Below are 72,089 nucleotides of genomic sequence, written 5' to 3' on the forward strand. Positions count from 1 at the left end.
CTTATATCAAGTTGACATAAAAGTATCCAGAACAAAATTGTAGCTGCACAACACAAAAATTATGTTGTGTCTAGGTACCATATTGGCCAGATATATTATTGACTAGTGACCGTTAAAACTGTCTTCTCAGATAGCCCAGAGTTCTTTGATTGCCCTGTACATATATCCAAAGAAATCTACTAAACCCTACCAATGAGACACTTTTCCAACCATGTTTATTGCTTCACAATTCTCATCAGTTGAGAAACAGCTATTCCTTTTTTATTGGTGATTTTATTTATTTACATTTCAGATCTTGTCCTTTTCCCAATTTCCTTTTCGCAAAACCCCCATCCTATCCCTCCTCCCCTTTGCCTCCTTGATGGTGTTCCTCCAACCATCTTCCTACACCTGCCTCACCATTCTAACATTCCCCAACATTGGGGCATCAAGCCTCCACAGGACCAGGAGCCTCCCCTCCCATTGATGCCAGATAAGGCTATCCTCTGCTACATATGTAGCTGGAGCCATGGGTCCCTCCATATGTACTCTTTGGTTGGTGAGCCAGCTATTCTTAACAGAACAAGCTAAGATGTTCATCAACAGATAAGTGAACAGAGAGAACATAGTACCTATACACAATACAGTGTTATTCAGCTATAATGAAAAATGAAGTCAAGTTTCAGAAAATGAGTAGAGCTGTATAAATTATTATATCAAGTGAAGTAACTAGACACAAAAAGAAAAATACCACCTATAGACTCAAAAAGAAAAATACCACCTATATTTTCGTGTGTGTGTGTGTGTGTGTGTGTGTGTGTGTGTAGGTTATGCAGCTAGAAAAAGGACCATGGAAGATGAAGCCTGAAAGATGGATGGTTCACATGAGATTTAGAGAGAAGAGAGCTATTTGATGGGTTGTTGGTTATCAGGAGAGTGAAGGAGCATGGGAGAGCTGAGTCGAAAAGGCTTACCAATAAATACAAAGTATGTATAAAAATGTCACAACGGAACCATTTACTTTTTATGCTAATTAAAATATAACATAGAAAAATGTCATAATAAAAAGACACTGAAGAGGGAACCCATTTTTGTCACCATGGTATTTCTTCAGTTCACTTCTCTGGCAATGGAACCCTGTTCTTGACTTACATTGAGCTGGGCCTAGGCTGGAAAGTGTTGGCTGCGAGCTGGAACCTCAATTTCATTTGCGTGTTTGCTGTCATTCCTGAAGGTCTCAGCTGACCTCCTTGAAAGGGACTGTAGTGTTTAATACAGTTTTCTAGGCTTGACCTAAAGCATACATGGAAAGGTAAACGCCATCAGATCTTTCCTATCTCATGTCTCAGGCCCCTCCTGTGTCACAAGAGGAACAAGGGCAGGGGATGGGAACCTTGCAGTGCTGAGAGCCCATGAGTGTGGTGACACATGCGGACAGGCCAGCACATGGGAGGCTGAGGCAGGAGAGTAGGAGTTCCAGGTCAGCCTGGGCTAAGTAATGAAATCTTGAATCAGAAGCAAGGTCAGGCAAGGTAGAACAAATCATGGTGGGACAGGCCTTAGGGCACAGCTCTTTGATGGAGTGTGCGTGTGTGAGGCCTAGCTTTCTGTCCCAGATACAGTGTCAGGACAACATAAAACACAACACTGTGATGTGAACGGACTGTCATTGTGGGTCTCTCTACTTGCATGGTGCCGGAGGACATTGCTTTGTCACTATCTTATTCTTGGCACCAGCAGTGTTCTTTGTTCCCTAGTAAGTTTCTAATTGACATAATAAATAGTATTTATTATGTAGAAAGAGAACCTTATTTGTTGTTCGCTCCTGTTCAAAATGCCGATTTTCTTACATATTTCCCTAAAAAGTCAACTTAGCTTTGTTCTCCACAGTTGGGATTTTCTCAGCGGAAGCAGTTTATCCGCTGAATGAAAGTAAGACAAAGTTCTTACTTGTTCGCTCACACACAGGCAACGCATTTTTCTGGTCAGCCGTTAAAATGCTTAGTCTCGTAAGTAGTGGGAACTCTAATTCGGATCAACCTTAGGAAGCTTTTTCTGGAGAGAGAAAAGGGATGTGGTCAGGAGGGGGGAGAGAGGAAAGATCTGAACTCAGCCTGGTTTCCTCTGGTTTGGGTTAAGTGAAAACTGATTCTTTTTTCTCACGGTTCGCTTCTTGGGTCCACAGAGGCTCTCCTCACGACATCTCTTGGGAATCTCACCAGTGGTTCCCATGACCCAGGGTCGTGGCTGTCTTCTGCAGCATGTGGCTTTATGGTGACTACGTGGGTGTTCCTGGCTCCCATGTCTTCACTAGGGGCATGCTTGGTACACAATGTAGCTACTGCAGCCAGAGATTCCCGTCGGTATCTTAAATGGCACCCATTCCCCTTCCCGGGAGAGAACATTTCATCGTCTGCCTCATGCTGGACTTGGTTTCCTAGTTCATGTCTCTGCCGCTGTGATGGTTAGTTTTTGTTTCACCTAACCATCATCAAGAGAATCCAAGGTAGAGATGAGATAAGAACCTGGAGGCTGGAACTGAAGCAGAGACCATCTGTGTACTGGCTTGATCAGCTGCCTTTCTAATACAATTCAGACCCACCTACCTAAGGACCACAGTGGCCTGGGCCCTCCTATATCAATTAGAATTCAAGAAAATGCCCACAGACATTCCATAGGCCAATTAGGTAGAGGCGACCCCTCCACGGTAGTGCTCTCTTCCTTGGTATGTCTAGGTTAGTATCACGTTGATAAAAAATAAACAAGACACATTATTTTCTTTTTCTTTTTTTAAACACCATGTAATTTTATTTTCTCTTAAAAACAGCATAAGCAATTAAATGTCTTCTCATAAAATCTTGAGTCATCCAAAGTGGCTGAGTCTCTGTATAAAACTGTTACCACTCAACAAGACACATTATTTTCATTTCCTATAAAAGTATCTTGAATATCTTTAAAATAATACTTAAGTCTTTTTCATGTTAGATGGCTCAAAAAAATCTAGCTTATCAAAAACTATAACTTACTGTATGAGTCACGGTTCTCTAGAGAAAGAGTCCTCATGGTAGAATAAATGTATATATTAATTTGTTAGGCATTTATTAGGGTCACTTACAAGCTATAGTCCAGTTGATCTAACCATGGCTATCTACCAATTAAAAGTCCAAGAATTCAGTATTTGCTTAGACTGCAAGGCTAGGTCTCTCAGCTAGTCTTCCGTATACACCAGAATCTTGAAGAACTAGGCTCTAAATCCAGTGATGGAATGGACTTGACAGCTAGAACAAGCAGGCCAAGATCAAAAGCTTTCTTCTTCCACGTCCTTTATATACACTGCCAGCAGCAGGTATATCCCAAATTAGGGATGGCTCTCCCTTCTCACCTCAAAGTTTTGGATTAAAGGGGAGTCTTCCTACCTCAAATGATTTACTTAAGAAAAATCCCTCACAGGTGTGCCCAGCCATTCACTTGGTTTTCAGTTCATTGCCTTTATAGTCAACTTGACAACCAAGAACAGCCATCATACTCCCCTAACCAGGCGCCTGCTCATTAATGGAGCGATTATAACTATTTTTTGCTGTTACAAACTATGCTTCTGGGCTTGTGCCTTAGCCTATTCTTGTGAGTGGATGTATCTCCAGATAAGTTATAAATAGACTTGATAGCTGACATGGATGCGATTTTAAATCTATCTATCTATCTATCTATCTATCTATCTATCTATCTATCTATCTATCTATCTATATGAAACAAATCAGCTGTCATAGAAGTTAACTGGCTGAACTGCCTCTTGTAACATGTGAGGAAGCCTGTTTTCCATAATCTTGCACACACAGCATATTTTCAAATTTTGTAGTCAGACAAGGTGCACATGGTTTCTCCTTTAGTCTCTGGGTTGCATTGCTGAACAGTGCCAAGCTTTCTGTTGTGGCTGTGATGAATGGCCGACCACACACAAAGCATGCTGTCGGTAGTTGTTTTTTCTAGAGACTCAGCTTTGCTATGTAGCCCAGGGTGGGCTTGACTCAATCCCACCTCAGCACGCCTGATTAATGCCACAGTTTTAATAACATACATATTGATGCTGATATTGATACTTCTGTTTCTAGGGGTCACAAACTGTAGTGTTCTCAGCTTGGGATGGACAGGTGCTGGGGATGGGGTCAGGAGGGAGGAGGCATCTCCCTTTGGGTTCTCTTTGTGAGGTTCAGCTGTGAAGTGTCTGCTTCCTGGCCCATTTCAAGAGCTGGCAGAATCTACTTCTTTGCAGTTAGTTGTGTGATCAAAGAAGTCACCATCTTCTTTCTGCATGTCTTAGCGCATAGAAGGTGCAGCTGCTGGCTTGCAGGCGATTCTGCACGACTTTTCCCAGGGACTTAGTAATAGGGACCTAGCAATAGCATGTCACCATCTGTGCCGCTGACAGGTGCAGGTGGCCTGGCAGCATACAAGAGACCTGAGCGCTACCCCAGCTCTCTCCCTCCCTGTCTGTCTCTGGATCTCTCTTTCCCTTCCCCCCTCTTTCTCTTCCCATGTGTTCCCAGCCGGGCTCTCTTTGTCTATTTCTGCCCTTCTCTGACCACTCCCCACCCCACACCCACCCCACGTCGTGGCTCTCTCTGCTTCTACCCCCTTTCCAGGTCCTCATTTTCCTCCGTTCCCCAAATAAGCCTCCTTATACCTTATACTGTCTCATGCTGTGATTTTTCAGGGGAACAACTTGGCATGGACCTGCCAGGTACCCCCTTACTCCTGTCTGTCACCCGTGTTATATTCAGAACAGCAACTGTTTACCTACATGTATCACGTACTGCATAGCATGCAGTGTATGCCCTCTAAGACAACGGGAGACTCTTACCTCAGTCTGATAAAATACAACCCTGAATGACATAGAGTGATCAACAGAGCAATTATCCTTTCTTCTGTGGTACTGGTTTAGAATGGGGTGGGAGTGGGACTTGGGCATACTAGTAACTCTTTACCACCGGCATACCTTCCCAGACTTTTTTTTTTTTTAAGAGAAAGTCCAGCTCTTTGTCTTTTATGATTTATTTTATTTTGCTTTTGTTTTTTGTTTTTTCGAGACAGGGTTTCTCTGTGTAGCCCTGGCTGTCCTGGAACTCACTTTGTAGACCAGGCTGGCCTCGAACTCAGAAATCTGCCTGCTTCTGCCTCCCAAGTGCTGAGATTAAAGGCGTGCACCACCACGGCCCAGCGCGACCTTTATTTTTTTTAAAAAAAAAACAGGATGTGACTATGTAGCCCATGCTGTTCTTGAGTTCTCAAACTTTCCAGTCTTTATCTCAGCCTCTCTAGTGCTGAGGTTACAGCCCTGCGTGTAGGCTAGACTTTCCTACTACTGTGTTAAAACGTAACTGATTTAAAGGACTGGCTAGTCTTGGTTCTCATTCTCTAGGGAGGCGACATTCAGGTGCTCTACACCAAGAAATGTAGGTAGGAAATATGGAGTCCTCTTGGAAAGCTGCATCACACAAGGAATTTTTTTTCTAAGTGTAAAAGTCATTTGCATTTCCTCTCTGCAGAGTCCTCTTTAATATTCTTTGGCTTCTTTCCACGTATTCTGAAAAATAGCAAGACGCGATACTGCATACGTGAGCGCATGAGGAACGAAGGGAAGGAATAAATCATGGGCTCGTTTCGGCCTTCAGAGAATGACTCTGCCTTTTCCCAAAAGAAGTAGCTGTGAGAGTCTGCGGTGCTGTGGCTCACCCCATTGGCTCTCTGGACAGATTCCAGGCTCCTTCCCTTGTGGCTCAAGATCTTAAGGTGTCTAAGAACTGCGATTTCTCGCTAGGAATCAAACTGAGGCTCTCCTGAGAGCGGGGCATTCCTTGCCAGTTAGCTCCTCCCCTGTGCCGGCTAAGGTCTGAATGAGATCTCTTCTAACACACAGGGGAGAAATACCACAGCCCTTATCTAGATCAAACCTTCCGTTCTATGTTCTATTCCTTGTAGGTTTGAGTTATGTTACACTGTCATGGCCCTAAGCCTGTCTCAGCACTGCAGGGGCATCTACCACCTTCTTCCTTTAAGGTGGAGAACTGCTATGGTCGCTGTGCTTCTCAGTTCCCCTCTGCCGTAGCAGAACATGTTCATAGAACAATATTCAGATGAGCATTGTTTTCTTTGGTGCGAGGAGAGGGACATCTCCTGCCTACTACCAAGAATCATGAATATTGGGTTGGTTTATACACCAGCCATTGTGGTGAGAGTTATGCTTGTAATGTGATCTTTTAGTTTTTGAGATGATAACATATCTCCCTTCCTTTCCTTCCCTCCAAACACTTCTACACACCCCTCCTTGCTATCTTTCACATTCATGGCCTCTATTTTCCATTAATTGATTAATTTCTCTCTCTCTCTCTCTCTCTCTCTCTCTCTCTCTCTCTCTCTCTCTCTCCTCTTTTAAATGAATAAGCACAACCTACTCAGTATTATGTGTGTATATTTTCAATGTGATTTGCTTTTGGATAACCAATCATCATGCTCTACCTGGGGAAGACTATTTCTCCTATTCCCAATGATCCTTAGTTGTCTGTAGATCTTTATGTCGAGTTGAGATCTTCTGGGCTTTCCCCATCTACTTTGGCATTATCTATTGTTTTTCTGTCCCTGTTCAGCTACTGTTTAGGCAGCCATGTTGACGGATTTTATGGGCATAGCTTCTGCCATTCATTCCTAGGAGACACCGCTCACGGAAAACTCTCTGATATCACGATCTCTCTGCTTGCTCTTCCAATATCCCCCGAGCCTCCACTGTGGGCTGTTTGTTCTGCTGTTGTGATGGCACACTGATAGGATACTCTGAAGTGGCAGAGGCAGGAGGATTCCAAGTGGATGGGTTCCTAAAAGAGATGTTGCTGCAGACATTTCTCTGGACAGGTAAACTATTCTGTCTTCTTCCCCCATTTGCTTTCAAGCACTCACTCATAAATCATTCTTTGGTCATTGTATATCACTATCCCTGGGAAACATGAACTGATGCCTACTCCCCTTGGGTAGGGAACAGATGATATACCGAAGTATGGATACTACTAAAGTCCAGCTTGGTGAGCCAGTGGGTTTTATTTAGGTTAGCCACCAGAATATGGGTGAAGGGTTACTTATAGGAGCAGAAATGACTTAAACACAACTGCATCTAGCTCACCTCAGCATGGGTGACAACTCCCAAAAGCCAGAAACCTGGGGAACTCTGAACATTTTATAGGCAGCTCAGCAGGCTGGAGCGTGTCTCTTTCAGGCAGCTTGGGATCTCTGAGAGTATCTCTCAACAGTCCGTGCTGCGTGCGAAAGACTGGTCAGTGAATCCGTTCAGTTTCAGGAACTTCCTGAAGTCGTTACCTTATTTACTTCCCAGGTCAAGGAGCTTTCCTGCAGGACGGAATGTTTCACTTCCCTTGAAAGCATCTCATATCTTAAGAAGCATCCCTCCAAGATGTAGGATTTAATCTCAGAGCACTGTTATACAACATTGGCTAAGAAAATATAATTTGGTTTTTAGTGGGCCAAGTGTAAACTAGAGATTCATTTGCTACCATCTCTTTAATAAGACTGCATTGTCAAATTCAGTGTGTATTTTTTTATTTTTATTTATTATTATTATTTTATTTATTATTATCATCATCATTATATTTTTTTATTTTTTTATATTTTTTTGAGACAGTGTTTCTCTGTGTAGCCCTGGCTGTCCTGGAACTCACTCTGTAGACCAAGATGGCCTCGAACTTAGAAATCCACCTGCCTCTGCCTCCCAAGTGCTGGGATTAAAGGCGTGTGCCACCACTGCCTGGCTCAAATTCAGTGTGTATTTATTGGTCTGTTAATGTTGGCATTAGTCATGCTTGCTGGTTGTACTCTTCAGATGGCTAGAGTAAAGATAAGTGATCATTTTGCTTTTCTATAATAATGGTTCTTCCTGCAGTCTTACTTGCGGCTCACCTTTATGATCTGTTATGATGCAGAATATATGAGCTCTCGGATTTTCAGCCCCTTGTTGTAAACAACAGCATCCCAGAGTGCAGAAGATGTGAGTTGAGTAGAATGTGAGTGCAGTAGAATGTGTTTACTTTTGTGTCTTTGGCTGTGTGCATGTTTGTACATCTCTGTGCTTGCTTATATTAATGGGTATTTTGTGCACACAAGTACAAATATATATATGTTATAGAATTGTGTAAGTGATGTAGCTTTGACACGTGAGTGCATGGCATGTTTGTTTCTTTGTGATTTCAGGTTTGAAAACCCATGGTTACTAGCTAAGCACTTTGTTCAGAAAGGCACAGAGCACCCCCTTGTGTTCAACAGGAGACATTGCCCTGCTTCAGCAATGTCTGAATTGCCTTAAACAAAGTTGACTCCAGGGATGCCGGTTTGTTTTCCCATCTACAAGACCATGTTTCCAAGCCAGTGTTTGAGAAGGACAAGAGCACCTTGGCTTCTGGAGTTTAGTATTTGTGAAACACTGGAGGCTCAATGGACAGGAAGCTGTTTGATGGTGTGGGGTAAAAACAATGATAACAAAATAAACAAACAGCAACAATAAAAAACCAAACAATCCCGTTTCTCACCCCCCCAAACCCAAACAAACAAACCTCTCATACATTCTGGGACTACTGCAGGGTCACTTAGGAGCTGAAGGGACAGGGAGAGGGTGAGTCAGGGGAGAGGTTGTAGAACCATAATTTTTCAGTAGTATATAAACTAATTCCTGGTCTTTACAGTTGCATTTCCCTGAACCCAAGAAGGAGGCTCTGTAATGTAGGATTGTTTTATGGCCCTGTGTGGGCAGGGCTGGGGTTCATTGCTTCTTGAACAATGGGGGGCTGAGAACGCCCAAACCCAACTAACTCTATGTGCTCTCTCATGTGATTCTCTAAATACAAGATGGGCGTCACTTACCCATTTCCAAGATGAGAAATCTGAATAACCCACCTTAGTTCACAAATCTAAGGCATTTGAAGTTCAAAAGAGTTTCCTTACTCAGTACTGGAAACTTCAGAGTCCAAACCTGCAGGCAAAGTCAGGGAGCTTGCTTACAGTTTAACACAGTGGAACAAAACTACCAGTGCCTCAAGAAAGCATGCCCAAGTCTTAGTGAGTGTGTACAAAACAATCGTCTCAATAAGTGATTGTCTTAGGGTTCTAGTCTATGAACAGATACCACACCCAAGGCAACTCTTATAAGGACAACATTTAATTGGGGCTGGCTTACAGGTTCAGAGGTTCAGTCCATTATCACCAAGGCTGGAGCATGGCAGCATCCAGGCAGGCCTGGCACAGGAGGAGCTGAGAGTTATATGTCTTGTTACAAAGCAAACAAGAGAAGACCGGCTTCAGGCAGCTGGGATGAGGGTCTTAAAGCCCACACCCACAGGGACACAACTACTCCAACGAGGCCACACCTCCAAATAGAGCCACTCCCTGGGTCAAGCAAATACAAGTTACGACAGTAATGTTGAGAAAATAGTCACGGATCCAAGAATGAAGTTGAACCCTTATTTTATATCACATATAAAAATTAACTCATAGTAAGTCAGAGACAAAAATTTAAAACTATAAAACAATTAGAAAAAACCATATGGATAAAGCCTTTGCCATTGGCTGGTAGTTCTGCTCACCACTATATTACCAATACACTCACTCTTGATGTTGGTTTTAGCAGGGACTTCTAGGAAATGCAGGGGAATTATGAATGATTATGGAAGAAAATATAAGGTAAATTGGGTTTAAAAATTGAAAATGTATGCACAACAGAAAATATTATAAACAGAGTAGCAAGGCAATCATGGGTGAGAGACAGTATTTGCAAACAGAACTCTGATTGGTGTTGAGAGCCAAGAATGTATAAAGACTCCCTCCAGCTCAGAAACAAACCCTAAACAGCCTAATATGAAGTAAGAAAAGAGACAAAGTGAAGATGCCCGCTCCCCTGCTTCTCAAAACAGCGCTAGAAGTCCTAGGTAGTCCAACTAGGTAAGAGAAGAAAGGTGGAACAGTGCACTGGGAAAGGGCGAAGTTGTTCACAATGGCACAATCTTATGTGCAGAAATCTCCGTGAAAAACTGGAAAATGTGAACTACCTAACCCAGGAAACCTGTAGGGTACAAAAATCAGTAGAATTTTTATTCATTGATAATAAGCTGAGAAGGAAAGAAAAATAGCCCCATTTATAATAGCAAAATAAATAAGTAAATAAATTAGTGAAATATTTAGGGATAAAGTTAGTCAGAAAGATGACAGATCTTTGTGCCAGAGGTTGTAAGGCGCCAATGAAAAAAATAAGAGAATATAAAAGTACTTAGAAAGTTATTCTATGTCCGCAGCTTTAAAGAATGAATATCGCCTACCCATAGAGATCTACAAATCCAACACAGTCTTTATCAAAATTCCAGCATCATCCCCTAGACATAAGAAATGCAATCCCAAACATGTACGGCATCACAAAAGGGCCGAAACATTCTTGAACAAAAAGAACAAAGCTAGTGGTTTCTTGTTTGTTGGCTCTAAATTATGAAGTCCATGTAAAGGAGCCTGAGTGCTACAGACAGACGTGTACACACACTGATCAGGGCGGCCCTCTGAGGATCTTCAACTAAGCTCCCCAGAACACCCAATGGAGGGAACAGAGTCTCTTCAGTAAGGGTGGGATTGGGAAACTGGGGATCTGTACGTACAAGGATGAAGTGGGATCTCTATGCTGTTAACAAAAATTATCTCTGAGTGATTAAAATATCAATACAGATTTGAAACCGCAAAACTAGAAGACAGATTGTAGGCAAGTCTGTAGGACATTTTTAAGTCAGGGACTGATGTGGAAGAACCCTGTCCATTGTGGGTGGTGCTACCTCTAGACTGGTCGTCCTTGGTGTTATAAAAACCCAGGCTGAGGAAACCACAAGGAGCAATCCAGTGAGCCGAGTTCCCCCAGGCCTCTGCATCAGCTCCAGATCCCTGACCAGACTTTCCTGGATGATGAACCACAGGCTGTAAGGTAAAATAAACCCTTTCCTCCCAAGTCACTTTTGGCCATGGTGTTTTACCACTACAATAGAAACCCTAACTAAGACAGAGCAAAACTACGATCTTGATCTAGGCAGTGTAAAGCAGACCACTGTACTGTGTCAAACTGGAAAGTTCATGAAGCAAATAAATGATAAGGTGAAGAGACAAGTGAGAAAATAGTTGTAGGCTATATATTTCATAAGGGGTTAGTACTCAAAATGTTTAAAGAATCCAAACTGCAAGAAAATAATTTAATTAAAAGTTGGAAAGGGATAGGGATACAGAGTTCTCAAACACACACAAAAGATACACAAATATCAAACAGATTCATAAAAAAAGCACTTAATGTCACTTGCATATTAGGAATATATACATAAAAACCACAATGATATCTGTTAGAACAGTGAACAGCGGTGTTTTTTTGTTTGTTTGTTTGTGTTTTTTTATTGTTGGTTAGAATGTGGAGAAGGAAAAAAAAGCCAGCGATAACTATTGGTGAGAATGTAAATTAGTACAGTAAACTGGAGCACAGCACGGAGCTTCCTCAGAGAGCTAGGCATAACACCGGGAGCCCCCACTTGTAGGGGTGAAGCCAGAGGCATTGACATCAATAGCAGAAATGAGTCCTCACAATAATATGGAGGGAGATAGTGAGTTAGTGCAAGTGTCTGTCAAGGGATGAAGGTGAGAGCTTTCCAAGGCTCTAGCACTGCCTGAGGTGAGCACCTCACAAAGAGAAGAGGTTTCTTTTGGATCTCGGCTCTGGAGGTTCCAGTCCAGGTTTCTGGAGGAGGAGACAGTGGTGGAGGATATGTAGCCAAACTGCTTACTTCATGGCTAAGGAGCAAAAGAGAACAAATCCCATCATTTCAGGGACGTAAATGAATCTGGAGAAAGTTATGACAAATGAGCCATACACCAAAAGACAAATCTAGCATGACTGGACTTGTGGGTGGCATCTAAGGAAAGTTAATTCAATAGAGAAAGAAGGGGGTGTCTTGGTCACCATTGTATTGCTGTGGGGAGACAGCATGACCCTGGCAACTTTTATGGAAGAAAGCATTGAATGGGGCTGGCTTATGATTTTAGAGGTCTAGTTCATTATCATCAAGGGGGAACATGGCGGCATGCAAGCCAACATCATGCTGGAGAAGTAGCCGAGAGTTTTACATCTAGGTCCAAAGGTAATAGAGAGAGAGAAGGAGAGAGGGAGGGAGAGAGAGAGAGAGAGAGAGAGAGAGAGAGAGAGAGAGAGAGAGAGAGAAGAGACAGACAGAGACAGAGAGAGAGACAGACAGAGACAGACAGAGACAGACAGAGAGACAGACAGAGACAGACAGAGAGACAGAGAGAGAAACAGAGACAGAGACAGACTGGGCCTGGCTTGGGCTTTTGAAACTTAACACCCACTCCTAGTGAATTACTTTATCCAACACCACTGCACCTCCTCCAACAAGGCTGCACCTTCTAATCTTTCTCAAATAGTGCCACTTCTTCATGTAAAAGCTCATGGAGGAACCATTCTTATTCACACTACCACAAGGGGATACCAGATGTAAAGAGGACGGGACAGGACACATTGAGGAGACGTTGACCAAAGAGTACAAACTTAGCCGGGCGGTGGTGGCGCACGTCTGTAATCCCAGCACTCTGGGAGGCAGAGGCAGGTGAATTTCTGAGTTCGAGGCCAGCCTGGTCTACAAGAGTGAGTTCCAGGACAGCTGGGGCTACACAGAGAAACCCTGTTTCAAAAAAAACCAAATCCAACACCCCCCCCCAAAAAAAAAACCAAAAAAAAAAAAGTACACACTTTAGGTAGTCAGGAGGAATACTTCTTATAATCTACTGCGTAACAAGGTAGCTATAGCAAAGAATGTATTAGAGGCTCCCCTTTTTGTTTCTTTGAGTTAGGACCTTACTATGTAGACCACCTTAGCCTTGCACTCTTGTTCTTTCATGTTAATCTCTGAAGTACTGGGATTTATAGGTGTGTGCCACCATGCCTGGCATATTGTGGCTAAGAGCATAACTTACAAAGATCTCTCTCTCTACACACACACACACACACACACACACACACACACACACACACACACACACACACGTATGTGTGTGCATATACATACAAAGTGAGGTGATATATGTGATTTTGCTTTATTTGATTATTCCATATTGCATATATTAGAATATTACATTAAGCATATCATTATGATTTATCAATGAAAATAATGATGATGATAAAAATGAACAAAAAGCCTTTGTCCAAAGAAGAATCAATAGGTGATAAGCATGTGAAATGAAGCTCACATCACTAATGGTCCATTTCAAAAAAGCACCGGGTACAGCTCACTGCACATCTGCTGGGAGTGAGCAAAGACGCAGGGAACAGCGTGTGCTGGAGAGGACGTGAAGAGACTGGAAGACCGTGTGTTGCTGGTGGGAAAGACCAGTTGTTCAGCTGACTTGGAAATTGGTATGCATATTCTCCTACTGTCATTGTCATTGTTCTATTGTCGTGACCACAACAACTCATATAAAAAAAAAGCATTTGATTGGGACTTGGTTATAATTTCAGAGGTTTAATCCATTACCATCATGATGGGAAACATGGCATCATGTAGACAGACATGGTGCTACAGAAGTAGCTGAGAGTTCTACATCTGGAGCCACAGGCAACAGGAAGAGAACACTGAGCCTGGGTTGGGAAACCTCAACGCCCACCTCCCTCCCCAAGTGACACATTTTCTCTGAGACTCTTCAAGTAGGGCTCTAAGACCTACTTCAACAAGGCCACACCTCCTAATCCTTTTCAAGTAGTGCCCCTCTTTTATGAGCATTCAAATATATTAGCCCATAAGGGCCATTGTTATTCAAACTACTACATTCTGTTCCACAGCCCCCATAGGTTTATAGCTGTGTCATAATTCAAAACTGCATTTAATCCAACTTCAAAAGTCCCCTAGTCAATTACAGTCTCAACACTGTTTAAAAGTTCAAAGTTGAATTTCTTCAGAGACTCAAGGCAATCTCATAACTGTAACCCCCTGTAAATGAAAAAGCAAATCACATAATTTCAATACTCAGTGTCACAGGATATACATTACCATTCCAAAAAAGGAGTGAAGGCAGTATGGTGAGGAAATACTGGACTTGAAATACTCCGGACAAACTCCAAACTCTGCATCTCTGTGTTTGATGCCAACCCGCTCTTCAGGTCTTCCAACTCCTTTCATCTTTGTTGACTGCAGCACACTTCTCTCTCTTGAGCTGGTTCCACACAGGGTCTACAGCTTTCCTTGGAAACTCTGGCATCTTCCACATTTTGGGGTCTCAAGCACAATCCAGGCTTCCTCTTCATAGCTTCATGAAGTGCCTGTTCTCAGTGGCTGTCCTTAGCCACAAGGGGAAATTCTATAACACCTTTTTATATCCTTAGCTCTAAAGCCAGGACCATGTGGCTGAAGCCGCCAAGTTCTGCTGCTTGCTGGGGCACCAGCCTGTTCTTGCTGATGATTTCCTTTAACCCTTAAGCTCTTCTTTAATTCATTTTCACAAGTTGGAAGCTTAGCTGGGTGGGATCTCACCCCAAGGTTTCTTCTCCCTTTATTCCATTTAGTATCAGGCTTTTAAAAATACTTTTTATCTCCTTGAGCACTTGACTTGGCTCCAACTTTCCATTTTCTGGTGCTGCTTTTCTCCCCAGCTGTACACTTAGTATTTTTTCCTTCCTCAGCATACTGTTCTTCATTACAGATCTACATAAGAGCGGCTACGATTTACCACACGACACAGTCAATACTAGCTTGTCTGGAAATTTCCTCCGCCAATGCCGTTAACCCAAAACCCTTCAGCCTCAGGGAGATTTTTTTTTTTTTTTTTTTTTTTTTTTTTTTTTTTTTTTTTTTTTTTTTTTGCATTTGGTTTTGTTGTTTTGTTGAGACAGGGTTTCTCTGTATAGCCCTGGCTGTCCTGGAACTCACTCTGTAGAGCAGGCTGGCCTCGAACTCAGAAATCCGCCTGCCTCTGCCTCCCAGAGTGCTGGGATTACAGGCGTGTGCCACCACCACTCGGCTTCCTACTCACTGTTTAATTGCTGTGAAGTGTCACCATGACCATGCCAACTTTTAAGAAAGAAAGCATTTTATTGGAAGCTTGCTAAGAGTTTCAGAGTATTCGTCCATTGTCAGTATGGTGGAAACATGGTGGCATGCAGGCAGACATGGTGTGGAGAAGTGGCTGAGAGTTCTCTACCGAGATCTGAAGGCAGCAGGCAGAATGAGACACTAGGTCTAACTTGGACTTTTGAAACTCCAAAGCATTCCTCCCTGATATACTTTCCCCAGCAAGACTTCACTTACTCTAATAAGTCCACACCTCCTAATCCTTCTCAAGTAGTGCCACTCCCTGATGACTTAGCATTAGAATACATGAGCCTACGGGGGCACACATTCAATCCACCACACTTATTAACATTTTAAATGTGTCAGTTTGCTACATTAATACAGTAAAAGATAAAATCCTCAGGATCTTGTGCATAGGTGCAGAAAGAGCATCAGTGAAAATGTACCATCCACTGACGATGACAAGTCTCAGCAATGTAAAAACTACAGAGATTCTTCTGCTTGAGAACATCAATATAGCAGAGAAGGTCAGTTCCACAGAAATGGGTCTTTGGAAAAACTCAAACAAGATTAACAACCATTTAAGATAGACAAGATAAAAACATAGGAAAAGGCCTGCATATACAGCTTTGTGGCAGAGTACATTTTTGGGCATTGTACAGAGCTTTGGGTTCTGTCACTAGCGTGGGAAAATATGAGAGAAAACACAAACACCAGTCATCTACGTCAGAAAAGAAGCAGACAGCAACATAAATAGAGCCTGTTAGGAGGACTGCTAGTGAAGGCACAGCGTAGTTGTAGACTCTTTGCTGCTATTATAAAACACTTTAAAACATTCCTATTCTTCTCTTTACAGGAAAAATTATTCACTCCATATTTCTGGAAGTGATAGAGGGCTGTGAAAGCCTCATGACGATCAACTCATGGTGGGAAAGTAAAGGGAAAATGACTTCATTTGGAAGAGAACAAGAATCAGAAAGCAAATGTTTATAAAAGCCTGCTCCGTGGATGACTAATGCAATCAGGACAGACAGGCATTAATCCCTTCCAAGATGGTTCCACGTAGATGATCACTTCCCAATAGGACCCATCTCTTTGAGATTCTGCCACCTCTCAGTCAATATTGTGATACAAATATGTAAGCTGAATAACCCTTTTCTCCCACAACTTGCTTTTTGATCATAGTGTTTCATTGCAGCAATAATATTGCTTACTGAGGCAGGGACTGACCCAAGGCCCACAGTTGTTGTGGGTAGCCTCAGCTAAAAGGAGCACCAGCCAATAGCAGTCTCCAGGGCTATGGACAGACAGTTGTGTCCAGGCCGCGTGTGGCTCCTGACACCTACCTCAGTTTTTCTCCAGCACCAAGACCTGCATTCCTGGCAGGAAGGTGTATGGCTCTTCAGCGCATCCAGAAAGGTGCCTGAGAGCCTTGTCTGTTTGCTTACTTGGCTTCTGCTTTCTTGCTCTAGGGTTAAGCTAGAGGAAGAGGAGGTGGCAGCCATGCTGGGCTCTGCTGGTGGCCTGGCACAGTCCCGTTCTAGGTGTAGTCCTGCCTGACATGCCCTTTCCTGTATACCACGGGATGTCGGTTGTGGCTCTGTCACCATGCTCCAAAGCAAGTGTCTATGTCCTTGCTATTCAAGTACCCAATCGATGGAACTTCTGAAGCTGAGGCAAAAGGCTGCCTTAGTCATTATTCTATTGCCACGGAAAGACACCATCGCTGAGCCAGCTCTTATGTAAAAGAAAGCCTTTAACAGGGGGCTTGCTTACAGCGTCAGAGCATTAGTCCATTATCACCATACCCTGATCCTTCTGATGCGTTCACATGGTGCCATTTCCTGGAAACTAAGCTTTCAAATATATGAGCATATGGGAGCCTGTGTGAGCCATTCTTTTTTTTTTTAATATTTTTATTTTCTGTATTCTTTGTTTACATTCCAAATGATTTCCCCTTTCCCGGATCCCCCCTCCCCATATGTCCCATAAACCTTCTTCTCTCTGTCCATTCTCCATTCTCCAATCACCTCCCCCCTTTTTCTCTGTCCTTATATTCTCTTCCCATGCTAGATCAATCCTTTCCAGGATCAGGACCCTCTCCATACTTCTTCATGGGAGTCGTTTGTTATGCAGCTTGGTCTGGTCCTGCAGCTGGAAGCACTGTGAGGTCTGTTCCGTTGCTCCAGCATGGCGGGTTTTGATAAGAAGAGACAGGCCATGATTTTAAAGCTTTATTATAGAAAAGTAGGGGAAAAGAAAAAAGATAAAGAAGGAAAGAGAAAAGAAGGGATAGAGAGGTTAGAGCCGGCCATGACCAGCTTGGAAAGAGGGTAAAAGATGGGGAGGGAGGGAATGGGGGCAAGAGGTAAGAAGAGAGGACAAGAGAGAAGGGAGGGAGGGAGGGAGAGAGAGAGAGAGAGAGAGAGAGAGAGAGAGAGAGAGAGAGAGAGGAGGGGGTCATGCGGCCCCTTTTATAGTGGGTTGGGCTACCTGGCTCTTGCCAGGTGACTGTGGGGGTGGAGTCCAGCCAGAACACTAGGGGCCTGGGGCGTGGCCCTAAGTGACTGATGGCCACAGGGTTATGTCTAACACCTGGAGATTGAACCAACACTCATAGGGAAGTGCTTTACCAATGAACTGCATCCCTAATCTTTCCTAATCTTTCTTTCCTTCCTTCCTTCCTTCCTTCCTTCCTTCCTTCCTTCCTTCCTTCCTTCCTTCCACCTTTCTTTCTTTCTTTCTTTCTTTCTTTCTTTCTTTCTTTCTTTCTTTCTTTCTTTCTTTCTTTCTTTCTTTCTTTCTTTTTTTCTTTCTTTCTTTCTTTCTTTCTTTCTTTCTTTCTTTCTTTCTTTCTTTCTTTCTTTCTTTCTTCTTTCTTTCTTTTCTTCCTTCCTTCTTTCTTTTTTCTTTCATTAATAAGTTTCACGCGTGTGTGTTTGTGTGCATGTGTGTGAGTGTGTGTGTGCATGCATGTGTGTGTGCATGCATGTGTGTGTATGCATGCATGCGTGTGTGTGTGTGTGTGTGTGTGTGCGCGCTTGGAAGGTCAGAAGTCTGCCTTGAGTGCTGGTCCTTGCCTTCCCTTAGTTTGAGACAGGCTACTCTTGTATTTTGCTGCTGTGCTGGAGATGCTAGGCCTGCCCACTTCTGAGGAATTCTCTTGTCTGGGCATATAAGGACAGGGCCACTGAGCTCCCCTATCACCATAGGAACACTGGAACTACAGATTCCTGATTTGTGAGACTGGCACTGGGTTTTTTCCATGGGTTCTAGGCACTTGTACTCACCCCTGCATAGCATGGGCTTTACCCACTGGGACATTTCCCTAACTATGTGAGTTATTCTTCTATTGCTGTGATAGGACACCACAGCTGAGGTAATTTTTAGAATGGAGTGCTTGTTTGGCTTTGGCTTATGGTTCCTGAGGGATAAGAGTCCTTCATGGAGGAACTGAAGGGGTTTGCAACCCCATAAGAAGAACAACATATCAAGCAACCAGACCCCCCTGAGCTCCCAGAGACTAAGCCACCAACCAAGGAGTACCCATGGCTCTGGCTGCATATGTAGCAGAGGATGGCCTTGTCAGGTATCAATGGGAGGAGAGGTCCTTGTTCCTAGGAAGGATCAATAGATGCCCCAGTGTAGGGGAATCAAAGGCAGGGAGGCAGGAGTGGGTGGGTGGACGAACACCCTCATAGAAGCATGGGGAGGGGGAATGGGATAGGGAGTTTCTGGGAGGAGGGAAACCAGGGGTAAGGGGGATAGCATTTGAAATGTAAATAAATTAAAAACATAAATTAAAAAGGAGAGATCTTCATGGAATAATTGTGGCAGCAAGCAGCAGCTATGGTGGCTGGAGCGGAAGCAAGGGCTTCCGTCCTGAGTCACAGGCATGAAGCAGAGAGAGTGCACTGGGAACTGTCTGAGTATGTTAACTTTAAAAGTCCTCCCCCAGCGATGGGCGACACGTTTCCTCCATCAAGGGCACACCTCCTCTTAAGCCTCCCCAAACAATGCCATCAACTATAGCGCCTGAGACTATGAGGGGAGCTTTTTAAAGTTAAAACCAAACTGATGATTTTTTCCCGTGCCAGACAAAGTTCTAGTTTGTATCTCAGACTGTTTTGAAACTTGCAATTCTCCCGTGTCAGCCTCCTATGTCCTGTGATGACAGGCCTCTGCCACCATACCTGGTTCTTCTGTCCTATTTTTTAAGCCAGGGGTGGGAAATAAGTATTTCCTCTTCCTCTTTGTGTATTATTTGTATATATTAATTATTAAATTACAAATAAAATATGTTTCAAAAATATGTTAATGAGCGCTTTTCTTTTCAATTCTTTTTAGAAACTTTTAGTTTTTTCCTAGCTGTCCTTGTTCATGGCCCATAGGCCCCCTCTTGTGGTAACTCTTCGCAACTGCAGGCATTTCCTTTGTTAACAGAAGTGCTCTGTTTTTAGTTGTCCATGTGCTCTTTGTGAAGTCCACTGAAAGACCTTCTATGTCCAAAGTGAAGCAACAGCTATTTACAAGAACCATCCTTCTCATCGCTGAACACGTTAAAGATGGCATTAGTTGGTTACTATAACAACCAGTGATGCCGGAGGATTGAAGAGGCCACAGGACAATATCGCCGTTTTTGGACAATAGGAATTTAAAAGGAGGATACTTTGGAGAAATATTCAAAGGGACATGTAAGACACTGTGTGATCAGGCGATTATCTGTAGTAAAACTAATTTGACAATAACCAATTTATTTGCTTGAGATGCTTGAGTACTTATCATTGATGATGATGATGATGATGATGATGTTTTGGGGGCAAGCTATGTCGATTATGCTGAACTGAGACTTATGATATTCCTGCCTCAGGGTCTTAAGTGTTGGGAATATAGGTAGGCCTGTCTGCGCCTGGCTTAACCTAATAATTTCTGAAGATGTTAGACCAGTTCTTGAGTCAGTTTTTTCTCAGTAATAGCTGATAGCAAATCTTCATCCTTTGTCATTTTACAGGCTGAAACATTTTCCTAAATGCTTCCTTTTTCTCACTTTTTTAAAGCTAAATCACCCTTTAGGACGGTCTACTTCCAAAGCTTGTGATACTGCAAGTTTCTCTTGGCATTTTGTGCCGTTTCCCCCAGGTGCTGTGCTTTACCAAGCAACGGTGTCGGCGTGTGGAGGTCAGAGGACAACTTGCTGGCATCGCTTCTCTGTACCCGTGGACCCTGGGGATTAAACTCGGGTCCTCTGGTGCCTTTGTTCACTGAGCCTTTCTCCGGCCCAAGGTATTTAAAATTGTTCCTTTCTTGTCAATAGGTCATAAGGTGTCAGTTGTTGTGTCCTGAAACATGAACTTGAATATCTTGACTACAACAAGTGGTGTAAATATTTTATCTGTGCAACCAATGGTTTGTTGCCGAGGAAACGGGTCTGTTGCAAAGATCAATGGCCACCTTCCCTGGTTGCTTGCAGTCATATTTGCTGTCTATCTGAGTAAGTCTCCTGCTGTCAGTTCCAAACTTGTCAAGTGGTTTTTCATTTGAAACTTCCCCACACCCCTGAGAAGAGATGATCTCCTGATAACAGAACCAGTTTTTTGATTGAATTGTGCTACGGTAGCTTTTATTTCTTCTTGGAAATAAGTGATATTATTTATTCATCTTGGGAATATACTCGCAGGAAATTTTTGATGCTTGGAAAGTGATGTGAAAAGTCATTTATTTAAAAAAAATAAAGTTTGAGCAAACAGGGAGAAGTTGAGAGGAAAAAAAAAATGCCCAGCAAGCGAAGAAGAGCAAGAAGTTTGTGGAACCAGGAGTGTCCTGGCTGGTTTCTGTCAACTTGGACACGAGCTATCTGCGGGGAGGAAACTTCAGTTGAGAAAACGCTTACCTAAGATCCAGCTGTGGGCCATTTTCTTAATTAGTGGTCAATGCAGGAGGTTCAGTGTGGGCTCAGTGTGGGTGGTCTACCCTTGGGCTGGTGGTTCTGGGTTCTATAAGAAAGCAGGCAGAAGCTGGGCAGTGGTGGTGCACACCTTTGATCCTGGTGCTGGAGGAGGCTGGGTTTGAGGCCAGCCTGGTCTACAGAGTTCCAGGACAACCAGGGCTACACAGAGAAAATCCTGTCTTGAAGAACCAGTAAAATACAATAAAACAAAATAATAAAAATATTAAAAGTAAAAAATAAAATAAAATAAAATAAACTGAAGCATTCTGAGCAAGCCTTGGGAAGCAGCCCCTCTCCGTGCTCTCTGCGTCAGCTCCTGTCTCCAGGTCCCTGCCCTGTGTGAGTTCCTGTCATGGCTTCCTTCTGTGATGAGCAGAGATACTGAAGTGTGAGCTACATAAACCTTTCCTCTCCAACTTGCTCTTTGATGACGGCATTTTGCCCCAGCAATACAAACCCTAGCTAAGTTAAAAGGTGAGCACCAGGAGGGGACTCGTAGAGGAGGGGCTTCTGATGTCTAAATTACATAATATTTAAGCAACTGATGTAAAGAGATGAAGTTGTTTTCTTCTCAGCCACTGATAATTATTTTCAGAGTGTTTTATTTATTTTTTTATTTTAAAAGATTTATTCATATTTATTTAGTTTTACATGGAGGGGCTTTTTTTCCATGTATGTCTGTGCGCCACCTTCATGTGTGTGCCTGTTCCCTCAATGACAGAAGGGGGCGTCTCATCCATTGCAACTGAACTTACAGAGAGTTGTGGGCATCCACGCAGGTGATAGGAACCAGACCTGGGTCCTCTGCCTGGGTAGATCCTCTTAACTGACGAGCGCTCTCTCTCCAACCCCTTATGTATGTATGTAGGTATGCATGTATGTATGTGTGTGAGTGTGTGTATGTATGTCTGTGCATGCATGTGTGTGTATGTATTATATGTGTATATGTACATGTGTATGTATATATGTATATGCATGTATTATGTGTGTGTATTATGTATGCATGTATATGTATGTATTATTTATGTATGTGTAATGTATTATGTATGCATGCATGTATATGTATGTATTATGTATATCTATTGTGTGTGTATGTATTATGTGTGTGTATGTGTATATGTATGTATGTATTTTTACAGATGATAGTGGTGATGATGCTGATGATGCTGTTCACATGTGACTGTGCATTGCAGGACAAGCACGTGGAGGTCAGAGGACAGCTTTGTGATGTCTGTTTCTCTTCTTCCCTCTCGATACGGTCTCCAGGGATTGAACTCAGCTCTGCAGGCTTACGCACCATGTGCTTTTCCCCACTGAGTCATCTTCCTTGACTCTGAAAATGATGTTTTAGAAATAAGTGAGTAACAGCAATATTCCAAAGACCATGTGGCTTCACTGCTGGTGTTGGTGGGCTGGGTGCGGAGGGCAGGATGCTCGATCAGGAGCTCTGGACCCGTGCAGCACAATCCACTCCCTGCCTGAGCCACTCTTCACCTTGCAGACTCCCTCCTTGACTTCAGCGAGCTCTTACAGAGAAATACGGGGGGGGGGGGGGGGGGGGGAGGGGGAGGGGGGGATAAAAGGATACCCTCCGCCTGCCTCTTCCCTGCTATTTCTCCCACGCTGGGCTTAGCTAACCCCTCACCCCTCAGGTCTTTATTTAACCAGTTCTGACAGCACAGTTTTCAGTTCTTCCTGCTGTGCTGTCTGAATCAGGTGCTCATGCAGAAAGTGTTTAGCACTGAACTTTTCTTCAGGGTGTGGCTGGCAATTTGAATATGCATTCTTATTGTTTCTTCCACTAGACTGAAAATAGTTCTGAGAAGTGACCATATCAGCTTGGCCCGCGGGCGGTTTTCTTATCTCACACTGCCTGGGATGCTGCGATGCTCAATGAATGGCAAGCAGCCGAGCCTGTAAGCCTGGTCGGGTGTCTGAGTGTGGTCACAATGCTCACCACACCAAGCGCCTCCCCTCAGAAATCATGTTGCAATTAAAGCATCATGTGTTCTGAAAGGGAGGCACGAGGCCCGTCTTTAGTCAATAGTGCATGTTGTATGGCCGGCGTCTTTCTAAAGAATCTGAAATATATCAGAACAGAAGCTCTGTGCAGAGTTAACAACACTGTAATAGAAATTGGCTCTCTGGCTCATCTTGTAATCTTTCGTCTTGTTGTTTCCTTATTGAAGAACACACCACGGCTCCTACTAGGGCAGTCATGTTAAATTACACGATTGCACAGTGGCAGCCTGGGGAAACATCCCAACCATTTCTCTTCTTTTAATAGGCCAGGAGTTCAGGATCCAGACGGCCCTGTGGATTTCCTAGCCGTAGAGATAAGTAAGTAGTGGGGAGCCTTGGAAGCTCTTCTCTGCTTGGCTGCTCCAGTTGTACAGAGTCACACTTCTCCCTTCCTCTGGCTTACCTCCTCCTTTCCAATATGGCCCTCATGTACGGAACAGGCTGGGGTCTTGAATGGCACCTGGGGTCCTTAGGGAGCTAGCTCCAGAATGTTCAGCAGATGCACACACACACACACACACACACACACACACACACAAAATAAAAAAAATAAAGAAAAAAGAGGAAAGAAAGAAAGTATATTGGCTGGTTTTGTGTGTCAACTTGACACAGGCTGGAGTAATCACAGAGAAAAGAGCTTCAGTTGGAAAAATGTCTCCATGAGATCCAGCTGTGGGGCATTTTCTCAATTAGTGATCAAGGAGGAAGGGCCCCTTGTGAGTGGTGCCATCCCTGGGCTGGTATTCTTGGGTTCTATAAGAGAGCAGGCTGAGCAAGCCAGGGGAAGCAAGCCAGTAAGGAACATCCCTCCATGGCCTCTGCATCAGCTCCTGCTTCCTGACCTGCTTGAGTTCCAGTCCTGACTTCCTTTAGTGACGAACAGCAGTATAGAAGTGTAAGCTCAATAAACCCTTTCCTCCCCAACTTGCTTCTTGGTCATGATGTTTGTGCAGGAATAGAAACCCCGACTAAGACAGAAAGAAAGAAAAAAGAAAGAAAGAAAAGAAGAAAAAATTCACTGGACACTGACACCTTTTATATGAAATGTGGTTTGGAAATGGTTTTCCTCTAAAAGGTTCATGAGTTCAAGGCTTGGGCCCCAGTTTGTGGTGCTACTTTGGAGGTTCTGGAAACAGCAAGTTCGTGAGGACTTTCAGGGTATATAATTAGAGTCTCTATCTTTTCCTGAGTCACTCTATGCCTATCTCTATTTCCTGACCATTATGATATGAACACGTGTGAACACTATGAACACTATGCTCTGCTCAGGAAGTGGCACTATTAGAAGGTGTGTGCGGCTCTGTTGGAGTAGGTGTGGCCTTGTTGAATAGGCTGTGGACATGTGGGCTTTAAGACCCTCATCCTAGCGGCCTGGAAGCCAGTATTCTGCTAGCAGCCTTCAGATGTATAACTCTCAGCTCTGTCTGCACCATGCCTGCCTGGATGCTGCCATGTTCCTGCTTTGATGATAATGGATTGAACCTCTGAACCTGAAAGCCAGCCCCAATTAAATGTTGTCCTTTATAAGACTTGCATTGGTCATGGTGTCTCTCCACAGCAGTAAAACCCTAACTAAGACATCACACTGCTGCTACATGCTTTAACAGGATGCTCTGTCTTACCTCAGCCCCTCAGCAGTGGAGCTCTGGCATCAAACCCAAACATCTGAAATTATGGGCCCACAAGAAAACCTGTCCCTGTTTTAAGGTTTTCTTCGGTCTGGTATTTTGTTATGGTGACCAAACACACTAACCAAATGACAAACTGTGCAAGCCCACTCAAGTCCTCTCATGTGCTTCAACTAAACTCCAGATGGGCACATCATATGCAGTACAATTTTATTCTAGGTACAAACTTGCCAGACTTAGAAACCACTTAGAAAATAATGGTGATAAACTGGCAGGACGGTTTCAATAGAGATGCAGTCATCAGCCCTCATTTTTCTATCTAAGACTGTCTGAGTCTGCAAGTGTGGAATCCATGGGTCTGGGTGGGCAGTGATAGGTGCTCCCAAGGGCAGGCTGTTGATCCTATGGGAGGCCTTTGTTACCTCTGAGCAACCTGCAAGGGCTCCCTTGTCACTGTCAACTGGAAGCAGAGTTCTGTCCACGCCGCCATTTCCTTTTGAGGAGAGGTAGACAGGGCCTAGAGGTCCTGTTTTCCTGTTTTGTTTTCTATGCCTTAGCCCAGAAAACAAAAATCAATACTCTTTCATGTGTTGTGGCTTGTCATTTTAAAATAGGATTCCCTTTGTTGCTGATTTATCAGGTCAGGGGTTCCAGACAGCACCACTCTATCTCCATTTCTTTGATTTCTCCTCTTCTCCCCCATCTTCCCTTCTCTTCCTCTCACCACTTCTTTCTTTTTGAATTAAATCCTTAATAGATTGGGCTTGTGTGTGTGTGTGTGTGTGTGTGTGTGTGTTTTGGTTTTTTGGATTTGAATTTTTCGAGACAGGGTTTCTCTGTGTAGCTCTGGCTGTCCTGGAACTCACTCTGTAGACCAGGCTGGCCTCAAATTCAGAAATCCACCTGCCTCTGCCACCCAGAGTGCTGGGATTACAGGAGTGTGCCACAATCCGTGTGTGTTTTATTCTATTTTCTCTTCTCTCCTCCCAACCTTGCACATATTTGTATAGCTAGAAGTAGTTTTTTAAAATTTGAATTCTCGAATTTTCTTCATTATTCTGCCTTAAGAAATGCTATAACTGGACATCTGTCTTATGTTCTCCATGAGCCTAAGAGTTCATGAGGGTCAGTGATGAATTTTTGCTTCCATTCCTCTGCCCTGCCCACTGCACTCTCCCCACCACACCCCACGCCCTCTAAGCACCTGTTTCACGGTTGATACTCTGCAAATCCTTCCTGAACAAAACTGTTTGCTGTTGCCTTGGGCACACACTTGAGGAGTGAGTATAGGTCTGGGTTCATGTCCCTTTTGGGTGACATGGACAGTCCAAAGAGGCAAGGCTCGACTGCCTGTATTTTTCAGGCATAAGACTGAGGATAGACAAGACTTAAATGACCCGTACTGGCCTTGAACTCAGTGTTCCCCTTCCTCACACTCTCTAGGGCTGGCCTTTCATACCTGCACCACTGCACCTGGCTTCTCTTTGGGGACTGGCTCTGGGGAGATTGCTCCACTATCTCTTTTCTCCTCTGTGGTAGTGCAAGCCCCTCCTCTACCCAATCATGTCTTGCCTTAGCCACTTCAGAAACCGCTTTGGGTGCTGAACTGTTAACATATTCTCTGTAATTCTCCTGGAACAGTTCTGAAGACTCTCAGGGAACAGAAGAGAAACAGTGTCGATGAGAGAGAGCTACTGATTCCTCCAGATCTGTAGCACTGAGTCGTGCCTCTTCTCCATTACTTTACATTAGAAGTGTACTTAAAAATTCATGATTATCTGGAGAAATCCCTTTATGGTATTACATATACTCAGTAACTCAGCTTATGAAATCCACTATTTTCCAAGAGTGTTCCCTTTCTTTCTGAGAACTGGTATGCTTTCTTTCTAAACTCTCTCTTTCCCTTCCCCCCTCTCTCTTTCTCTCTCTCTTGGTGTTGTGTGATGAAAATAGAGTCTTCTCTGACATATTGTCTTCACTGAATGTTACTAACCTGGGGGCTTAAAAACAATCTCCACTTTTAGACTGTCCCTAGATCCACTAAGTGAGAATTACTTAACCTTTTGTCTTGGGGTCATACTGCACATAGCTTTTACAAGGCTGACCCATGAGAACATTCTTCAGAAATGTCCTGCTTTGAAGACAGTCCTCTGATTCAGAGTGTTTGTCCTGATTCTTCTTGACATTTTTCTTTCAATGTTTGTATTACTCTTCCTTTCCTTTCCCAGCAAGGTCACTCCTTTTGGGAGACCGGTTACCCTGTGTAGTTATGTTTCTTTTCTTTTTAAGCTGCTGTGTTTATTTTATAGCCTCTACTCCTGCACGAAGTGCAGAGCCACGCTCTTCCGTAGCACCGTCTCCTGCCTGCTCACCCTCTTACGACTCCCCTCTGGAGAACAAGGCTCTGAGAGGTAGATGTTCTCCTGAAGCACGTGAATCATGTTCTTTGGCAGGACTGATGTCTCCTTTCTGTCTTTTAGAAATTGTGATTTTATTCAAGTCCCTATATGGCCATAGTCTTTGTGATTTGATACTTATTCAATACCACAATTGTCAGAACATTCCATACACACACACACACACACACACACACACACACACACATAGAGACACACACACATACAGACACACACACACACACACACACATACAGACACACACACACACTCACACATGAACCTGCACTCATGTGCACACACACATAAATACAAAAATAATCTGAAAAGAGAGTGACCCATGGGATGGGAGGGTACCTTTGTGGTCTTACAGGGTCTCCCTCATGAATTCCATTGAGTTTCACATTCCCTGCTGGCGAATGTCTTGTCTTATAGGTATTGTTCCTTTCTGGTGGTTTCTAATTTCCTCAGAGTACTCACATTCCTTCAGGTAATAGGTGACAGCATTCTAAGAAGTCTCCTGTGTCCCTTGGGACTCGATGTGTCTCATCTACTTTGTCTCTGTTCTCCTATAATCAAGAGGCAGGTATAGGACCCAAGCTGGGCACATCAGATGCCTCTGACCTGGGGCTTGGATATGATATGAAACTTTGTTGTTTCGTGCTGGCGTGTTGGCAGGCAGATATGACAAACATACTGTGCTTGCTTTCTCAGCTCTCGGGGAGCCATGATTCCCAGCAAACTGCAGACCAGTTAGCTCTTGGCTCTCTTGCAAATTCTCTGATATCCAGCTGTCTTTATGACCATTCATTTTGTTGTTTTGTTTCCTTTTTAGTTACTCCAAGTCCATTTCCATTATTTATAACTCAGGAGCAGGCCGGAGTAGCTGGATCCTCCAGAGCAGTCTGCTCGGGACCTGGAGGATGTAAGCTCTTCGCTCATCTTGTCAAGACTCTTCTTTTGACTGCCAACCTCAGAAGGAGGACTGTTAGCTCTCTCATCCTATGGTCCTGTGTGACCTGGCAAGGAGGCACATGGAGGCACCTCAGTCTTAGTGCCTCCCTTTCAGCCTACGTCAGGAGGGATGAGATCTATTGTTAAGAAGACAAGGCAGAAGAAAGATGTGTGGGAGGACACACTGTGAGAGACTGAGGTTGAGTCTTGGTTCTGGAAGTTATTGGGTACATAATCTTCAATGTCTAATCTACTCTTTTTTTTCCTATAAGAGGACAACTGAACTCTTCTCTTAGGATTGTTATAAATTAAATGCAGGACTAGAGAACATTTATCCTGAGTCTGGCATAGACTAGATTCCCTATGAGTGATAGCCAATATTATTAGAGTTATAGATATAATGCTATTGCCTATATGTTTTCACAAAATCACTCCCTTTTATTACCCCTCATATCAAGAAAGAAGAGAGGAAAGGAAGAGAAGAGGTAGAAGAGAAGAGGGCTAGTGTAGGCATATATATATATTTTAACCTACTTTAATAAGGGTTCAACCTCCTCTCTAGATCACCACCCACCAGAAGTAGTGGAAAAGAAAGGTTATTAGGTTATGGGGAAGTGGACCTGTTTCCAAATAGTTCCTTTGGGTGATTCCAAGCTTTGTTGTTCTCAGTCCAGTCCACTAGCAAACACCAAACATGAATGAGACACTGCATTCCAGTCCACTTGTCAGACAGCACCCATGAATCAGCAAGGGCAGTTCAATCCAGAAGAAACCACAAGGTTCACTAACTGGGCCAAGTCCAAGGAAGCATCAAGAAGCCACAGGAAACTCACAAGAAGTTTTTTTTTGATTTTGTTTTTGTGGCAAGTTTCTCTCTACGAAGTGACTACAAGCAAAGCTAAGCAAAGAAACATAAGGTAAGTCAATACATGTATGTTGTCAGCAAGGACCAGCAAGGCAGAGCAAGGCAAACAAATGTTCCAGCTCCCACTGTCTGTGGGGTCATATTTATTTATATTCCTTCTAAACATCATGCATCCTTTCATGTGTTTACTATAGCAAAATATCCTTTCACCTGTGTTTGCTTTAGCAAAACATCCTTTCCACTTGGGTGCCCCAGCAAAACATCATTTGACTTTCCAAAGAAACCAGAAGTTTCTACTGCAGGCTAGGGAGATGGTTCAGGAGTAGAGACACTTTGCACCAAGCTTGAAGATTGATGACTTGAGTTCAACCTCTGGAACCCACATGATAGGAAGAAAGAACTAACTCCTGCAAGTTTTCTTTTGACCTTCATACACACACACACACACACACACACACACACACACACACACACAAACAAGTGAAAGAGAGATCCATAGGGCTGAGGAGCATTTCATAGGTTCCTTTCTATGCAGAATATGGGTTATTACATAATTTCCAGCCTTGATCTTGGTCTTGTGCTGGAGTCAGGTCTTCCTTGAGGAGAGGAAAGGCTGTAGAGCTATTCTGGGGCTCAGATGCATCTTGCGATGGGATTGTCTAATTCCTCACCTAGAAAGTCATTCATAGCACTGAAGAACCTGGTTGTAAGTGCTTGAGTTTCTCCATCTGTGGCCCATGGTCTCTGGCATTCTCATGACTTGTGTCAATAAAGCCTCTGGAGCCCCAGGGCTGAGAATGAGGACCTGCCTAGTCATCTGGTCTGAAGGCCACCACCCACTACCTTTACTAGGCGGAAGAGCTACTGGTACTCATTATGTACCTTTCCACATTCCAGATCTGTGGCCATGCACACTAACAATCCTAACTGCAAGTAAGTATAAGACCTCACCCAACCTGCAGGTTTCCTGGGAGGAGGGAGGAGATGACCTTCCTAGCCATACTGGATGGGGAATTGAGATTTAGCATGTCTCGGGGAATTCTAATTTTGGCATTGGATTTGGAAAGGGTTGCTTGGGAAGTGCTTTTTAAAAAGCGTTTATCATGACAATTTCTGCTTTCCCTTTTCCTCCTATAGACTCTTTGCTAAGCTGCCACAAGCAATTCATTTGTTTGGATTTAGAAATAGATTATTTGAAACTGGGCTTTGTGCCAAATGATCTCCACTAAAATCATGATTGACCTAAAGACCTCAAACCCAGGGATTACGATATATGAATGCTCTCCTTTAGCTGGGAGGTTTCAGGACATAGCAGGATGCTGTGGGTCAGGTCTCTCATCAGTCAGTGCAGTTCTTAACCAGGGGCAACTAGCAGTCTCCTCAAACTGTGTCTACCCCTCCAGAACTGTCTTGTTTCTAATGCCTCCCTCTCAAATGCTTCACTGCAATTTCCAAGGCTCTTATGGGGACAGATTATAGAAGGAACACAGCACCATAGTCAAGACACCAAAGCCTTTGAAGACTTATCTGTTCTGAGTCCTGGCTCTACCAATCACTGGCCTCTGACTTTAGTAGCTGCCACTGTAAAGTAGATTTTATGGAAGCAGACAATGAAAACAAGTGACAAAACATTGGGAAAATCAGCATAGAGGAAGATGAACCAATCAGGGCATGTTAAAGCATGGCATAGGCCTGACAGTCATGGCCTATAGGGAGCTCTGAGGTGCATGCGTTTATACTCTTGTGTGTGAAGGGACTGGTAGGGGAGAAGGTAGGGTGGAGTTGGGATAGAGTATGCATGTCAGGACAGGCATATGGAGGCCAGAGGACAACTTTGTGGACTCAGTCCTTTCCTACTACCTTTATGTGCGTTTTGGGGATCAAATCAAGCTCAGGTCACCAGGCCTGCAAGTGCCTTTACCCTCTGAGCCATCTTGCTTGCCCTGATTTGCTTTGAGGCTAAAGAAGATCTTGAGGGAGCCAACAGTTGGGATGTTTTAGAGAGAAGTCTTGGAGGGCATTTCCATCACAGCTATCTGACTTGGACTCAGTTTCCTCAATTATCACTAAGAAGAGTTCACTTCCTAGGGTGCTGTGATGATTAAATGAATTACAGATTATTACAATTATCTGGAATACCCCCTTTTGAGAAAGACATATGACATGTCTCAGGCTGGCCTGGAACTTGGCATGTAGCTCAGGCAACCTTAGCCTTTTAATAGCTAGAAGTACAGGTATGTATCCCTGTGTCCGGCAAATTCAAGTGCTTTAGTTTTTTTCTTATTTATGTATATATTTGTTTATGTGTGACTACTTGTGTCATGGCGTATGTGTGGAAGTCAGAGGACAATTTGAAGGAGTACACTCTTTTCCCCTCACCAGGTCCATTCAAACTCAGGTTAGCTTAGCAGCAATCGCCTTTCCTTTCTGAGCCATCTTTTTTTTTTTTTAATTTTTTTATTCGATATAATTTATTTACATTTCAAATGATTTCCCCTTTTCTAGCCCCCCCACTCCCCGAAAGTCCCGTAAGCCCCCTTCTCTTCCCCTGTCCTCCCACCCACCCCTTTCCACTTCCCCGTTCTGGTTTTGCTGAATACTGCTTCACTGAGTCTTTCCAGAACCAGGGGCCACTCCTCCTTTCTTCTTGTACCTCATTTGATGTGTGGATTATGTTTTGGGTATTCCAGTTTTCTAGGTTAATATCCACTTATTAGTGAGTGCATACCATGATTCACCTTTTGAGTCTGCTGAGCCATCTTTTTTTACCCAGATTAAGCTCTTGATATATATGTTACTGATAATGTTATATAGAAAGCTTTCAAAGAGAAGTGGAGATGGGCTGGTGAGATGGAGTCATGGTTAAAGGCACTTTCAGTCTTGTAGGGGACCCAGTCTGGTTCCTAGCACCCTCATGGCACTTTCCAAGTATCTTTAACTCCAGTTCCAGAGGATCCAGTTCCTTATGGCCTCTGTGAGCACTGGGCATGCACACAGTGTGTATATATACTTGCAAGCAATACACTCATAAAATAAAAATAAATAAATTTAAAGCAGATAGAGAACCTATTTAGTGTTTCTTAAAGTTCAGCATGTACCAAAACCAACATCACAAGTGGCTGGGTAGTACCTCTAATTTATGATGCCAATCAGTCTTGAGTGGAACTTGAAATTTTTTCCTGCTAATAAGTGCCCAATGGATGCTAATGTTGCTGGATATACTTTTGGGCTATTCTAGATGTGGCTGGCCGATGTCCTATGCTCCGGTTTAAAAGCAGGGATTAACACCTCCCTTTCCACTGGGGCATCCTGGCGGTCATTTGGCATTGATTTTGTTTTTCTTTTTTCTTTTTTTTTTTAAATTTTTTTTCTTTTTTGGCTTTTTGAGACAGGGTTTCTCTGTGTAGCCCTGGCTGTCTTGGAACTCACTCTGTAGTCCAGGATGGCCTCGAACTCAGAAATCCGCCTGCCTCTGCCTCCCAGAGTGCTGGGATTAAAGGCGTGCGCCACCACTGCCTGGCTCATTTGGCATTGAAATGACTTCCTCAGAGCTGCTCTTCTGTCAGAGGATAGAATAACTCTGTTTGCATGAGAATTTTTCAAATGCAGTTAATAGGATCCCTAACACCTGAATCAAGACATTTATTTCACGAGTTCCTCTAGGTAATTGCTTTTATGGAATAATTCCTGGTGGTACTTTCTCTTTTTCAGTGCCCCTGGGGATGGCTGAGATAAAAGACAAGTGTTTTGCCATAAAGTTTAATTGAGAAGGTTAATTAAGAGAAAATACCATGTAGAATATATCAAACTTTAATGTAGTTTGCAAATGGAGGTCACGAGAACTCCTGAATCACCTGAGACCGTGGAGCCTATTCAGCATCACATCTATAGATGTCACAGTGTTATGGCTTTACTCTCTGTCCCTGAGACACAGGGAGTAGCAGCTTGCCTTTGTGTTTATCCTCAAGGGCAGACAGGGTTTCCATCTCCTAATACTTTCTCCACGCCGCAATCCTTCCCCAGGAGTCAGGGACTGTCTAGGTTCACCACTGCAAGCACCAAGTGCTCAGTTAGAAAAAGCCAGTACAGCTTTTCTCAATGGCTACCCCCTCTGTGGATGCGAGGCTAGCCTCAAGTTTGTTAAGGCTGTTTTCATGACTGTTCTAGGAGACACACAAGTGGACTTTGCAATCTTGAATCCTTGCTTGTCACTGTGTCATGGAACTCTTGGCTAGACTGGCTCTGCCAGTAGGTGGGTGTGGTGATTTGAATATGTTTGGCCCCTGGGAAGTAGCACTATAAGGTATGACCATGGTGTAGGTGTGGCCTTGTTTGAGTGAGTGCATCACTGTGGGGGTGGGCTTTGAGGTCCTATGTTCAGACTCTACCCAGTGTGTGGAAGAGAGTCTCCTCCTGGCTGCCTTTGGATCAAGATGTAGAATTCTCAGCTCCGACTCCACACCAGATCTGCCTGCATGCTGGCATGCCTTGCCCCATGATGACAATGGACTGAACTTCTGAAGCTGTAAGCCAGCCCCAATTATATGTTGTCTCTTATAAGAATTGCCTTGGTCATGGTGTCTCTTCACCGCAGTAAACCCCTAACTGAGATTCTTGCTTCGGGATGTCATTCTACCTTTTCTTTTGTTGTTCCTGAGTGTTGGAGTTTTTTTTTTTTTTTTTTTTTTTTCCTATGGAACAAGCCACTGTCCCTTACCAGTCTGGAATTTTGAAAGAACTCACACTGTACATATTTCTTCTTGTAATTCCTTTATATAAAGGGCATATTTGAGAGAGCATGCCCATCTCTTTTGGTGTTGTTCAACTTCACATTTAAAAATCACAGCAGATGATCCTTGGAAGGTCAGAGAACATAATTTTAAAATGTGCTGAATATCTCTGGCTAGCAAGATGACTGAGGGTGAGGAGAGAATCCAGTGTCTTCTAACTGATCTTCAGTCACGTCAGCTTGTGCTTCAACTTTTAATTGCTAGTTTCATCTAACAGTGTTTACAAAGAAGTCCATATAAAAATTCAATATACTGCATAATTTGTGGTACCCAGTGCAAAAAGAAGTTGTGGGCCCTAATTAAAAAATTACTCAGAATTTTAGAATTGAATCATTTAAGAATTGAGCTTCAGAGTATGGGGTTCATGTGACAACACATGTTGCCATTTCTGGGTGTCATGATAGCCCATTGCCATTTGTGTCATTGATTCTTGGGTCAAAGACTTAGAATAACTTCCCTCTTCAAATTTTGTGTGATATCAAAGTCAGGCCTTTCTACTGCCCCACCCTTTATCACTTGCTATGACCTTGGTAAACCAGGAGAATTTGTGCTGCTATTTCAGGCTCTTTGGGGCTGGTATATCTTTTGTAGAATTGTAACTGTTCTCTAAACTTAATATGGTTGGCTGGAAACTATTTCTTAGGAGTTAATACTGTATAAAGAATTGTCTTCAGACAGTAATCTTTTCAGACAGACTGTTATGTACCTAATGCATATAAAGGGATTTCAATTTCACTTTTGGTCTGAACTTTTGCTCACTGGGGAGGAAACCAAGACCAGGATTGAAGAACTGGCCATCACTTATGCAGCCTATGATCTTGATATGCCCTGGGCTGCTGTGCATGTACCATGCCCTCTGTGAGTCAACAGAGTAGAGCCAGGATTCTTATCTGGAAATTGAAAAGCAATTAACACATGGGCTTAGGTCTTCTTTAACAAGCCACCAGACACGTGCTAAAAGCTGAAGGGCAAGCTGAGGTCAGGCGAATGACAGCTGCAAGCATCCTGTTGCTCTTACAGTGTTGGAGAGGGCGCCTGTCAATTTTAGGTAGTGTCCTGAGGCTGAGCAGCACAGAAAAAAACACAAAGACTGTGCATTCTGTGGCTGGCTCCCTGGTTAAGTACTCTAGTTATCCAGTTATTCAGAAAGAAAGCACGGTCATACTGTGCTTTACATAATGGTAAAATGAATCACAAAGGACCCTGGAGACACTAGGTATTGATTCTGTTATCCCAGTCATCCATCCTCTTTGTTGTGGCATTTTAAAAAAGCAGTTCATACAGAATATTTATGTTCTGTAATTTCAGTGAAATTGTGAAGGCAGTTGTATAGGGCACGGGCATAGTTTAGTGGCAGGGTCCTTGACTAGACTGTCCCTGGGATTGATCATAGTGCCATAAAAATGAAACAATTAACCCTGAGGAAAATGATCATCTCACAAATTTTATACAAAGAAAACAAGAGGACTGGGGAGATGGCTCCGGGTTGCAGCACTTGCTGTGTAGGCATGAGCTCTGGCAATCAGATCTCCAGTTTCTGTGTAAGCGCTATGTGCCTATGGTGCCTCTGCAATTATAGCCTCAAAAGACAGGAGTGTTGGAAAAAGAATCATGAGGCCCAACGTGTTAGAGTGTTTAAGAACACAGGCTCTGGCCAGTGTCTGAAAAAAAAAAGATAGAAGAGGGGGAGGGGAAGATTAAAGTTTTTCTGAGTCTGAGCTTTGGCTGGTGGTAGGGACTGGTTATGGGCAGGAATTCCAGAAAGGAACTTACCTTCCTGCGGGTGGCTCCTTAAGTGAGGTCTTGTTGCCACGAATTAACTCTGAACGGAGGCCACAGAGTCCTAGAGGTAAATTACAGTTTTTACCATATCCCCCTTTCAAATATTTCTATGCAAGCCTAACAACATAGCTGTATTAGTCAGGGTTCTCTAGAGTAACAGAGCTATAGAATGAATCTCTCCACATATCTAGAAAGAGGATTTATTAGGATGCTTGCCAGGCAGTGGCCCGGGTAATCCAACAATTGCTGTCTGTGAATGGAAGGTTCAAGAATATAGTAGTTGCTCAGTCCATGAGGCTGCAGGTTTCTTATTTATGCACTGGAATTTTGAAGAATTAGGCTGTAATGCCTGTGAAAGAATGGACTGTTATCGAGTTTGCAAGCAGGCGAATAGGAAAAGGCTCCTTCTTGTACATCCTTCTCTAGGCTTCCAGCAGAAGGTGTGGTCCATATCAGATCTGGATTAAAGGCACGTCTTTTCCCAGTTCAGAAGATCTGGATTTAAAGTGTGTCTTTCTACTTCAAAGATCTAGACTGGACGTGGACCCTCCTATTTAAAGGAAGCAAACATCTCTCACAGTTGTGCCTTCTATTGTTGGGTGTTAGCCAACTTCAGATATAGCCAAGCTGACAAACAAGGACAGCCATCAACACGGCAAGCAAAGCACTTCTCAGCATCCCTGTTTCTGGATGCTCTGAGAGCTTCCAATGGTTCACGGCCGTTACAAGCTCCAGTTGACAGCAGTGTTGGGCCTTTCATTTGTTTCATTTTCATTTTGTGCTGGCAACTGTCGCCCTGGTCAGTTTATCAAGGTTCAGTGAGAAGATCTTCAAGTCATGTTCCCTGTCAGGAAAGCCTGGTCCATTGGATCTTTCGGTTCTGCTGCTGTGACTGCACTAATTGTCAATTAGCTAAGGTAGAACTCTCCTGAGGCCCTGAACCTTCTTCCTCTAAAGGTTTCTAATTTCCCCATCAATCTTCTCCCTTCTATAACTGGCCTAACTTCTTTGTGGCTGAGAAATCCCAGAACACCAGTTTCTTCCTGGAGAGTGGACAAAGGAGGCTTGGAAGAATTTTCTAGGATGATGTTATTCTGCATCTTTATAGTTCATTTTTTGTTGTTGTTGTTTTGCTACACAGGCATGGGTGAGCACAATCCTTTGTAATTTCCAGACCACAGCCACCTTTAATGCTTTTTCCTGTCTCTAGGAGACCCACGTTCCAATCTGAAAATGAAGTATTCTCTCTCAGATCATGTGAAACTGAACCATTTCTTCTAGTGATGTTCCTTCGGCATCAAGTTCTCTCAACATGTTTTAAAATATAAAATCCTTATTTCGTGATCACATTTGAAGAATCTTCTCACGAGACACAGACTTCTCAGAGGAAAGTGTTTGTCGTTCAGTATTTAAAATATAGTTCCTCGAATTCTGTTTCTTAGGCCAGGCTTCCTCTGCCTGCTCAATGGCTTCTCGCCACTCCCTGCTAGTCAGCTGTCTGCACGTGGGCTTCCCTGTTGTAGATCCTGCTATCCTGTTGTCTGAGTCAGAATCTTGCTATATAGACTAGGCTGGCCTTGAACTCCTAATCCTCTAGCCTTAGTCTCCTGAATACACAGATTACAGAGTATGCCACATACCTAGCCATCTACCTTTTTCTATTGTTTGCATTTTAGTACTGAAATTACATGTCAGTTGCTTTACTAAGCATAGTTAGTTCAATTGTTTTACCGTCCTCGCCTGCTCATTGCAACACACCTTACCAGTAGACTCCATGGTCATCTTTTCTGTTAGGAATGCATTCCTATGTATATTGCTTGGTTTTGAACCTTATCCTAGACATAGTTAATATTTTATATAAATTCATGAGAGGCAAACCTATTCCCCTCTATCTTGAGACCAGCCTCTATCTTAAAAGAAAGAAATAAAGAAAGAAACAAAAGGCCTGAGAACTTGGCACAAAGCTGAACCCACGCTGCACCCAAGTACCAGGAAGGACCTCACAGCTTGCCCTTGACCGGAGTTACTCCCTAGTGACATCCTAGCAACAGCTAATCAAAGATTAGTCTGATTGTTTCAGACATACTTTCAGACAGCTCGTGATTGCACATGGTTTTGCTTCAGAGCAGCCGCCTGTCGGCTTACAATAGTCATTCAATTAGATACTTGCCAGGCTGGACATCCCCTCACTTCCATTTTCTTTCTTTCTTTCTTTCTTTCTTTCTTTCTTTCTTTCTTTCTTTCTTTCTTTCTTTCTTTCTTTCTTTCTTTCTTTCCTTCCTTCCTTCCTTCCTTCCTTCCTTCCTTCCTTCCTTCCTTCCTTCCTTCCTTCCTTCTTTCCTTTCTTTCTTTCTTTCTTTCTTTCTTTCTTTCTTTCTTTCTTTCTTTCTTTCTTTCTTTCTTTCTTTCTTTCTTTCTTTCTTTCTTTCTTTCTTTCTTTCTTTCTTTCTTTCTTTCTTTCTTTCTTTCTTCTTTCTTTCTTTCTTTCTTTCTTTCTTTCTTTCTTTCTTTCTTTCTTTCTTTCTTTCTTTCTTTCTTTCTTTCTATATTCTTTATTTACATTCCAATGATTTCCCCTTTCCCTGTTCCCCCCTCCCCATAAGTCCCATAAGCCCTCTTCCCTCCACCTAGTCCCCAATCAACCCCCTCCCACTCCTTTGTCCTGGTACTCCCCTATAATGCTGCATCAAGCCTTTCCAGGACCAGGGCCCTCTCCTTCCTTCTCCTTGGGAATCATTTGATATGTGAATCACTTCTATTTTCTATAACACCTTGTCCTGATGAGAGTTAGGGGCTGCTTCCTCAAACCGTCCTATAGGTCATTGGTGAGTATGTCCAAACTTGAGTTTGTAATAAAGAGACCATAATGTGGTTACATTGTAAACAGCTCCTTGGTGGTCTTTTGGGTCCATCAGTGCTACCTGGCACAATAGTCATGACTCAGCTGTTGCATCTTTGGTTTGATACATACTCCAGAAGTACACATATTACAGGCTGGGAACCATGCTGGGTGGTGGTGCAACCATTTTGAGGTAGGTTCTTGGGGGCGTGCCTTTGGAGGGCATTCTTTGCCCTTGTTCCCTCCCCTCTCTCTGCCTTCCTGCTGTTGTGAAGTGAGAAGCATTACTCTGCTCCACCCTCCGTCACAATGTTCTGCCTATAGTAGGTCCAGGAGCAACAGAGCAAGTGCGGATGGAGTGGAGCCTCCGAAACTGTAGTTCAAAATAAACCCTTCCTCTGTTAAGCTGACTTTGCCTTAGTGATAGAAGTCTGGCTGTTGCAGAAACTCACAATGTTTTAGAGCTGCTTCTGCTTTGATCCTGTTTCATGTAAACTCACTGTCATGGAAATTGACTGGGGTTCCCAAGGAGAAATGTGTCAGGCTGTTTTGAGTGCAGCGCCCCTGTCCCTTATTGAATTTGTTACTTTATAATAGGCTGCAACTTCTTTTTTTTAAAATTTATTTTTTTTATTGAATATCGTCTTCATTTACATTGCCAATGGTAAAACCTTTCCCAATATCCCCCCTCCCCTAAGACTCCCAACCCCTCCCCTTCCTCCTTCCCCCTGCCTCCATGTATATGCCTCTCCACCCAACACCCTCTCTCCTCCCCCCCCCAATTTCCCTTTGTTTAGGCCTCTGTTGAGCCTTTACCTGACCAAGGACAATTCCTCCCACTGATGCCCAACAAGGCATTCCTCTGCCACAGTTTTGGCTGGAACCATGTGTGCCCTTTGGTTGATGGTTCAGTCCCTGGGAGTCTTGGGGCATCTGGGTGGCCGAAATCATTGTTCTGTCCATGGGGCTGTAAACCCCTTCAGCTCTAAGGACACATGCTCCACTATGTTCATAGCTGTCTTATTTATAATAGCCAGAAGATAGAAAGAACCCAGATGTCCCTCAACAGAGGAATGGATACAGAAACCATGGTATATATACACAATGAATTCATGAAATTCTTAGGCAAATGGTTAGAACTAGAAAGTGTCATCCTGAGCGAGGCAATCCAATCACAAAAGAACACACATGGTATGCACTCACTAATAAGCAGATGTTAGCCCAAAAGCTCAAAATAAACAAGTTACAATTCACCAAGCTCAAGAAGAAGGGGGGGCTTAAGTGAGGGTGGTTTGATTCCTCTAAGAAAGGGAGTAAAATAGTCACAGGAGCAATAAGGGAGACAATGTGTGGAGCAGAGACTGAAGTAAAGGCCACCCAGAGACTGCTCTACCTGGGAATTTATCCTATAAGCAGTCAACAAACCCCAACACTGCTATAGCTGACAAGAAGTGTATACTAAAAGGAGCGTGCCATGGTTGTCTCTGGAGGGGCCCTGCCAGAGCCTTACAAATACAGAGGCAGATGCTAGCAACCAACTATTGGACTGGGCACGGGGTCCCCAATGGAGGAGCTGGAGGGTGGTCCAGAGGAACTGAAGAAGTTTATAGCCCCATGGGAAGAACAATAGGCTGCAACTCTTAAAGACTTCACCTCCACATCACAACATGGAGTGGTTAGAACCCAGGTATGACCATAAGGGAGACATGATCACTGTATCATTCCACAAAATGTTCTTCCTCTCTTGTTCTCTTTTTGTGTCTGCCTTCATTTCCAGTGTCTATGCTTGTTACAAACACTGACCATCAATAAGTGAGTTCCTCTCAGTAGTGATCTCATCTTGCCCCACTCTCATGCACCTCGAATTAAAAGCTATAAAGGTTGGAATGTGTCCCAGGCAGGGACGAGTTCTTGTAATCCTTCCCTCAGGGACTGTGTCCTCTCTATTGCCTTCAGTCTTTATTTTATTTGATTTCCCCCATGCTTAACAAGCATAGGAAGGTCAGGTCAGTAGGGGTTTGCTTTGCTAAGTTGGACATTGGTACTCATTTTATTTTGATAAAGGGGTGTGAAGATCATAGACCTTCCAGAACTTAGGAAGTTTAAGGTCCCAATCCAGCTATGGGTACACCACTCATGCATGTATGGTAAATGTGTGCATAAATAAATTAAAATGCTGATCTGGGAGTACACTGACATAGATTCTTTGAGTCAAGGAGATACATGCACTGTCTATTTTAGTCTTTTGTTAACATAGTTTATGAGCCAGAAAGCAGGAAGTGATGGTCCCTGAGTACTACATGGTTTTTGCTTGGTGGAGTCTTGGCTTGCTTAAACTAACATTTCTTGCAAGTTCACGCCATTGTTTCTCAGCAGCACAAATCAATAAACCAGAAGAGAAATCTACCGTCAGCTCCGGGACAACAAAATAAACATTCTGTTTGTCATTGTTTCCAAGAAATGGGCTTCAATTGCCAGTTAGATTGCTTGAGTAAATAAGATTGCTTAGCTTCTAGTAAAATAATGGAACAAAGACTTTGTAGAAAAAGAGCCACTCTCATTTAGGTGTTGCAAGGAACATGAAATATGAACAATAAAAAGTCGATAATTATGAGAAACTAATTTGATTGCCTTTTGTGTAAATAATTCAATTACTAAAGTAGTAGTCCTAAGAAATAGAGCAGATGTTTGATCTAGTATCTCGTAAAATATTTTACTTAGCTACATACAATTGAATTAAAATTGACTTTATGGATGCCATTTCGGGAGCCACGGTGCTATGTGAGAGGACTCCAGATTACCCAGAAGATATATTCGCCCCATATCGTCCAAGTGAAGTGGAGAAAGTTCACGGAAAATTGCAGAAATGAATCAGTAACAAAGAATTGGAAGCCATATATTCATAGAACATCTAAAATATGAGAATATAAATAACAACTTAATGTTTACTCAATACAATATCTATACTATATAGTATGTAATGAACAGATACCAAAGAAGCAGGGACAGGAGCTTTGGACACTTTAAACCATGTCCTCAAATTCTCTCTTATTCTTCCTTAAGAAGGGGTACAGTCAGTTCCTTCTTTCCGTACCATGAATGGAAACGGACTTGTGACTCACTTCTTAGAAGGCAATTGCAAGATTTCCAGTGAGTGACTTCCAAGACCACGCCATAAGGCTAGCTTGGATTTCTCAGTTAAGGCAGGCACACAGATGTTAACAACATCTGTGTGCTGAGACAGGTTAGGCTTAGCTGTAGTACCTGGTTTTCATGTGCATGCATTGGCATTAAGCATTGCACGGTCACAGCTAACATCTTGTCTGGGCCTTGTTTCCTACAGAGCATCCCCACCACAGTATTGCAGATTTATCCTGCAATGCATGATGGCTACTTCTCTGAGATTTCAAGAAAACTAGCAGTTGGGGTCCTGGAACCAATACCAGTTAAGCTCAATTAGAAGCCATGCCATGGAACCCTGATGGAACCCTGCTGAGAGGCCCAGGCATAGGCACTGAGGCCTCTGGTGATAGCGTGAGCCATTCACCACCATACTAATGCCAGCTTCCTTTCAGACAATGGGAACAACCTGGTCAGATTCTCAGAAGAGACCCTCTGCTGCAATCACCCAGTAAGGCACTCTCAAATTCCTAGTCTACAGAACCTGTGAGTCGGTAGTTATTGTTGCTCTTTAACTACAGTGCTTTAAGAAATTTATTATGCAGCGATAGAAAGTCATATAATTCCGGTCGTGTGAATTCATACTTGGAAGTGACATGGAGGCTGGCCTGGCATGGGTTATTATGTTTAATTAAATTATCTAGCTACTGTTTTCAGGGCAAGAGAGTGATTTCCTCAGATGTAGGCAGTCATCTTCCCTGTTTCTCTGTAGCACCAAAGTTTTTGTCGTTTTGAGACAAGTTCCTGTTATGTAGCCCAGGCTGCCATTTGTTACCTTCCCTTGAGGGTTAGCTTACAGGCACTGTGCAGGTTAGGTTGTTGTCAGCTTGAAACAAGCTACAGTCCTTTCGAAGAAGAGACACTCAACTAAGGAACCGCTTTCATCACCTTAGCGCATAGGCAAGTCCGTGGGGGGTGTTTTCTTAATTCAATAAATTATTTTTGAGGGAGGAACCCACTGTGGAAGATACCACTCCGGGTTAGGTGTTCTTGGTCTTTTTTATAAGAAAGCAAGATGGTAGAGAACAAGCCAGTAAACAGTGTTCCTCAGGATCTCTGTTTCTGTTCCTGCCTCCAGGTTTTTGCCTTGAGTTTCTGCTGTGACTTCTCTCAGTGATATAAATAAGCCATAATATAAAATAAACAGTTTCTTTCCTAAATTGGTTTTGGTCACAGTAGTGGGGCCCTGGCACCAATACTAAAACATCCAAATTTGTAACAAATGATAAATTGACAAGATTAAAAAAATAGACAGTCCACCACCTAAAACACCATTATTCAAACCTGTAATGCAATGACAGCAAGATATGGCACACACTGTGCTAAAAGCACGTCTTTAGTCTTTGTCTTTGAAGTCTTTTATTAGGAAGTACAAGATTCGGAGACACAATCAGATAGGCTGGCTGGCCACAGAAGCTTAGTTCCCACAGGTTGGGAGGCAGGGAAATCCAAAATCAAGATACTCAGATTTGGTCTGAGCAAGCTTCCTGGATCGGCAGTAGCACCATCTCACCCTTGTGAAGGAAGGGGAGCGTAGGCTTAGATTTTTCAAAACGTACTTAAATTTGGGTTCTTTAATGCTGCAACCTCCCTTCTAGCCCGCCAACAGAGGTAGGGGAAGAGAAAGGTTAATAGGAAATGGAGGTTGCTGACCTGTTTAGAAATATTTCTTTGGGGGAGATTCTGATCTTTGTTGTCAGAACATCAGCAGTCCAGTTCAAAACATCAAACACTAATCCATAGCAACAGACTAATCTAATCGACAAACACCAAACATGAATCAGTAGCTGTAGTTATAGCCAGAAGAAACTGAGAGGTTCCACCAATCAGCATGAGCCTGCAGAAAGGGACAAGAAGCTGCTGGAGAAGTTTTCTGGCGACTTACTATCTGCGAAGTCATAGCAAGTGAATATCAGTAATTCTGTGCCAGGTGAGCCAATGCAAGAGCTTTGTCACGCTTTCTGGGAGGTTGTATTTATATGTGTTGTGATCATCACATGTTCTTTCCTGTGTCTGCTTCAGCAAAGCATCCTCTCACATGTGTCTGCTTCAGCAAAACATCACATCACATAACCAAGCCCCCAAGAAACCATAGATTTCCACTTCAAGGGAGGGAGAGACAATGTAATGAGGCTATGAATTCCATTCATAAGGGCTTTGGCTTCATGATCTATTAAGTGCCAAAGGCCAGATCTCCTGGTGTCATCACACTGGCTGTCTTGGTTTGGATAGTTTTCTTTGTCCTCCTGACAGTACTGGGAACTACTGTGGATCAATCAAGGGGTTTAGTGAGAGGTCTTGGATTTGTGGTTCTCAACCCGTGGATTGTGTCAAATGACCCTTTCACAGGGGTCATCTAAATTCATTGGAAAACACACACACACACACACACACACACACACACACACACACACACACACACACAGTGATTTATAAGAGTTATGAAGTGGCAGCAAAAATTACTTTATGGTTAGGTCACCACAACGTGAGGAACTGTATCAAAGGGTTGCAGCATTAGGAAGTTAAAAACCACTGGTGCAGACCTTAGGGACTGAGGGAGTATGCTCCTGGAAGACAGTTCTTCTGAGATGACTCTGATTTTCTGGGCTGCTGCTGGGACACGGGCAGCTCCGTTCAGGGCTCTCTCCTTTCTCCCTTAGAGACTCCACCATTGCTGTCAGCACGGAGCCTGAGCCCTCACTGAGCACTGCCTGGGTGTGCCCTTTAGACTTTGAACCTTCAAATGTGAGCCAAATAGATCTGCCTGTCTTCTTAAGTTAGCATGCTTCTATCGTTTTATTGCAGTGACAGTACAAGTTTAATATATGAATTTTAGAGAGCTAGTCATTCATTATATTATAGAGCTATCTTTATTTGGATTTCTTCTAGTATTCCAGATTCTACAACATATATGATGGGTGATGCTTTTTTACTTTTAAAATATGCCTCTTCTTTTAAAAACCAAGGGGGATTTATCCACAGCTCTTTGGAAAGAAAACATCAGAACTCATTCTGACCTTTCCGGTGGGCATGCAGAGGCTGACAATTGACCTTCTGACATCTGCTTCCTTTAAAGTCCTTTGTCTCTGTATCATGTATCTCCTCAAACTACTTCAGATTCACTTCAGAGCACTTCAGACTTCAGGACCAGGACAAACTATACAGCATTAATGGCTCCTGTATATGATGGGACCTTTTTTAGGGGAAGACAATATTAAAGTCTTTTTCCTCACACAAGATAAGGAAAACTCACTAAGGCAATGGGCCAACCATAAAATCTGATTTCTCTGCTGTGATGTGTTCCTGGAGCTGTAGTTTCTAATGTAATGAGATGTCTCAGCGGTTAAGATGTCTCAGCATTGACTGCTCTTCCGAAGGTCCTGAGTTCAAATCCCAGCAACCACATGGTGGCTCACAACTATCTGTAACAAGATCTGATGCCCCCTTCTGGGGTGTCTGAAGACAGCTACAGTGCACTTACATATAATAAATAAATAAATCTTTAAAAATAGACAAAGAAAGTCTAAGGTGCTGACATGTACAAGCCTGGTGCTAAGGACTTCTCTGGTCCTCTCTGGCTACTGTGGATGGACTCAGTCTTCCTGTGCTCCCATAGGATGAGAAGAGAACCATTCTTCTCAGTGCCCTAGTGGTCCCGTGACCTGTTTGTGGGGAGCCACTGAGAGACAGGTCAAGAAAACCTGGAGAAGGGCAGGCACAGATGGCAGAGCTGCAGCCCAAGCCTGCTGCCTGCCTCACCTCAGGGGCTTGCCGTGATGTCTCAATCTCAGAGGCTTTTGAGAAGCAAGAGACAACTGCAGGCACGCGGGAAGCAGAACAAATATGTTAAATGCAAAAGTGTTTACTTTGCATCTCAGACTGAGAGATGCCCAAATCCCACCAGGGAGCGGAAGGGAACTTCCAGCTTCTTATGAGAGCAAAGCGGAGAAAGTGAAGTGATTTTCGAAAATCTGCCTTCACCTCCTGGTTTAGCTGTTGCTTCCCTGAGGGCAAGACAGGGAGTTTATCTTTCTTCTTATACAGAAGTACATTCTCAGAGAGAGCCTACCTTGGCTCTGTCGATCAATATGCGATAGCGTGCATATTTGCAATGTGAGGAAAAGTTTGGAATCCAGGACGTGTGGATCAGCCGCGGAGGGCATGCCTAGGCAGTCTCGAGGCAATCTGTGCAGTTGCAAGAACAGGCTTCTGCTTTGAAGATGTGGAGCTGGTTGCTTGGCATTCACCAAAGAGAGGCCAGAGAGACTAAGAGTGCGCATTTGGGCTGGAGGCTTGAACCTCCATGATGTAGATCTCTAGGGCACGTTCTTAATCTCTTGTGACAGTCTCTTCTTCTTTGAAATGTTAAAATAATATTTACTTCATAGTTTTTGAAAGCTTCAGACTGTCTCCGATCTACTGAAAAGCATGGGCATGTGCTATACTCAAACACTGAGGAACTCAGAAATTGGTGTTGTAGCTATGCTACCCACCAGCATTTTTTGAATATTGATAAGATCCTTCACTCCAGTATTGACACTCAGCCCTTTATCCGTGAAGCGAAGCTCCTTTCCTGTTGAAAAGTCTACCATCCTATGCCCTAGTACATGGAACTATTTTTTAATAATTTATTTATTTTATGTAGATGAGTACACAATAGCTGTCTTCAAACATGCCAGGCGAGGGCATCGGACCTCATTACAGATGTTTGTGAGCCACCATGTGGTTGCTGGGATTTGAACTCAGGACCTCTGGAAGAACAGTCAGTGCCCTTACCGGCTGAGGCATCTCTCCAGCCCCAGTATACGGAATTCACAGTTAGACCTTAAGGACGCTGTGGACATGGTCACCCACTTCAGGACAGCATCTGTGGGAGGTACTCAGGGTTGTGTGTTCTCTCTCGGAATCTGAAAGTGTGAGGTGTGTGTGGGTCATCTTGAACCCTGCAATGTGTCTCCACAGCCATCTGCACAATAAGAAGGAACAGTCAGGCTCTTGTCGACTGTGCAATGGCTTTCCATCAAAAGTGAAAACTTTATGATCCACAGCATGTAGAGCATGGCTAACATTTAGATTAGGACATTTCTGTCCTTTGATCAGAAGAGAGAAAAAGGCAAAGATTTAAAACAGTGAGGCTTAGGAGCTATTGAGAGCCAGGCGAGGATGTAGCGGAAACAAAGGTTAGTAAGCAAACTTTCCTGACACGCCCAAGGAGGGAACTGGGAAAGAAACTTTCCTGACACGCCCAAGGAGGGAACTGGGAAAAGCAACTGAGCCAAGGGCCTAAAACAATATTTTTAGTAAGATAAATCCTACACTATTTAGGCAATTTATGCCTTGTGAACTTGGAGAAACTTTAAATTTTCAAGTTGGATGGAAAAGGGATATAGCCAAAGGGCCACCGCACTTCACTGAAAGAATGAAAAAAAAAAAATTCTGATGTGTGGCTTCAATCAGTGCCCGGTATCTTTAGGCTTCTTACAGACATGTTTCCATTTCTATTCTCCCTTTATTCTTTAGATAGAGCCAGAGATGCATTTTAAGTGTGACCTTAGCTCCTGTTTGTAGCTTTGAGCTCTTTGCAAAGAAAACATCGTTGAAAGGGGCCAAAAAGTCAGAAGTCATTATGGATTTGCAAATATTTTATCAGAGGTCTTAGGGTCACCAAAACTTTGGAAACTAGGAGAAAGAAAAAAAAAAGAAAAGAAAAAGAATTAATGTAAATTCAGTCTTTGAAAGAAAATACACAGATAAGCAGAAAAATGCAATGAAATTAGTTTATCACAAGGGTCGTGGTATTACAAGAATTATGTCCAGTTTGCCAGGGGAAGATGCATCTCAGAATATAAAAAGCACAGTTGTGACACAACTTTAAATGGATAAGGCTGCAAGTTTACTGTTCTCCAACAGCCCAATTTTCAAAACCCAGACAAGGTCTTCACTATTAAGCAATTCACAGAGACCCTTTTCAAAAGCCCAGGATATTGTATTCAGTTTGAGGCATTTCACTGCTAGGAAGATGAAGGCAAACAGAGATCGGAATTCAGAATTTATAAACACACACACACACACACACACACACACACACACACACACACACACACACACACAAATATTTCAGGGTCTAGGGAGGATAGGCTTTTCAAGGGAAAGTATGAATAAATAGAATAAATAATAGCTTTGTTTGCAAAGTCTAAAGAGAGGGCGACAATTCAATATGTGCATACAATTTAACTGTAAAATTACAAAGTAGCAGGTGCTGCCTCATTCTGCCTCATTTAAATTTTACCAACTTTTTAGTAATCGGTGTGGTTCCTCAGTTCACATAAAGGTACAGGCATTTTTTTTGGTATTTTCTATATACGAGACATTTTGAAAGCAAATACACAGCACACCCACCCACACAGTTCAGTCCTTTCCTTTCCTTCCTCTATATTCTTTTTATGTTATTACTGTTGATGCATTTTTTCTATATTGGCAATTGAACCCAAGGCTTTGCACATGCTTTTAGATGTCTCTGTGAGTGAGCCATATCCCAGCCCTCATTTCAGAGATATTTGAAACTAACTTCCGCAGTGTCTCCAAAAGACTTCCCTTGCTTGGCTGAACCCAAGGCTGCCAATCCTGTTTTGCTAAACCCAGCTGCTGTAAAATCCTCAGAGATAGCCAACATAGTCTTTCCAAAGTCTCACTTTTGCTTGTTGTGAGCTACTGAGGGGAGCAGTGGTGGAGGAGAGATTGTAGTTTGGTCTATACAGTGGGGATCACGGACGCGACGACATAGCGGGAATTCAGCAAAGAAAACAGAATAAATTATTTAATACACAGGGACAGGTAAGAGGCTCAAAATATATAGATTTAATATTGTTGCAGCTTAGAGGAGACAGTTTCCTCCCATTTCTGAGTTATTACCTGGCTACTAGCTTCCTTACATAATTTCAAGCCTTTCTCATAACACATCTAGCGGAAAAAAAGGTTTATTCAATGGATAAATGGCGGTTCTTTTACAGATGGATCAGTGAAAAGACAGGCTGCTGATTCCTGAGACGGTGGGATGTTTCTAACTTTATTTAAAAGGCTTTCTGGCGGCGTGAACCATAGATTGCTTTGTGTCATGCTTGGGTAGCTGTGTATGTTTCATCAATGAAAGCATTCGGCCGAGGAGTTAAGCAAATGTTGTTTTCTGCTGCCAGCTGGCTTTCAAAACGTGGAAAGCCCATGTTTATTGCCAGCTAGTATTTTTCAAGAAAATATAAAAATTATCACCGTTTCTGTAAGTGCGAGCCCACTGAATCAACGCGTGTGAGCATAGACTGGAGCAAAACGATGTTTTCCTTGGCTCTGGGTTTAATCATTTTACACAGAGGTTTTTTTTTAAATATGGGCTTAAATGCAATAAAACATAAACCTAAAAGGGGTTTTAATATAAGCCATCTCTATCAAGTAAAGGTGTTCCTGCAAACAACAGCTACAGCTTGAGAACTGGAATTAAACGCTGACCGAGACAGAATTGGAAGTACAGTAACATCTCCGCCTGACCAGCAGGGGTCACCCAGCCACCAGAAAACAAAGAGGAGGCGTGGCATGTTCTCAGGCAGGAAACAAAGCGGAAGTACACACAGAACTCAAGTTAAACTCACACCCTAGAAAATCTCGCTCTAACTTCCCACAGTTCGAGGTCTGTGCTGGGTGAAAGGAGGAAACCCCAGCCTGCACCCTGCTCTTGCTACCTTTAGAGGGTGAATATGGAGTCGCAAAGGACGCATAGAGGCTTAGATGATGCTGAGAGAGGGAACGATAGACTGCCTCTCTCTCTCTCTCTCTCTCTCTCTCTCTCTCTCTCTCTCTCTCTCTCTCTCTCTCTCTCTCTCTGAGGTTGGGGGCTATTGATCTAAATCTGGAGACCAATAACGCAGCTTCCAGACTTTTTTTTCTCATGCTCAAGTACAGAAGATTAAACATGATTTTTCACTCCTTAGCTTTCAAAGACTGCTGGAAAATGCCTGCTGAAACACACAGAAAAGGTTCATCTGGTGGTTTTTCGACTAATTTCTTCCATTCATTTTACAGCTAACCCAAACTTTGCTTTCAGTGTCTGTAGTAAATACCAGGCACTGTCAGCTGTCTCGGGATTCAGGAATCTCTGGGTTATGGGGCCATGAGAGCGCGGACATTGCTGTTAAGCTAGACACCAGCATTACGAGGGTACTGTCATGCCCTGTCCCGATCACTCACCAAACTTGCACACCCAATGTCCCTAAAGGCCTCAATCATGTAGACAGAACATCTCTTTAAGGCTCACGGAAGGAAGGAAATGTCACACAGAACAAAAGAGCCTGGGTTCCTGGATGCCAGTTTGTAACCTCTGCTGCTTGGCTAACTTCTGGGCCAGAAGAATTCCACATAGAATTCCACATTCTCAAACCTTATCAAGCTGGAGACGTTCTACTGGCGTCTCCATCAGGTAGCCATTCACGTGCTACCTTCAGACTTTGCTGTGATGGGAAGGAATTCGAGGCCCCTTTCTGCCTTTCGCAACCTTCACTGAAAGGGTTTTGCCTTATGGTTTCTTGAGAAAAAGACTACCAATCTGTTCCATTTGTGAGGGTGCAAGATGTCTCTCCATCAAGGAAACATAGTTCTCTGCATGGTGGTCTGCTCCCTGCTGCTTTGAAAGGATCTGATGTGAAATTATAATAATCTTTCCAAATTCTTCAGGTCCTTTATTTAAAACACTCAAAAATTTCAGAGGACATTACTACTGCGACTACTGCCTCTGCTACTACTGCTACTGCTGCTGCTGCTACTATTTTAAAGATGTGGTATCATTTTCAATCCTTCCTCCATGGTCTAGCCTGTGGTGCCCCGGCAGATTGTGGTGATTAGTTTGAGCTAGGTCATCCCCATTCCTAAATTCCTAGGTTTTAGTTGACTTCTATATTTTCAGAAACACTGAAGTCATGGGTAATTTTTCTTTACTTCTAAGTAGCCATATTCTCCATTGAGTCTTTATAATCAGACAAAACCTATGCAAAGTGTATGGTGAGAAAAAAAAAAACAACCTTGCGACACTATGCATCAGAAGGTAAACATATTTCTGTAATTTTCCATTTAGTGCTTAGAGAAATCGAGGGCTCAAGCTCACGAAACTATTTTTTTTTTAAGAATTATTTATTATTATATATAAGTACACTGTTGCTGTCTTCAGACACACCAGAAGAGGGCGTCAGCTATCATTACGGATGGTTGTGAGCCACCATGTGGTTGCAGGGATTTGAACTCAGGACCTTCAGAAGAGTAGTCAGTGCTTTTAACCGCTGAGCCATCTCTCCAGCCCCTCACGAAACTATTGACTTGCAAATAATCATATGCCCACAGTGCTTTGCGACCTGAAATGATAAGCTTATTTTATGTTCATCCCTAGCTTGAGAATTTACCATTAAATTCCCAGCTAATTCTCTATTTTTATGAATACTCATATTTAAGCAAGTTTAATGTGTAACTATGAGCATAATATGCTAGTCACTGCCTTCTTATGACCAGTTAACCATAGATTTTAAAATGTCTCAGCTGTCCCAAGAGAGTATTTTGAACAAGCTGGAAAATAGAATTAAACTTCGTGCAAAGTGATGACTGAGTTAACATTTTTGTTTTCTTTCCAAGGGACTCTTAGAATATTATATGTAAGCAGTTCAAGTCAAGGATGCGTACAATGTCAATTCAAAGTTACTCAGATTGTTTTACAGGATTAAAAAAAAATCCTTCGAAATATCTTTTCTCAAATTTTACAAGCAAACAAAATCTACTTGCACATAGTTAGTTGCATATAGATTATATTAAATATTAATGTGGTTAAGCTCAATTTGAACGTATGCCAAGGCAGAGGGAGCGATTAACTTATTTTGAAAATTTCCCCATTAATCTCTCCCATTATCTAGCAGCTTCTAATGAAGAGAAAATCTCTCAGAATAGTTCCCGTATGACTTGGAGATGAGTCACAGAATCACAGATCTGAGTTGACTCTTAGACCCTCTACAGATCCAAGGCAAATTAGATCTTCTTTGAGGCTTCACTTGAAAGTTGTTGAGCCAGTGCTTAGAAGAAGGATTAAGGCATTTAAGCCACAGAACAGCAGAAGGCAGTTCCTGCTCATAAAGAAGGAGGGCTGCAAGAGATGCACCAAGGGAGTAGGGTGGCCATGGGAGGGTGGTCCCTAATGATACACAAATATCTCAAAACCAGCTTAGAGACAATTTTATTCCAGATAGAGAAAGCAAACAAAATAGAGATCTAGGCTCTTTTGCAATCCAGAGATGTGACGCCTACAACTGTAGTTTGATTGTGTCTCCCAGTGCTATGGTGTTGGGAGGCGGAGCCTATTGGGAAAAGTTAGGTCAAGGAGACTCCCTCTTTATGAATGAATGATGGTAAAGGAGACACCTTCCTTATGAACGAATGATGGTGAAGGTGAAAGGGCTTGAGACTGTGAACATCTCTTGTTCTCAGTGACTTCTCTTTGTCTTTCAGCCTTGAGCTCTCAAGGGAAAAGTCCTTGCCAATTCCAATCTTTTGATTTTTGGACCTTTTGGCTTTCAGAACCATGGGATAATTCATTATTGTTCACTTTGTTCAAGTTTGTGGTTCTTGAGGGAAATGAAGATACACTATTCTTAAGCACTGGTGGCCTCAAAAGAAGTTGTATATTTCTTCAGGTGCCTACTGGTAAGCAAGGCTTGCTCCTGGCAGACCTGTGTGGAAGATGTGTGAGGCAAAGGCAGAGTGTGAGTCAAAATCAGAAACACAGCAGAGTGAAACCTGTCCCTTCATATACTCATCTAGAAGTAACAACAGGAGAGAGAAGGAAAGGGCAGAAGAAGCACCAAGGCTCTGGGTACCGGAACAAGTGCAGGCACGGATGGCCTCCTTGAACTCCAGATGCTCCGTCAACACCTTGGGCTTAGCACAATGAGATATTTTTTCACAATTCTATTTTTCAAAATTTAAAGTAATCAATGTGAATTTCTTTATGTTTAGAAAAAAAAAAGCAGGCACTCAAAGTTCTTGGCTTGGTTCAGAGGACAGAAATTCAAATGCAGACAAGGCGGAGCACCTAACCCAGGGATGCTTTTGTTCCTTCTCTCCTTTGGACCTGAGAATGGTGTGGGAAGAAGTCTGGGCAAGCCTAATCCAGGAGGAAGTCTCTAGCTAAGACTCTTCAGACCCAGTGATTCGCATAGACAGAGGGCCTGAGCATGAGGGCCCTGACTACGAAAAGCACCAGCTGGTCACATAGAACAGAGCAGTTTAGAACTACCCAGTCCACCTAGAAGCTGATGAGACACTGCAAATGATGATGAACTTAAAGAAACTCCAGTTACATATGTAGCAGAAGACGACCATTTCAGACATCAATGAGAGGAGAGGCCATTGGACCTGTGAAGGCTCGATTGCCCAGAATAAAAAAAAAATGACAGAACTCAAAGAGAGAGAGGGGAGGGAGGGGGAGAGAGGGAGGGAGTGAGAGAGAGAGAGAGAGAGAGAGAGAGAGAGAGAGAGAGAGAGAGGGAGAGGAAGGGAAGGGGAGAAAGGGAGGGAGGGAGGGAGGGAGGGAGGGAGGGAGAGAGAGAGAGAGAGAGAGAGAGAGAGAGAGAGAGAGAGAGAGAGAGAGAGAGAGGAAAATAATGGTTATGTTATTCTGAGAAATAATACTTTACTTTTGCAGCATTATTAAACAGTTTCAAACCTTGTTATGTTATAAGGCGAATAAGAGTGAGATTCAATTGTGTGCATGATAAACTATTTGTGTAATGAAATTTGAAGGTCACTCTTTAATGTATTGTTTTAAATTTACCCTTAACTTCTGCTCTGCTCCAGAGCCCAGAAATAATATATACTTATATAGTGTGTGTATGTGTGTGTGTGTGTGTGCACATATCCATGTCTCAGTGCTGTGTAACTGGAGGTCAGGTGACAGCTTTTGGGAGATGTTTTTTTTCTTCTTCCATGAAGCACCTCTACCAGCTGAGTCCACTGTCTTGGGCTTTTACGCTGTCTTCTATTAGGACCTCATGTGCTAGGCAAGTACTCTACCATTGAGCTGTACCCTTAGCGCCTTAACATTTTGGAGCTTAATTCTAAATATGAAGGTGTAGTCTCTTTTCCCAGTCTTAAAGCCCTTTGTGATTGTCTAAGCCCAGAGAGTGTCACCAGGTAGCCAGGGCTGTTAGATGTTTTCTTTGGCCTGCACAGTTCTATCTTAAAATTTTAATTAATGATGATGCTAACATTTAAATTGGAGAATTACATTCTAAAACATACATGTTAAAACAGTGAGTGGTATGCAGTGAGTGGTCAGCGTTGGGAAGGTAGAGGCAGGCACTGTCTTCCTGGGACTTTAGCTTTTCTTTGTTTCAGGCCAATAAGGGAAAGGACCATACCACTGAACTTGATGACCTGGGTTTGATCCCATGGTGGAAGGATGGACAGACTGACTCCTGAAAGATGTCCTCTGATTTCAACACTTTTACCATGGCGTGCATAGGCCTAACTTATTCAAATACACAAAAGCTGATAATAACAACAGTAAACAACCCCTAAACAAAACCGAGACTGAGGAATGATGCCTGAGAGTGACCTCTGGCCTCCACAGGTAAGCACAAACACAGACATGTGCCCACACAGGCAGGCACATACACAGTCACACAAATATGAGCTCTAACATCTTTTTGAGAACATGTGGAGTTCTGTGAAACTACTGGGCAAACTGTTTGTTGAAGTATAGCCTGAGCTTCACTGTTGGACCTGAATACCCTTTGAGATGGGGAGCGATGCTCTAAATTCTACCAAATTATTCTTCCCTAAAGTCTTGGTTAGTTTGGCCCTGCTCTGCCCTGTTGTCACGGAGCCTTTGTTAAGTATTTGAAACTGTTGCTCTGACCCTCTCCAATCAACTCAGTTCAACCATAAGAAAGAGAGGCCCTTATCAAAGTTAGGCTGCTGTCATGCCAGAGTCAGAGTCAGTGCTGGAGCTTGTAGTCAATCTCTCCTTTCTTTCACAGGCTGAAGGCAGAGGAACGCAGAGGAGCTGAAGGGGTTTACAGCCCCATGGGAAGGACATTGATTTCGGCCACCCAGACTCCCCAAGATTCCCAGGGACCGAACCATCAACCAAGGAGCACACATGGTTCCAGTCAAAACTGTGGCAGAGTTGGGCATCAGTGGGAGGAATGGTCCTTGGTCAGGTAAAGGCTCAAAAAAGGCCTGAACAAAGGGAAACTGAATGGGGGGGAGGAGGGAGTGTGTTGGGTGGAGAGGCATATATGTGGAGGCAGGGGGAAGGAGGAAGGGGAGGGGTTAGGGGGTCTTAGGGGAGGGGGGATATCGGGAAAGGTTTTACCATTGGCAATGTAAATGAAGATGGTATTCAATAAAAAAAAAATTAATTAAAAAAAAAAAGAAAGTACTTGGGTAGGAGAGTCCAGGATAGATGAAGAACAGCCTTGAAGTCAGGAATCCATGCCGGGAAGCTCTCAGTCAGGACAAATGCTCCTTACTTCATTATTTTGCTCCTTCCACATTGGGCTTGTAATCTTTGCTGGGAAAAGGCTTTCCTGCTGATGATATTGGTTGGCTTTGAAACACATCAAAATATCTGAAGATCAAAGGAGACAGAGATCGCAGCTACACTGATGGTTGGTTGTTGCAATTCGGAGGTAGAATAGATTCTTTCAGGCCTTTGAGTTAAAGATTTGCTTTTCTGCTTGAGGCATTACCAGAAAGTGAGAGGTCCTTTAGAAGGTGGACACATAGCGGCAAGTCTTAGGCCATTGGGACCATGTCTTTGAGGGGAATGGAGGGAGGCCAGTTCTTTTTTTTTTTTTTTTTTTTTTTTTTTTTGTTGTTGTTGTTGCTGTTGTTGTTTCCTGGACGTTGAGGGAGGATATCCCTTGTCTAGTGCTCCCGCTGTGATATGCTGCCTCACTGCAGACTCCAAAACAGTGAGCCACCTGATCAAAACAACCTCTGGAAGAGTGAGCCAAAATAAGCCAAGATAATTTTTTTCTGACTTTGTATTTTCAAATGGTGTGTGTGCACATGCATGCACACACACATGTGCATGAAAGCCAGAGATGGACTCTGGCTGCCTTTCTCTATTGTGTTCTGCCTTATTGTTTTTGTGAGCCTTCTCACTGAACCTGAAACTCACCGACTAGGTTAGATTGGCTGTCAGTCACGGGATCTGGCTGCTTCTGCCCTCCCGAGAGCTGGGGTTACAGATGCACACTACCAAGCCCAGCTTTGTGGGAGCACTGGGGAGCTGAACTCAGGCTCCCAGCTGGAATAGCACATGCTCTGACTGAGCCACTGTCTCAGCTCCATCCATGCTTCTTTAAAGGTTTATTGCATCGGGCATTTCTCACTGCGAGCAAAAGCCTGCTGACACTATGGCTGAGTCTTTATTTAAAAGTATAAATTTTTAAGATTTCAGTTGATGTATTATTTATTCTTATTAAAAAGATATGGTATTAAAATGTGATCTATGTATACAATGTGTATTAATCCAATAAAAATCAGAAGGCTCTTCCTTTCAATCTTCTCAAGCATTCTCATTTATATTGCCCCCACTGGTGCAGAGAACCAAATAAGCCTGAAACTTTTGCATTTTAAGCAACCGTTTAACCACCAGGTTACTGACCTAGTCTGAAGCATTATTATTTTAAACAATTACTTATTTTATATATACTAGTATATTGTGTCTTCCAGACACACCAGAAAAGTGCATCAGATCCCATTACAGACGGTTGTGAGCCACCATGTGGTTGCTGGGAATTGAACTGAGGACCTCTAGAAGTATAGTCAGTGTTCTTAACCACTGAGCCATCTTTCCAGCCCTGAAGCATTATCTTTTAAGAATGATTTATTTCATTTAAATTTACATGTATGTGCATGTGAGCATTTGCCCACATGAGTGTAGGCAGTCATAGAGTCCAGAAAGGGCATCAGAACCCCTGGAGCTGGAGTTATGGGTGATTGTGAGCTGCCCAATGGGGGTTCTGGGAATTGAACTCAGGTCCTTTGCAAGAGCTCTCTCTCTCTCTCTCTCTCTCTCTCTCTCTCTCTCTCTCTCTGTGTGTGTGTGTGTGTGTGTGTGTGTGTGTGAGTGTGCGCGTATGTGCAGGTGCTTTTAACAACTGAGCTATCTTTCTAGCCCTCCTCACCCAGTTTTTGACATTAGGAGTTTCATTCTGAGGTCTAGGCTGACCCACTGCTTTCTCCGGCCTCAGCTTCTCAAGTGCTGGGATTACAGGTGAGCCCCCACATCTGCCTTTTAATGTCATCATTTGTATATATTAAAAAAACTTCAAACTTTTCTAGCTACTTTGGAGTGTGTAATAAGCTGTTCTTTGCTGTGTCTACTCCACTCTAACTACATTAGAGACAGCTCTCCATCTAGATGTGGGTTCATGTTCATTTTCTATGTTTCACCTTTTTCTTGCCACTTGAGTCTCTAGTGAAATTTATTCTACTTTCAATTTATGGAATTTTTAATTTCCACAAATGAGCAAGAACACACAATGCTCTCTTTTACATTGTTTTGTTAAACAGGGTCTTGCTATGTTGCTCAATTGGCCTAGAGTTCACTATAGACCTCAGGCTGGCTTTGGACTTGAAATCCTACTCCTCAGCCTCATACTTATGAGCTGAGATCACTGGGATGCTACCCAGCAGTTGACTTGTTTTTCTGCCCTCCTTCTCTGATATGTAATGCTATATAGTTTATCTACATTGCTGTAAATAACAGAAAGGATTTCATTCCTTTTGATGGCCAAGTAATACTCCTTTGTGCACATACCACATTAAAATAGTCTTCATAAAGTTTTCTTCTTCTCCTGGTCATTAGCCATGGCTTATATAACTTATTTGCCCCCAGGAGTGGCTTAATGCTATTATTATGGGATTGTATTGACTCTCACAGGAGTGGTTTGTTGTATAAAGTGACCACTTTTGCTGTAGCATGCCTTCCACCATGCTTTGGCTGAGCAACTAGGCCCTGACCAGATAAGCTGTCTGCTGATGCTGGACAGTCAAGACTTGAGAATGATAAGAGGTAGAGCTCTTTGTAAATTACCTCCTGTGTGATATTCCTTTACAGAAGTGGAGAGCATGTGAAACAGAGGAGTCAAACATAGGCTTGTCATGGTTCAAAACCTGCACAAAGGCCCCTTCTTTCTAGCCTCCATCTTAGACCCTGCAGCTGCAGACGTTGATGCCTACGAAGAACTGGATTGCCATCTGTGAATTCTTCTTTAAGGAGTGAGTGCTGATGACTGAGAAATATGTCCATTTCAGTGAAGTGGAAGAGATTTGTGTTCGTGTGTGTGTGTTGGGGGGGGGGCGTGTTGAATAGACTTAAAAGGAAAAAAAATACCCTGCACTGTGGCATGTGTGATGATTAGGTAATTGGTTGGAAGTCTGTCAGGATTCTTCAGGAATGGTCCTTGGAAGGCCGAGCTTGGTTCAGTTAACAGAACTGGCTGCTAGTGGTTTGTGTAAGCATAAAAGGCCATTGTATTCAGGTTCCAGGTTGTGGTAAGTTCCCAAGTGACTTGGTGTGGTTTGTCCTTAGTGTAGCACACATGTTAGGGACAGATAGATGGCCACCATAGTCACCAACAGTGAGACACTCACTAGATACACTCAGTCTAGCATTCTCCAGCACTATTTTGCTGAAACTGAGTTGTTTGAACACATTAGGGCAAAAAGTAAACTGTATGTGCTGTCTTAGTCAGTGTTTCGATCCCTGCACAAGCATCATGACCAAGAAGCAAAGTGGGGAGGACAGGGGTTTATTCAGCTTACATTTCCACACTGCTGTTCATCACCAAAAGAAGTCAGGTCTGGAACTCATACAGGGCAGGAACCTGGAGGTAGGAGCTGATGTAGAAGCCATGGAGGGATGTTACTTACTGACTTGCTTCCCCTGGCTTGCTCAGCCTGCTTTCTTATAGAATCCAAGACCACCAGCCCAGGGATAGCACCACCCACAACGGGCCCTCCCAACCTTGATCACAAATTGAGAAAATGCCTCACAGCTGGATCTCATGGAGGCATTTCCTCAAGGGAGGCTCCTTTCTCTGTGATAACTCCAGCTTGTGTCAGTTGACACACAAAACCAGCCAGTACATGTGCCAAGTCTTCATCTTCAAGAATTCTCAGACTTTGTCTTGGATTATATCAGGTACTTCTAATGTGTGCCCATTCAATTTCTTTTCCACATAGCTCAAGGAATAATTTTTCTACCATTGAGGCCTAAATTTGGTCCCTGGTCCCTTTAGGGAAGTGGACTTGAATTTCGGGGTGAAGACTGTGGTCGGCTCCTTACTGATCCAGCCACGTTCTCACCTTTTGCTCCTTTGTCCTCCAACACTCAGCTGTACCACAGTGCCTCTGCTGCCTAGAAGGAGACTCGGTCTCTGGAGCCTCATGGATATTGCTCATTTATACTTTCCCTGCCTGGAATATAGATTTCCTGCCCTTGACTCTTGGGCTGATTCTTTGACTGGTAAGTGATTTCTTTATGTGTTTCTGGTGACTCATGTTAGGAGTCACTGAGATGGCCCATTGCTCTAAGCGATGTCTTGGCCCCTTGCACTTCTCTTTTTGTAGTTGCTATACAGAACCTTTCTGTGCCACGCCTCTAGTTGGCCATGGGCTCCACGAGGGCAGGGAGTGTGCTTAGTTTGCTGGCAGTTTCATATTTAGTGACTGGTGGTAAATATTAATAAATGTTTCCCGATGAATAAATAACATGGGCATAATAGGGAGGTCGGAGATAGTTAAGAAATCAGTTCGGCAAACAAAATCAACAAAACAGACTTTTTATTTATAATGTTAGTGCCTTTTCTTTTTGAGTCTTTAAAGATAACTTTTACATGGCTGTGATGGGGTAAATCGATTGATGGGTTGATGAATCCATAGGATTTCCCTCTATTTCCTGCAATCATTTAGATCCCACAGTTTAAAAATTCAGCAGTTCAAGGACTTTAATAGACAGTCTCTTCCAATAACTGTATTTCTATATACATTAGCCACTTACCCTTTGTAAGCTTGGGAATTATTAGGGCCTGCAATTGACTGTATTAACCCAAGTCATCATCATTTCCTTCAGCATAAATAAAAGTAAGCCGTTAGCAGGAGGCCAAAGGCCCAGCAGCTGTTCCAGTACAATTTGGATGGATGCAGATGAAATTACAGAGTCATATTTTATCTGTTGGATGTTGTCCCAATTATGAGCTTAGTCACCACAGAGAGAGAGTTCAGAGACAGCAGAGAAGGAGGCAGGAAGGAGATGCAGTTTAAAGGGATTCATAGTCCTCAGCAGGACAGACTTTCCGAATGCTCTCAGCAGCAGAGACCGTAGGATGAGATGTTCCCCAAGCGTGAACGGTATTCTCTGCAGACTTTCCCACTGGTGCAGCTGGGGTGGGAAGGGATGGAGGTGGAGAATGGCTGATTGTGAGGCTGTAATTATGTCAGGGCTAGAAACAGAATTGAAATGACCCAGATGGTTAGCCTAACGAAGCTGATCCAAAATTTATGCCACAAGGAGTCAGAACCACACTTCTCTCCCTGTGTGTGCATGATTGATTTCTTTGGTGGGGGAGGAGGGCTGTGAAAGGATGGGAATGGGTCTGCAGGGCCAAGATGGATGTACACTGGAAAGTATCACAACCAACCTGAGCCTTTTGCTTTGGTGATTTGGCCTCTGCAGACCTGCTCCCTCTCATTTTCTCCAAGATGCAAAATCCTTTTTGTGGAAAGCTGCGGCAGTATTAGCCATTACAAGATGGCGCCGGCTTCCACTGTGCCAGCTCCACTTTCTTAGTAAACAAGCTATCTGCGCATGTGCAAGAGTATCTTCATGCCAAATCTCTGCCCATCCTGGGGCATTCAAATGAGGTGATGAGTGAACAGCCAATCAGGTGTGAGGTGATGAGTGAACAGCCAATCAGGTGTGTACACGCCAAGCCAAGGGGTATATAAGCAGCACCCATTTTGGGCTTGGGGTCTTCCTCTTCAAGATTGCAATAAACGCTTTGCTGCAGAAGGATCCTGGTGTCCGCGTGCGTTCTTGCTGGGGAGACGATAGCGCGGGACACCTTTTCCTGTGGCTTTGCAAACAGAGCATATCTCCAGCGAGAGAACTCTTCCTTCAGGTTGAGGTGCTAGAGGCTGGCCAAGCAGAACAAGGGGCATTGATGCTGATGTTCTGGGACTCTGATCCAAACCTTCATCTTGAATGAGAATCACAGGTCACACGCTCCATAGTCACCTGTCCACGGATTGTGGTTGCCAACAGGGACAGAGCTATGACCAGCACTGCAGCTGCTATGATCTTTTAATTAAAGAACTTAATCTATGTAAATCTAGAGATCAGTGCTTGGTGCATGGTACATACCAATTAACTGCCTGTTGTTCCCCTATTATCCATTCTGCACCTCGGTTTCTCAGTTTACTGATCTACCACTTCAAAGGCATTTCTTTAACAAACTCAAAGAACCATGGCGTTTTAGTGAGGTGAGGAAGGAGACAGTCTTGAGACTAGATTATGACAATGTGTCATCCTAGATAATTGAGAAGGGGCCTTAGTTTTCTCATGTGACGCTGTGGAGGGTCCCTGGAATGCTCCTGTCAGAAGAGAAAGATGTTTGTCAAACAGTCTGTGGCAGTCATCACCACTGGAGGGCGGTCATCAACACAAGAGACATTTTATATTTATCTCGCTACTGGTCCTCTTAGGCCACATTTAAATTGCAGGGAACTGAAATTCATGACATATAAGACATTTGTTAAAGCAGTATTTACTTTCCCTTATTGAGTATGTCACCTGTGCCATGTTCTTGCTATACCATGGCTATAGCCCAAGATATATTCGTGTTATCCTGATCTGTTGCTGAGCCAGCCAGCTGTGGCTCAGAGATGTTCTGTAATTCAGGATCACATAACCAAGGAGCACAGAAACAAAGACTGGAACTTGTTGTCTTCAAGCTCTCGCTATTAAAATAGGGCTGCCTTGTGAGACAGACTTGCTATTAAGCTGTATTGGTTCTAATCTTACTTGAATGAGTCCAAGATGCACTTGCTTGATAATAAATCCTATTGGTACTATTCAAGAGCTAAGGGAATAAAATGTGTCCTGGGGAAAACAATACTTCAAGAAGCACAGTTTTTGCCATATGTGCCGAGCAGGAGAAATTAAGTGAGATGAAACCAAATTGATGAGGGCTTTCAAAGATACAGGGATATAAACAATCTAAATTAGAGACATGATGTGGTATTGGCTACAGAGTGTGTGATTGTGGGGGTGGGGGAGTGAGGGATATTTAAATAGACTGAGCTCTTGTTCCACAAGAGGAAGAAACAGAAGCTCCCATGGCTTTGCTCTCCAAGGTGCAGGGTGGTGTTGAGAATGGCAGTGTAAGGTAGTAGGGGTGGGTTTTCATTCTCTGTCTGTTACTGGGCACTGCTCAGTGTAGTCTTTGCACTGTATTCTTAGCCTTACGTATAGGGAGAGCTCAGCTTGGAAAATATATTGGAACTGGGTGGTGGCTGCTGGATTAGTTCCTTTAGTTACAGTATGAACTTCCTGGCTCATGTGCAGCTCCTTGGCCTCCTGTTGATGAATTGCTCATAATGGAACTATATATCTCTCGGGCTAGACAGCACCCAGGAGCTCTGGCACAGCCTCTCTTCGGATTGTGAAGCTCCCAGCGAGTTGTTCCACCTTACTGAACCTTGCAGACAGCAGGGCGCGCGCCTACTCCCAGGGAGCTTGGGAGGAATGGGCAATAAAAATGAATGTAGGTGCAATGCACATGCTAAGTAAAATGCCGTTAATCCCCTGATGGACAGTGACGTTAATGCCATGGACAGCGGTGTGCCTACACGGTCTCCTAACTCTTTCCGTTCGATAGGACCAGGGCTTCGGGATAGGTGTTCAGTAGAAACACAGGTAAACGGCAAAGCAGATCATGTCAGAGGTCTCACTTCAGGAAGGGTAGACAAATGTAGAGAGCCAGGAATGAGCAGCCATCGCTAACACGTTCTTTGGGGCTCTGACATCTGCAGCAGATTACATGTGCTTCAGTGTCCAGCTCTTGCAAGCTATTTCCTCAGACGCCAAATGCCACCCAGCCTTTATATTTCTAAGTAAATTTGATTTCCCAAGAAATATCACACTGGAAATGCAAATTAGACAGGTTGTTTTAGCTCAGCCTGATTCAAACAAATCTTCGAAGCTACTGGCTGCCCTCAACTCCAGAGTGGGCCTGTAGGCTGCTGGAAAGCAAAGAACTATGCAGCAGAAGCTAGGCAGGCAGGCCTGTTTGCTGCAGGGGGATTTGGGGTTCATGTTATTACCTCTTCAGTACATTAGTCCTATCCCATAGTGACTTTGGGCTGCTAGGCTGGCTTATGCAAATGTTTAGATTTTGCATTGGTACTGATTGATTAAAATACCTTCTTTAGTGGGATGCTTCTCTATTCTTGGCATACAAAAGGGAAGCTGGTTATACAGCTACAGTGGTCTTCCTTCTCTCCCTTCCTCCTTCTCCTCCTGTGATAACAGGTCTTATTCACTTCTAAAACAGAGTTTGAATTACCTAGAAGATAAGAAGTTAACTGATTTAAAATTAGGATGAACAACAATGTTATTTTTGTATTGAAGACAAAAATTTGATCCCCAAAGCCAGAATGTAGCTGCTTCTGGAAGAAGTCTTGGTCTGGTTTCCATGACGCCACTCTCAGGGTGTTGTCTACTTTCTTGCCTATATCTTTTAGTTTCTTTGTGCAAGTTTCTGCTGGATCTCTAAATTTTGGATGGATTGTGTTCGTGCCTGGTCCTTTATTCTCTCTTTATTTTGAGCTGTCTCTCATTGAATATTAGAAGAACATTAAATATTGATCTCTTCAATTTATGTTTTGACCCCAGACCTTGCCTTGATGTTTTGGACTGATATATCCAACTGTCGACCAAATTCTGTACTCAGATAGTGAATCAGAATTTTCAAGCAGACACATCTCAAGCTGTACCTTTGAATTTTTCCCAGACTTTTCTGCCATTCTTCCTGACAAGGCTTCCCAACTGGTGGTTCTCTACAAATACTTAGGGTTATTCCAACTTCTGTTTTACCTTTCATGTTCTTTGCCCCACCTGTTGAAAAGTGTCAGTACTTCACATCATTTAAACCACTACCAGAATGATTCAAATCAGGCTTTCCTCTCATCTGAACTGTGTTCAGTTACTTCACGTTATGATATCCCTGCCCTAGGCAGGCCTCTGAGAGGATGCTTCTTATTGACTGATGTTTCAGATTGGACAGAATGGAATGATGGAAGAAGAACTTGAATCCTCCTCTTCATGGACCTAAAACCAGTTAAATTGGGAGTGTCTTTAATAACCTCATCTAATTATTCAAATTAGAAAGGGTTTAATTTAAGACTCTTCTAATCATGGCTAATAATTATGTAATGCCATATGCTGAACCTGATTCCAGGGTCCTTACATAATTTAGATTAATGAATCTTATAATTCATTGAGCTATCTTCAGTTTTCTATCACTATAAAGAAACACCTAGAATAATCAACACATAAAAGAGAAAGGTTTTGTCCTGGTTTATGGTTTTGAATATTCAGGTCATGATCAGATAGCCCGTGGGAAGACCATTGCTGGCCTGTGGGAAGGCATCTTATTGGGACTGTGGAGAGTAGCAGATTTGTTAACTTCATGGTCAAGGGGCAAAATGGGGAGAGCAAAGGGCTCAGGTCTGTGATGACTAATATTGTTGACTAATGGGATCTAAAATCATGCAGTAGACCAGGCTCTGGGCAAGCCTGTGAGGGACCATGTAGACTAGGTTAACCTCTGAGTATGCCTGTGAAGGATCATCTAGAGTCCATGTGGGAAGACCTATCCATTGGCTAGTGTTCTGAAGTGAATGAAACAAAGAGAACGGGAGCAGAGTACAAATATTCATAACACTCCCCTATGCGTCCAGTGTGGCCAGCTACCTGGCGATCCTTGGCCATGACTTCCCAACCATGATGGGCTGTACCCCTAAACTGTGAGTCTAGAATAAACCCCAAGATTTCTTTTTTGTTCACTTGGTGGGCTGAGCCTTCATGGACACATGGACACTGGGCCCTTCAGGATCCTAGACAGGCATTTGCTGCTGCTTTTAACATTTGAGAAAGCCAAGGCAGAGGTGCTTAGTAGCTCACTAAGCTCACACAGCCAGGAGGCAGTAGACTCCAACTCAAACCCAGCCTCTAAAAGTGGGCTGCTTATGCTAAGCTCCAGTAGACGCTGTGGGTTGTTTCTGTGACCCATTCAGTCTGTCTGGGGCACTTCGTTTCCTTTTAGGGTGACAGTTATTTTATCTAGTTAATGAATTTAGTATGGCAATAAAATTATTATTTTATCCATTGTATCTCTGGTGCAGCTTAAGAGAAGAATTACAAAGGGGTTTAGATTTCTTCTACATGCATGCTACTTGGGGGCCGGAGCTTTTGAATTTTAGGACATATTTATCCCAGGGGCAGACTAAAAATGAACTCCCAAATTGTCTCAAATATTTCCTATTTGAAAACATTTTCCCAAAAGACTCTACCCTGAGTTCTGCTATGGGAAGCAACAAATCCTATCATGTCCCCAAGGGGTCGTTTGTAGTTTGAAAAATGGCCAGCCTCTCTCCTGTGCACCTGTGCCGTGTTGCCTAGATTTATTTAGTTGGCAAAATCTTCAGAAAGGGTTAGTGATATAAAAGTGAGTTTTGAAGAACTGAAAGAACTTTGAATATTGAAAAAATATTTCACTCATGCCAGAGCCACATTGTATGGGGAGAAAGAAAGGCAAGAGCTTTCTTCCCTATTTAATTTAACAATTGTGATGCTAATCTTCGTCTCTTTGTGTCTCCCAAGGAAGCACTATAGATTCCATCTGGGTAATCTGTTATGTACCATCAGCTAGACACAGAGTTCTGTTTCCTTTCACTCAGTGACAGCTTCCCCTCCTCCTTCATCTTTGTGAATAATTTTCTTGATAAGGAACTCATTATCATTATTGATTAAACTTTGCCACCTCAGTCTGATGTTGCAGAGACTTGGCTCATTTTAATCTGTCTCAAGGCCATGTTTTACCCTTACTGTGTTTGAACTCATCCCTAGGTTGTGTTTGCCTGATGCTAATGCAAAGATTGAGGACTCTCCGAAGGCTCTTTCTGACTGACACAGAAAGTGTCTGGAAATATATGGATAAGCCTCAAGACTTGCAGACAGAACACAGTGACAATTTCTCTGTGACTGCTGTGTTCAACCTTGGCTCATAAACTAAGGCAGGGAATGCATTTGAAGAGTAAAACCTCTAATTCACTTATATGCATTAATGCTAGGGGGATTTTTCCCATTAGTTCAGTCTTGAATATTTCATGTTTTATTTTTCCCGTAGTGATCTCCTGACCTCTACAAATACCAACATTGTTAGATTTGGATGACTTCAAAATTCATTACCTCTCTGTGTCTCTGTCTCTCTGTCTCCTTGCCTCTCTCTGTCTCTCTTCCTGTCTGTCTCTGTCTCTGTATGTCTCTGTCTATCTCTCTGTCTCTGTCTGCCTGCCTCTCTCTCTCTCTCTCTCTCTCTGTATGTGTGTGTGTGTAACTCAGGCTGGCTTCACATTCAATACTAATCTTCTCGCCTTAGGATTCTGAAATCTGAGATTATAGGCATGCACAAGAAGCCTGGTTTATAACATGGTTTGACTGTGATGCTGTTGTTGGTAACATTTTATTTTGAATTAGTTTCACAATTAAAGGAATATGAAAAAGTAAAACAGCAAACCCAGGTGTACTTACCCCATTATTAGCCTTCCTACTGCATGTCTGCATCGATGCTAACTGAAATGACATTTTTTCCTTCTCTGAGTCCTTGCTCCTTCTGTCCCTGCTAAGAACATAGAAGTCAGTACTGGAAGTCACGGGCTTGCCTGGACACTAATGAGGCATGGGACTTGACTAGGGGCAGGGGTCATTATTGGAGGAAAAGGAGCCTCTGCAGCCCTGGAGTCCCTGCAGCACCTGTGTCTCAGCTATGCAACTCTACCTCCACAGACCTCTAGGAACGGTGCTCCAGCTACACTGGTCTCTTTTGAACCTTTCTGAATACCTCATTTTACAAATAAGATTGCGTTGGCTTCTGCTTGCAGGCTGCTGATAAAATAGCGGAGTTTCTCTTTAATGGCTGGTAATGACTCCAAAAAATCCAGTCAATTGTTAACGCACCCCTTTGGGACACTGCATGGAACCGGGAAGGAGGGCTCTGAATGCTGTGGACGACTGCAGACCTGTCTGAGTAGGTTTCCGAGGTCTCCCCATCAACTCACAGGTCACACTGGCTGGCACATTGTCAGTGAAATGGCAGGCTGCCAGGCTTCTCAGCAGTGCTCATGAGCCCTGAGGAGGGCAGAGCCTGGCGTTCTTGCCTGGCCTGGAAGGGAAAAAAGAGTAATGTGATTTGAACTGGCAAAAAGTCATGATTTTCACTTTAAAAAAGGATCTTTTATTCTTGAGCCGAAGCCAATCGAAATGCCTGAGCCTGGGCCTTTTCACTTGGACAAGAACAATGGGATCAATTTTCAGCAGAAAAAGAGATGGCAGCTGACTTAATGAGCTGTTAAGGGCAAAGTTTGAAATTAGATATCACAGCTTAAGTAGCACTGTGATTCCAGCACCACCACCCCCTTGCCTTTTCTGGTCTTGAATTAAAGAAATAAAACAAAACAAAACTTTTCCTGGCTACAAAATGGAAGATGGTCTTTTCCTAATCCTGGAGCCTCTCTGCAATTTGAACTATTGCCTTCTGATTCCTGGAGAGATAAAGAAGAGAAGCAGAGCTGCTTGGAGCTGCAGAAGTGCTGATAAGGAGGGCGGAAGACACTGTGGCTGGCTCAGAGATTCTGTGGCTGTATTTTATCCTGTGTTCCCCAAGCAGCAGAATGGAGGCAGGAGGCTTTTGGCTTTTAATTTAATTTTTAGTGCAGGTAGAAAAAGGAAAGCCAAGTGGCTAGACTGCTCATCACCTTCTGGAGGCAGAAGAAGAGCATGTCTTTAAATGCTAAGACCACATGATTTATGCATTTCACTTTGGAATTCAGGAGTGTGTGTGGGGGGGTGGCAGAGGAAGCAGCCTATGCACACAGCTGGCTTCCACTGCAATAGGTCACATCTGCACACAGCTGGCTTCCTCTGCAATAGGTCACATCTGCCAAGCAGCAGCATGCCATTGTTATGACTGGAAATGGCAGCATCTGGGAAATGGGTAATTTTTTTTTTTTTAAAGGAAAACAACTTTTAGGAACACAACTTCTACTCCAACTTCTTAATCCAGATTATGGTTAGGTAGGAGTTCCTAGATCTTCTAGGATCCATACATGGCTGTTCTGCAGTGATGACCTAGTCCAGGAATACACTGCTAATGCTTCTAAAGTCGCTTCAAGCCTTCATGCCTGTGATTTCCCTATTCAGTGTTTCCTGGATTGCCAACAGTTGTTTCATTTTCTAGCAACCATGGCTGGCTAGCTCCTTGCCCAGGGCACACATTAACCTGGGCATTCTGAAGAATTTGTTAAGTGTCCTACCCTGAAAATCTGCATGGCTTTTTTTGTGTGTGTGTGTGTGAGCTTTCCCAAAGTCTATCTTACTATGGACATTTTAAGTAAAATGTACTGAAATATACTGTTTCTAGTTTAAACAGTGAAAGAACTTGGGTATTATCTGAATATGGGGAAAAGCTGGACATTCTAGTGCTGAGGAGGAAGGGAGCCACATCATCAGGGAACCACATGACAGGAGTTCAGAAGCAAAGCATAATGTGATTCTAATTGTAGTCACTGGTGTCAACCTCCTGATCCATGTTCCTGGGACAGGAAATCAGATTGTTCCAATTGGATCAGGGATTCCCTTGAGGACCTGTCAACTGTGAGGGAGGTTGAGGGAAGTCACACGGTTTAGATATGACCATTGTTCAACCTTCCCATAGGTATGGAAAGTCTTAACAGAGAGTGGAAATCTTCTGAGACAGAAAGTCTCTTAAGAGTCTATTGTGCCTGACTGCTCTTTATGTATAACGGAAGCAATTTGTAATTTAAATCCCAGCAGACACTAGCCGCTACTGAATCCTGAGAACAGAATTTTTTTTTCCTTTGGAATAGATGAGACATTTGGCTATAAGAAACAGGTTTTAGAAGAAGGCTTGGGAAGCCTAAGAATGAGAAAAAGAACCAAACTGCCTTTGTGGCTAAAACACAAATTATGCCGAGGCTGGGGACTGGAATGGGGAAAATCCCAGCTCTAATGGGGAAGCCAAGAATTCATGAGAGTGTTGGTACAGTAAGTTTTTATTTCATTTTACTGCATGGTGTGGTGCGGGCAGTAACACTTCCAACCCTCCCCAAAGCTTAGCAAACATCTGATCCCTTTCAGCTTGTTGCTATTTCAAGCAGAGAAAGAGTTGATGCTGTGTTAGTCAGCTCTCTGCACTGTAACAAATACACTGAACCAATCAACTTAGAAAGGAAACACTTTCCTTTGCCTCCAGGGTGTCAGCCCAGGCAAGACTGTTCCTTATTGCTTTGGGCCTGCACAGGAAACATGGGACAAGACCACTTACCTCAAGGTTGCGTGTAAGGACAGAAGGAGTTGGGTCCCAGTTAGCCCCTTTGAGAACAAGTCCCCTCAAAACTTAAAAACTTTCCACTAGCCTTTACTTCTTAAAAGAAGTTCTACTTCCCAATAGCATCAGTGTGTCACCATGATGGGGGTGGGGACATCCCAGATGCCAACTGTAACCATAAATGCAGGAATAAAGGATATAAGTTAAAGGAACCTTCAGCCCAACTGATGGGGCTCATAAGGGACTTGGTGCAAGGGACAATTAGTAGAAGTAACTCTTGTGTCCTGCTAACTACGATTGAACTCTTACATTCCCAGAAAGCCCTGAGCTCTGCGCAAAAGGGCAGACTCTTCACCAGCAGATCTTCTCTTTCTCTTACCTTGTCTGGGGAGCCCCAAACCCCTATTATACTCTCTACCTGTGGAATGTGATATAGCCTTCTTGAGATTACAGGTTCAGCTTCTTTTGTCCTAATAAGAAAGCTGTTTAGCAAGCACCTGAGATTCCTGGAATGCCTCTCCTTCCTAAAGAGGCATCTCAGTACCTTAACCTTCAGCCAATAACCTTTTCCCACCCTAGATATTCCTACCCCCTTCCCCAAACTACACAATCCTTAGTTCATCCTGAATAAAGTGTATGTGCAGAAGCTGTTTTGTTAAATACCATCTGAGAGAGCTGCTTCACTGAACATTATCTAAGAGTTGTAATACTGAAGAGCCGGAACACTAAGATCTCCCGAGTGACCATCCCCTTCCCCATCTGGCTTGTACCAGAGTCCAGACACACCAAGGGAGCTTGGTTCCACTGTGTTGGCCTCAGTTTCTGCCTCACCAGTGGGATGTTGAACTGCTCACATGTTGCTCAGGGACATTAGGCTGTGTGTCTGCCTCACCACTGGGAATCAGGACACTTCCAGAATGTTGCTCAGGGAAGAAAGAATGCAGTTTAGGATAGGAGTCCCAGTCCTTGCACTTTTGGGCAAGAAACAGGTAGATCTGGGATGTGTATTGTGCTTCTCAGTCTCCTGTGTACACAAGGAGCTGAGAATGGTAGGTCCTATCTTACTGTGTACCCAGATGCCACTGGGGACTGCCAGTAGTTGGGAATGGGGGCGGTGTCCATGGACCAGTACTGATCCTGGGACAAGGTGGACTATGCTTTAGTTCTGAGTGAGTGCCAAAGTACAGAGGGGGTGGAAGAGAGGCCCTCTATGGGAGATCTAGGTACAGCTTTTTACAAAGAAGGCCTCCTGTAAGCCCCCTCCCCCTCCATCCTCCACTTCGAGGATACTGAGTTGTATAGATCCTTGCTTGTCCAAACAGTTTTATTCATGGCAGATGAGAATGCATACATACTACTTAGGGTAAAATAGGTGTTAAATACGTTTTGCAGGGATGCCCAGGAAAGGAAGCTCATGGGCTAAGCATCGGGGCCTATCTAAATACCTCATTAGCATGGGGAACTATAGGTTTTTAATGCTATGACTGGTTGTCATGGTCCTCTTAGTGGGGTGTCTGGTTAAAGGTTCCAGGACAGGTAGTCTGGTCAGGAGCTGATTCAAATACCTACTGTTCTCAATCATGAGATTTACCAGGGCTTTTGCATTTACTTTGACTTTACCAGTTCTTGTCTCTGGTGGCATGGTTCTACTTGCTCCACACCACTCCATCCTTCTCTATTCAGTGTGCAGCAACACCTGGACACTATGAGGGAAGAGGTGGAAAAACAGAACCCCAATAAACCATTCCTCTCTCCTTTTCTGAGGAATCAAAAACCAGATTGGCTGAAGGCAATCTGTTTTCCTCTGGGATAGGGAGATGAGGTAGTTAGACTAAAACATTTGAATCCCTAGAGATGGCACATTCTAGATAAAATTAGGAAGAGATGACCAAAGAACTAGGATTTCTTTTTTTAAACTTGTATAGATTAATTGTCTGAAGTAATGCGTATCGCAGCATGTTTGTTCAAGCACACAATGTCTTTGCTCACGTTCACCTCTTCTATAACACTTTTTTACCCTTCTCCCCTCTTTCCCTTTCCATATCTCTCATTGCCCCTCATTGTGCTTTTATGTCTAGCTACCCCCAATTCCACATATGAGAGAAAATCGTGACTATTTATTAAGTCTGGTTTATTTCACTTAACATGATGAGTTTCAGTTCCTCCAAAGAACACAATATCATTTTTCTTTATTGCTGAATAATTCTTTACTTTTTCTTTATTTTTTGATGGATAGTGCCCAATAAGCAGTAATGTGCAAGGGTCTCTATTATATGCTGACTTTGATCACATATGTGGTATATAGCTGGATCACACAGTAGCTTCGATGTTTTGAGGAATCACCATACTGATTTCCATAGTGACTGAACTGGTTTACACTCCTAACAAGACTTGTGTAAAAGTTCCTATAAGGACCATTTGGTTCTTGAAAAACAAAAAAGTGCAGGAAATTTTAGCTGGTCATTAAAAGGTTTGACATCGAAACTAAACTATTACAGTGGCAAGATGGTACTGGGGGCTTCAAAATGTGGACTTGATTTCTCTGTTTGCAGGGCCTCCCCATCTGAGAACTTATACAGTGGTTCACCAACATTTGCTTGTATTATATCACCTCAGAGTGAAGAATCTACTTTACACTGAAGCAGACAAATAGTTTCATGACCATGGGACTTAATTGTCCTTTAACATGGCACACCACACAGAATATCCCTGTCAAATGCAGTGATGGGAGGGACCTTTAAATACTCAGCTCAGGTGCTAGCTTGAGGATGAAGTCCTTATAGCATAAGGTTTTGTCACCATTAGCCACGAGTAGACCGGCATCTTCAGAGGAATACTCATT

The sequence above is a fragment of the Apodemus sylvaticus genome, chromosome 4 (assembly GCF_947179515.1).
Source record: "Apodemus sylvaticus chromosome 4, mApoSyl1.1, whole genome shotgun sequence".
Lineage (NCBI taxonomy): Eukaryota > Metazoa > Chordata > Mammalia > Rodentia > Muridae > Apodemus > Apodemus sylvaticus.